The sequence below is a fragment of the Petromyzon marinus genome, chromosome 3 (genome assembly GCF_048934315.1).
Source record: "Petromyzon marinus isolate PM22_M1 ecotype Great Lakes invasive population chromosome 3, UKy_Petmar_22M1.pri1.0, whole genome shotgun sequence".
Taxonomy (NCBI): Eukaryota; Metazoa; Chordata; class Hyperoartia; order Petromyzontiformes; family Petromyzontidae; genus Petromyzon; species Petromyzon marinus.
The window spans coordinates 20,529,841-20,586,095 of NC_133669.1; the positions used below are offsets into that span (position 1 = coordinate 20,529,841).

General features: G+C 51.2%; 2 protein-coding genes across 3 annotated transcripts; one reads left to right on the forward strand and one right to left on the reverse strand.

The window, feature by feature from the left end:
* Window positions 1-3,393: 3,393 nt before the first annotated feature.
* Window positions 3,394-22,559, reverse strand: LOC116956775 (palmitoleoyl-protein carboxylesterase notum1-like). The gene is made up of 11 exons (XM_032978572.2): window positions 21,293-22,559; window positions 17,699-17,751; window positions 16,625-16,720; window positions 16,229-16,289; window positions 14,690-14,748; window positions 13,682-13,784; window positions 10,418-10,606; window positions 7,832-7,932; window positions 6,982-7,129; window positions 5,836-5,883; window positions 3,394-3,748 (listed from the first exon to the last, which is right to left on the reverse strand). Exons 1-11 carry the CDS (start codon window positions 21,766-21,768, stop codon window positions 3,412-3,414), a joined length of 1,671 nt encoding a protein of 556 aa, XP_032834463.2. The 5' UTR covers window positions 21,769-22,559; the 3' UTR covers window positions 3,394-3,411.
* A 5,171-nt stretch (window positions 22,560-27,730) lies between these two features.
* Window positions 27,731-54,309, forward strand: ASPSCR1 (ASPSCR1 tether for SLC2A4, UBX domain containing). 2 transcript variants are annotated; one of them, XM_032978588.2, is made up of 17 exons: window positions 27,731-27,854; window positions 29,847-29,902; window positions 30,657-30,771; window positions 34,074-34,174; window positions 35,309-35,369; window positions 36,390-36,463; window positions 36,905-37,352; window positions 40,926-40,985; window positions 42,800-42,957; window positions 43,609-43,690; window positions 44,137-44,203; window positions 45,242-45,304; window positions 45,666-45,718; window positions 49,141-49,192; window positions 49,430-49,499; window positions 53,323-53,495; window positions 54,042-54,309. In XM_032978588.2, the coding sequence occupies exons 1-17, from the start codon at window positions 27,768-27,770 to the stop codon at window positions 54,050-54,052; spliced, it is 1,731 nt and encodes a 576-aa protein (XP_032834479.2). In that variant the 5' UTR covers window positions 27,731-27,767; the 3' UTR covers window positions 54,053-54,309. The 2 variants fall into 2 exon arrangements, with proteins under 2 accessions (XP_032834479.2, XP_032834488.2); XM_032978597.2 differs by having other exon boundaries at window positions 36,905-37,343.
* Window positions 54,310-56,255: the final 1,946 nt, after the last annotated feature.

Here is a 56,255-nt window from a genome sequence, read left to right on the forward strand (position 1 = left end):
ACAGCCTGACCAGCGTGGGCACCGCCCATACTGGACATGCGAAAACAAAAAGAGCTTCATGGCTCATCGGATTCCTTCTGCAGTCGAAATAAATGATGTCTGATCCGGGAGGTGTATAGGGTCAAATGCCCTCTAGAGGGAGCGCCTCCGCGTTGGAGGCCCTCTCGCGGCCAGCAGTGGCGTGAGTGAGCGAACAACGGCATCGGAAAAAAAAGCGCAGTGCGGAGGCAACAGTTGTGGATATTTCTATTTTACGAGGGGAAAGTGCTGGGGTTGGACTTGAGGGGACTCAACAACACAGGTGGCAGGGACGTGCGATCAGGGGAGGCAGGTGAAGCAGAGCCTCACCTGTCATACTCCAATGAAAATAGCTGTTACTAAAAAAAAAGAATACATTTCGATTTAAAGCTTTCGTGACTTGCAGGGATTCATATTCTTGGTTCTTTGTTTAATTTGTATTATTTTAATATTTCCCTTCTACGTGACTTTCCCGAAAGAACCAAGAATAAAAAAAAGAATAATCAAATAAAATAAATATTAAGATTTTTTCCACTCATCTGTGTTATAAATGTCATTTCTGTACGATTCCAATCATTTTTATAGTCAAAATCGCCAAATTTGCGGAGCTCCGCTGCAAATACAGGAAGAGACGAGAGGTGAGGCAGCGACGAGCTCAGCCTCCCCTCTGATTGTGCAACCTCTCAGTAACTGGATGGAGCGCGGGCAATAAGCGCGTGCCTGTTACTATCTCAGTATGTCACAAATGTAATGGTTGTAGACCCCTTCATTTCATGTCCTCGCCTTCCATACTCCAGGTAACTTATTTCACGTATGCGTATAAAGATATTTAGGCTCGCTGGTCTCGTCATGAAACTGCAATGAAAAAGCACCAGGGGAGGCAGCTATCACATTTGCCTCACTGAGGAGCACGTGTCTAACACGTGGGGACACGCCCCTCTCAGTGATGCCACGCCCCCTCCTTGAGGCCACGCCCCCCCCCTCAGTGTGTGAATCTGGCTCTGACACTAGCCAGTGCCTCCCCAGCCATTGACCTCACCGCACGTCACTGACGGGTGGGGCTGAGACGAGAGGGGAAAGGAGGTTCCTGCATTGTGATGTTTGGAATTGTTCTCGTGTTTTATTTGACCAGGTAAAGCCCCACCGAGCTGTATAGCTCTTTTCCTGAAGCGATCTGGCCACAAATGATAGCTCAACGAAGTGGTTTATTATCACGTGCAAATTTATTGCAGCCAAGCACTCTAAACGTACGTTGGTTCTAATTTTGGAGGGAAAAAACTAGAGGCGTCGGGGTCAGGATTGAACCCAGGCCCTCCTGCATACCAGGCGAGGTAGTTAAGTAGTGACACGCGAGAATCCCATCTTAATAGACAGCATCACCATTCGTGCTGGGATGTTTTTTTTCAAATTGAACATTTATTTATTTAGAAAAGAACATAATACCAGAGCAAACAGAGGGTTTGTTAAATACAATAAAAAATATACACGTACACCGGCAGAATTATTACCCTAGAGTCTTTCAAATCGACACGCGCTGAGAGCACAAGAGTTGGACGACACGCGCACGTACGGCACACGTACGATACACGTTAGCATCATCAGGGCTTCATTTCTGCCGGAGCTGTCCGGGCCTGAGCACCAGAAAATATCCCACCCCTTTCTCACTTTTGGAAAGGCGGGGGGGGGGGGGGTTCTGGATCCTGGGGTTGAGGAGACGTCCTTGAAATTTAGAAATATTCCATGAGAAGTAAAGCCCCCTGCTCGTCATCGTTAAACCGTCGGATTTATGTTCAATATTAACGTACGAAAAATTACCACCGTATAATGATGATCATGATGATAATACAGTACAAATCACTCATTTCACGGCCATCGGTGGCCACTCCACCTCCGCCTTCCCCAGCCCCCGAAGTGAATCTTGATGGCAGAACACGGGCCGTCAAAACATAACGTATTTTTTTTTGTTTGGCAGGGATAAGTGGCAAAATCCGCCCCCCCCCCAAAAAAAGTGTTTTTCCAGCATTTATCAAGCGAGGAATTATGTGACGCTCATCATCACCGTCATCGTCTGCTCACAACTCTCGGGCGGCGCGTGGTGGAAATTCCATGTTCCTACGACGGGGGCGAAATGAGCCTCCGAGATGCCCCCCCCCTCCACTCCCCCCCCCCCTCACCACTGGGATTTTAACCCGATATTGGAAGAAAGAGAAAAGTGGTGTCAAACCTCGGTATATTTCCATAAAATATTGGATTTTGCTGGCTCTCCACCGACACTTTCATTAGGCCTCCGGATCTCTGAGAAGCACATGTCAAAAAATAGCGAGTGGACCCATTAAGAAATGCGCCGTTCTCCGTGCCACTTTTGTGAACTCATGAAAAGTTTATTTCATAATTTTGCCAACCTGCTGGGTAACCACTGTGCTGTGGTTTGGAAGGGCACTTTACTGTCCTGTGTTGAGATGGATGTAATGCAAAATTGAGCCTTGATTTAAGTTTTAAAACGTTAGTTGAATACTTAACATCTGGAGCCATTGTCATCCTCCACCTCTCTTCCCTGCTTATTTGTCTATTTTTTTCATCTCGCATCCCTCTGTGGATTCCCAAGTTTCCATTTATCATTCATCCCTCTATGTTCATTCTTATTTCCCAATTACCAAAATTCTCCATCTCCTATCTCTCTACCCCCCATCCCTCTATCTCCCATCCCTCTATCCCCCATCCCTCTATCCCCCATCCCTCTATCCTCCATCCCTCTATCCCCCATCCCTCTATCCCCCATCCCTCTATCCCCCATCCCTCCATCCCCCATCCCTCTATCCCCCATCCCTCTATCCCCCATCCCTCTATCCCCCATCCCTCTATCCCCCATCCCTCTACCCACCATCCCTCCATCCCCCATCCCTCCATCCCCCATCCCTCTATCCCCCATCCCTCTATCCCCCATCCCTCTATCCCCCATCCCTCTATCCCCCATCCCTCTATCCCCCATCCCTCTACCCACCATCCCTCCATCCCCCATCCCTCCATCCCCCATCCCTCTATCCCCCATCCCTCCATCCCCCATCCCTCCATCCCCCATCCCTCTATCCCCCATCCCTCCATCCCCCATCCCTCCATCCCCCATCCCTCCATCCCTCTATCCCCCATCCCTCTATCCCCCATCCCTCCATCCCCCATCCCTCCATCCCCCATCCCCCATCCCTCTATCCCCCTATCCCCCTATCCCCCATCCCTCTATCCCCCATCCCTCTATCCCCCATCCCTCTATCCCCCATCCCCTCTACCTCCCATCCCTCCATCTCCCATCCCATCACCACCACCAACCAACCATCATCATCCTCACCACTGTAACTATCCATCGCCAGCCCCCCCCCCCCACCCCCCCACCGGGGGCTAGCCCCCACTGTTGAGCATGGCGAGGAGCTTGTTGGGCTCCACGCCGAGCTGCTGCGCCATGCGCTGCACGTCGAAGCCCAGGTGCATGAGGAACTGCACGGCGCTCATCTCCTTGCCCGTGTAGTGGTCGCGCATCGTCGGGCACGACGGGTTGCAGTGCGGCCAGGGGCAGTTGTCCACCAGGTGCGAGGGGCAACCCCGGGGGGGCGCGCGGGCGCCGCCCCCGCCCCCGCCGCCGCCGCCGCCAACCCGCGACGCGTCCTGCAGGGCGCGCTCCCAGCATTGCAGGGCACGCGCCAGCGAAGCGCCCTTCACCTGCACGTCCAGCCACGAGCTGCACGTGGTGGTGGTGGTGGTGGTGGCGGGGGGGGATGTCGAGACGTGGCGGATGATGGAGGGGTGAGGAGGTGGGTGGGGTGGGGGAGATGATGGGGGGGGGGTGATTAGATTCGGGGGAGATGTGAGAGATGATGATGAGGTGGGGGAGGGGGAGATGTGGAGGATAATGATGAAGGGGGGTGGGGGAGTAAGGGGAGGTGATGGGGTGTGGGAGACATATGGGAGATGGTGATGGGGGGAGGGTGATGGGTTGTGGGGGAGATAATGATGAAGGGGGGGAGGGTAAGGGGAGATGATGGGGTGCGGGAGATTGTGATGGGGGGAGGGTGATGGGTTGTGGGGGAGATGTGGGAGATAATGATGAAGGGGGGGGGGGGTAAGGAGAGATGATGGGGTGTAGGCAAGATGTGGGAGATAATGATGAAGGGGGGGAGGGTTAAGGGGAGACGATGGGGTGTGGGGGATATGCGGGGAGAGATGCGAGTTGTGAGTGTTAGCTCATGGGTTGGTGTGTAGGATTGGAGATGCACAGAGACACAGAGATAGACACTCAGAGATACGGGCAAAGAGACACATACAGACATACAGAACATCATGAGGCCTCCTTTGCCAGTACCAAAATGTAATCATAGGTTTTTTTCCCCTTCTTTCTGGCAACAAAACTGAACCCTGTTTACGAGGAATCATGTTTACGTTAACCACAATATCTGCGGTCATAATGCAAACAAAAAACACAACTCTATGCATTGTCCTTGAAATTGATTGGTCCACACCAGAGACAGCTTTCCTTATAGCCTAGTCTCGGACTAGGCCTCATGATGTTCTGTATCTAAGACTCGGCACTAAGGAAAGCTGTCTCTGGTGTGGACCAATCAATTTCAAGGACAATGCATACATTATCAGTGTGTTTTTTGTTTGCATTCTGACCGCAGATATTGTGGTTAATGTAAACATGATTCCTCGTAAAAAAAGGCTTCAGTTTTGTTGCCAGAAAAAAGGGGGAAAAAACCTATGATTATATTAGAGAAACACAAGATAAATGTGGAGATACAAAGGCACAGAGATGGGCCCAGAAAAAAACGCACGTATACAGGCATTGAGACGCAACAACAAAGGGAAACGAGAAGAGACGGAGGCAAAAATACAATCAGATCGAATTATTCGACTGCATATTTATAGAGCGCCTTCCCACAAGGCGCTCTATGACGGAGCTTGCAAAATGATGACACGGAACGGTGTGGATGGCAGGGGCGTGCTACAAGGATCGAGGAATGAGGGACAGCGATAGAGGGGTACTTGCGGATGACGAAAGGGTAAGGGGAGGGACGGGAAGAAGTGTAGAGGCGAGGTTGGGGGAAGAGGAAGGGAATTGGTGACGGAGAAGAGGCGAGGCTTTCATAGAATATTCGGAAGGAGGCTGAGGGGGACTGCTCCTTGTACAGGGGAAGTGTTGAGTCTATGGTGCAGTGTTGAGGCTATGGTGCAGTGTTGAGGCTATGGTGCAGTGTTGAGTATATGGTGCAGTGTTGAGTCTATGGTGCAGTGTTGAGTCTATGGGCAGTGTTGAGTCTATGGTGCAGTGTTGAGTATATAGACAGTGTTGAGTCTATGGGCAGTGTTGAGTCTATGGTGCAGTGTTGAGTCTATGGTGCAGTGTTGAGTCTGTGGTGCAGTGTTGAGTCTATGGGTAGTGTTGAGTCTATGGACAGTATTGAGTCTATGGACAGTATTGAGTCTATGGGCAGCGTTGAGTCTATGGTGCAGTGTTGAGTCTGTGGTGTAGTGTTGAGTCTATGGGCAGTGTTGAGTCTGTGGTGTAGTGTTGAGTCTATGGTGCAGTGTTGAGTCTGTGGGTAGTGCTGCTCGAGTTTACAAGAGAAGTTGATTCCAATGGAGCAGTTGCAAGGAGGGAGAAGGCCCCTTAACGGGACTGGACACAGGGAGAATGAGGGACAGAGAGAGGATTGGGAATGAAGAGGACGGGAGGAGGGGGGCATGGAATGAGATGAGGGAGGTGAGATGAGATTGGGGGGGGGGGGGTGTAACATATGCGGTTGATACACACAGACCAAGGCTGCTTACCTCTTGCTGATGAGGCTGTGTGAGAGACAGGACGGTGCAAACACGGCCCTGCACACGTGCACACACGCTTACACACTTACACGTGTACACGCGTACAAACACAAAGATTCACACTCCGAATAGCCTTAACAGACTGTTGGGGCAAGTGCTGTTAGCGAGCACCTACGAAGGCCGGCATGGCAGGCGATGGGGTGGGTGGCCAGCACCACGGCAGGCCACCTTTGTCTCCTAAACAGCACTAATTTCAGGCTTAGTCGACCTAGAGGATGCCCAGGACCGGTTCAGATAATCATCACCGGTGTTGTCCGTGAGCGGGAATGGAACTCGGCTACACGCACGTGCACTGGTACTGTGACACGTACACACACAGCTACATGCATGTTGTTGTGGTTTTTGTGGTGGTGGTGGTGGTGGTTGTTGTGGCTGCGGTGCGTATGAGACGCCTCGGAGCACGTTGTGATTGTGGTTGTGGCGATTGCGGCCGTAGTGATGGTGGCGCATACAAGACGTCTCTCAGGGTGTTGTAGTTGTGGTGATTGTGGTGGCTGTGGTGGTTGTCATGGTAGCAGTAGTGGTTGCGGTTGTATCGCGTACGAGACGTCTCTCAGGGGTGTTGTGGTTGTGCTGGCTGTGGTGGTTGTGGTTGTGATTGTGCTGGCTGTGGTGGTTGTGATTGTGCTGGCTGTGGTGGCTGTGGTTGTGCTGGCTGTGGTGGTTGTGGTTGTGTCGCGTACGAGACGTCTCGCAGGGTGTTGTAGTTGTGGTGATTGTGCTGGCTGTGGTGGTTGTGATTGTGCTGGCTGTGGTGGCTGTGGTTGTGATTGTGCTGGCTGTGGTGGCTGTGGTTGTGATTGTGCTGGCTGTGGTGGTTGTGATTGTGCTGGCTGTGGTGGTTGTGATTGTGCTGGCTGTGGTGGCTGTGGTTGTGATTGTGCTGGCTGTGGTGGCTGTGGTTGTGCTGGCTGTGGTGGCTGTGGTTGTGGTTGTGCTGGCTGTGGTGGTTGTGGTTGTGCTGGCTGTGGTGGCTGTGGTGGCTGTGGTTGTGATTGTGCTGGCTGTGGTGGCTGTGGTTGAGATTGTGCTGGCTGTGCTGGCTGTGGTGGTTGTGGTTGTGCTGGCTGTGGTGGCTGTGGTTGTGTCGCGTACGAGACGTCTCGCAGAGTGTTGCGCAGCTCCCGGCCCAGGTTCTGCAGGTAGCTCCACTTGTCATCCTGCACCGGCTGGCCCGTCAGGTGCACGTTGTCCATCGACAGCTGCGCCTCGTCGAACAGCCACTGCACCACGAACACGGGCGCTGCCGCAGGGGTACAACCTCCTCGTCATCGTCGTCGTTGTCACCATCATCATCATCGTCGTCATAATCATCATCATCATCGTCGTCATCATCACCATCATCATGATCATTATTGTCAATTTAAAATGTGTATCATCACCATCGTCATCGCCATCATCACCATCATCATCACAGTCATCGTCGTCGTCATCATGATCGTTATCATCGTCGTCGTCATCATCTTCATGAAAACTCATTTTCAGCAGCATCATCAGCAGCATCGTCATCATCGTTGTCATCATCACCGTCATCAATCTGCCAAGGCAGAAGGGAGCCGATGATGTGATGATGATGACGATGAGAAATAAAACCGAACTCGGCCCCTTGGTGTTCAAAGTCGTGGTGACTGGAGGGGTGTGAGCCCCCCCTTTCTGAATGTTCGCCCCCCCCCCCCCCCATAAGGTGCTGCTCGCGAACAGCACTTGCCCCGAAAGTCTGTTAAGGAGAATGCACGTCGACCTTCTTTCGGCTGCTCGCTCTGTTATTTCCGACTGCGTTATGAGTGGTGCTGGCCACCCACCCACACCCACCCAGTCCCCCTCGCGTGCCATGCTGACACTCCGTAGGCGCTGCTGCTGCTTACTCGCCAACAGCACTTGTTCCCTAAACAGTCTGTCAGGGCTACACGGGTGAATCTTTGTCCTTGCCGAGTCCGGGACTCACTCTTGAGCGTGGGGTAAACCTTGTAGCCAAAGAAGCACTGCCACTCGTCCCCGCGGCGGAAGAGTTGCCGGCAACGATCCGGGACGATGCCACTCCAGTACCTGGGGGAAGAGGGGGGGTAGGGGAGGGGAGGGGAGGGAGGGAGGGAGGGACAGACATCGACACGTGTCTTCTTCTTTCCCACGGCTGATGTAGATGCAGAGCATTTGCATAGTGCACGCACAAGGAAGTGGCACAGTGTCTTCGAAGGCTGACACGTTCACAGAGTGCACCCAAACGCTGACACATTTGGTGCTCCACCGTGGAGATGGAGTGATAACATCAGTTCACGGACAGGCGGCACGCGGATCGCGACATCGCAGGAGGTCGCGGCAGCACGAGGTGGCCCTTCGTCCGTCCAGCAGCGGATCGAACCGTGACCGATGACGACGGACGGTCTTCTTTTTCTTCTCTCGTCCGGCTGATGTCGATGCAGAGCCACGACTCCAATTTCGCATTCAGGTGGTCAAGCCAGATAACCGCGTCAGGAGCAGCGGAGATGTATCGCTAGCGATGGCTCCTTCGTGTTTGTGGATCGGGCGTTGCGTCGTTATACGTTGTTCCGGGCTGTCCTGAATGACCGCGGTCGCACACGACTCCTGGGGGGGTTTTTTTCAACGGTTTTACTTAACTTGATTCCTCTGTTTGTCGTGGTCAAATCGTGTAATCAAAATTTCGTCCACTTCCCGTTGTCCAATCAATTCCACATTTTGCACACGTACTCAGATCCGGTGACAATGCATGCCTGTATCAAAATCGGCATCAATTAATCAGTTAATTCCCTACTTTTTGTATGGACGCCTTATTATTTATATATTTGTATAGGTTAAAAACGCCGCGGTCCCTAAACTGTGGAATCGGCTGGCACAAGAAGCAGGCGCCGTGTGTCTCAGGCGCCAATGACGTACTTGTCGACCGCGAGTTAAACGAAGTTGTTAATAAAACCGTTGTTTTAAAATAAAACTTTTTCTAAGGAGTTTATAAAATTTTCCATGTGTGGATCAGGTATCCGCATTGGCTGCCAGGGTTTGTGCAGTGGACGCGGTTTATGGTAGATCACGAGCTTCGTTGAAGATCAAACCCCAGGGATTTCCTCCAGTGGAGCTGAGACATCCACTCTGGATCCTCATCCAGTCTTCTCATCCCGTGTGACAAATTCATCAAACATAATGAGATCGTTGTGTGCTACAAGCTATTCAATATACGACGTTTCAAAATTACGAATGAAACTCCAGGAACGCATCAGCTTTATATGTCGAGGTATTATTACTGCATTGCTGGTTTTCTCCACAATTTTGGCTGTCCGCCTGATGAGGCTGGTTGTAATTACCGGCGAAGCGTCGTACTCGACTTGTAAACGCTGTGGGTTTACTCTAAACACACACAACCGGTTTGCTGAACTAGCAACGAATTGGCATGTTTATTTTACTGACGACCCATTTATATTTACGTGATCTAACCCAAAAAAAATCTCTATTAGGGATAATATGGGTCGCAAAAGCTCGCATTGCTTGGACGGTTCTGCGGCCGTCTGGAACGCTCTTCCTTCCTATGTTAGGAAGCCGCTGGAGCTACGCACTTTTCAATCATCTAGATTGAAAACGAATTTCTTTAGAACTGATTTTTGTGTTTAGTTTGTTGTCCTTCCCCCGCACCTCGGATAAGCACGGCTGGCTACGTACGGTGCGAAAGAAGTTCAACACGCATACATAGACACGTTTTGTACGGGGTGCTCTTGCCGATGACATTTAGCAATCCAGCTGAATTTACGTGACAGGCCTTACTCTGCAGATGAGACTCAAACGGTTGAAACCGAAGTGACTCATTCATTAACTCCAGCTCCCCACTGTTCCCCTCAATCTCAATAAGTAAGTAATTGTTTTTTTTTTCTTTACAAATTATCAAAAGTAGACGTGAAGCCAGCACATCTGGCCTACTCTTCCATGAAACGAATATTAACTACACGCAGCTACCTTCAGCACCCAGTGAATCGCAGCTGACAACACCTGCGCAGTATTAACCGGGGCGGCCCTGGTGGGTTCGAACCGTGAACTTCAGCAACGAGGATATTTGACTATTTAAAATAGATATTTTAAATTTATTTTACCAAGTAAAACCCACTGAGCTATGCAGCCCTTTTTCAGAAGCGACCTGGCCACAAATGATAGCCCAACGAAGTGGCTTATCATGTGGAAATGTATAGCAGCCAAACACTCTGAACGCACGATGTTGATTCTAAATGTGGAGGGGAAAAAAACACAGAGGACCCTGAGAAAAATCCACGCGACCATGGGGAAAGTGAGAGAGAGAGAGAGAGACAGACGACATGCAAATACACAACAGGCCCCAGAATTGGAATACGTATTTAGACTCTAGGAGGAATCCGATGAGCTATGAAGCTCTTTTTATCAACAGATGTCCAGTCGGGGCACGGGGTAAGAACGTTACAACGACAGTGATAGGGTTCGAACCCCACGGACCTCCCTGCATACCAGCAGAGTGAGAGACAACCCATCTTGCCACGCGGCGACGCAGTGCGGCACTTACTTCATGCCCTTCTTGATGGCGTCCGTGGGCAGGCACGAGTATGAGTCGAGGCAGTCGGCCGGGCGGAACTGCTTGTTGTCGATGAACCAGCCCGAGTCGGCGAGTCCGCGCATCTGGGCCGGCGAGCCGAGCGCCTCGAGCTGCTCGGCCACGCGGTCGGCGTTCAGCAGCACCCCGGTGCCGCCCGCGCTGGGCACGGGGAGCGGCGCGTTCACGGCGGCGGCGGTGGCGTCAACAACGACGGTAGCAACGACGATGACAACAACAACAACGATGATGATGACAACAACAAAGATAACAACGATAACAGCAACGACGATAACAACGACGATAACGACAACAACGATAACAACAACGACGATAACAACAACGATAACAACAACGACGATAACAACAACGACGACAACGATAACAACAACGACGATAACAACAACAACGACGACAACGACGATAACAACAACGACGATAACAACGATAACAACAACGATAACAACAACGACGATAACAACAACAACGACGACAACGGCGATAACAACAACGACGATAACAACAACGACAACAAGAACGATAACAACAACGACGATAACAACAACGACGACAACGATAACAACAACGACGATAACGACAACAACGATAACAACAACGATAACAACAACGATAACAACAACGACGACAACGACGATAACAACAACGACAACAACAACGATAACAACAACGATAACAACAACAACGATAACAACAACAACGATAACAACGACAACAATGACAACAACAACGATAACAACAACGATAACAACAACGATAACAACAACAATAACGATAACAATAACGTTAACAACAACGATAACAACAACAACGATAACAACGGCGATAACAGCAACGACGATAACAACAACGATAACAACGACAACAACAACGATAACAACAACAACAACAACAACAACGATAACAACAACGGCGATAACAACAATAACAACAACGACAACAACAACGATAACAACAACGACAATAACAACAACGACGACAACGATAACAACAACGACGATAACGACAACAACGATAACAACAACGATAACAACAACGATAACAACAACGACGATAACAACAACGACGACAACGACGATAACGACAACAACGATAACAACAACGACGATAACAACAACAACGACGACAACGACGATAACAACAACGATAACAACAACGATAACAACAACGACGATAACAACAACAACGATAACAACAACGACGACAACGACGATAACAACAACGACGATAACAACAACGACAACAACAACGATAACAACAACGATAACAACAACAACGATAACAACAACAACGATAACAACGACAACAATGGCAACAACAACGATAACAACAACGATAACAACAACAATAACGATAACAATAACGTTAACAACAACGATAACAACAGCAACGATAACAACGGCGATAACAGCAACGACGATAACAACAACGATAACAACGACAACAACAACGATAACAACAACAACAACGATAACAACAACGGCGATAACAACAATAACAACAACAACGATAACAACAACGATAACAACGATAACAACAACGATAACAACAACGATAACAACGACAACAACGATAACAACAACGGCGATAACAACAACAACAACAACGATAACAACAATGATAACAACAACGATAAAAACAACAACGATAACAACGACAACAACGATAACAACGATAACAACAACGATAACAACAACGATAACAACGATAACAACAACGGCGACAACAACAACAACAACAACGACAACAACAACGATAACAACATTTTATAACAACGACGATAACGACAACAACGATAACAACAACGGCGATAACAACAACAACGATAACGACAACAACGATAACAACAACAACGATAACAACAACGACGATAACAACAACGATAACAACAACGATAACAGCGACGATAACAACAACGATAACAATGACGACAACAATGACAACAACAACGACGATGGCAACGATGATGACGACAACTACAATAACAACAGCGACGATGACAACAACGACAGCAAAAACGATTATGACAACGATGATGACAACAACGATGATGACAACAACGACAACAATCAACATCGATCACAATCTTTATTTAGACGGGAGAAAACCCGATGAGCTATGAAGCTCTTTGTCACACGTGTCCAGCGGGACACCGCTCGTGTTGCAGACGGAGAACGATTCACGCGCAAGCTTTCACGACGGGGATTTGGAGCGGTGTGGGTGGGGTGGGGTGAGTGGGGTGGGTGGGGTGGGGTGAGTGGGGTGGGTGGGGTGGGGTGAGTGGGATGGCTGGGGTAGGTGAGTGGGGTGGGTGGGATGGCTGGGGTAGGTGAGTGGGGTGGGTAGGGTGGGGTGAGTGGGGTGGGTGGGGTGGGTGAGTGGGATGGGTGGGGTAGGTGAGTGGGATGGGTGGGGTGGGGTGAGTGGGGTGGGTGGGGTGGGTGAGTGGGATGGGTGGGGTGGGGTGAGTGGTGTGGGTGGGGTGGGTGAGTGGGATGGGTGGGGTAGGTGAGTGGGATGGGTGAGGTGGGTGGGATAGGTGAGTGGGGTGGGTGGGGTAGGTGAGTGGGTGGGGTAGGTGAGTGGGGTGGGTGGGGTGGGGTGAGTGGGATGGCTGGGGTAGGTGAGTGGGGTGGGTGGGATGGCTGAGGTAGGTGAGTGGGGTGGGTAGGGTGGGGTGGGTGAGTGGGGTGGGTGGGGTGGGGTGAGTGGGGTGGGTGGGATAGGTGAGTGGGATGGGTGGGGTGGGGTGAGTGGGGTGGGTGGGGTGGGTGGGATAGGTGAGTGGGGTGAGTGGGGTGGGTGGGGTAGGTGAGTGGGATGGGTGGGGTAGGTGAGTGAGGTGAGTGGGGTGGGTAGGGTGAGTGAGTAGGTAAGGTGGGTAGGGTGAGTGAGTGGGGTGGATGGGGTGGGGTGAGTAGAGTGGGTGAGTGGGTGGGTGGGGTGGGTAGGGTGAGTGAGTGGGTGGGGTGGGTGAGTGGGTGAGGTGGGTGGGTGAGTGGGTGGGGTGGGTGGGTGAGTGGGTGTCTCCCCCGCCCCCCCGCTTCCCTTCCCCATATACTTTCCCCGCATATATTTGTAAAGTTTTAGTTTAGTCTCATGAAGAATGAAGGGGTGGGGCGGTTGGCGGGGGGCTATTGACCCCCCCATTGACCCCCCCATCGACCCCCCCCCATTGACCTCTCGGGATCCGAGCCTGGTGTCTGCTGTCTGTGTCACCTCGTCCCGGCGAGCATCAAGAGCTTGGCCTGGTCCACGCCCTTGGGGATGAGGTCCCTGATGACCTGCTGCAGGATCAGCGCTCCCATGAACGCGTAACCGTCTAGGAGGGGGGCACGCGCGAGGCCACACACACACACGCACACACAGACACACACACAGACACACACACGCACACACGGACACACACGCACACACACGCACACATACACACGCACACACACGCACACACGGACACACATGCACACACACGCACACACACACACGCACACACAGACACACACACAGACACACACGCACGCACACACAGACACACACGCACACACAGACCCACACACGCACACAAACACACACAGACCCACACACGCACACACAGACACACAGACGCACACGCACGCACACACATACACACACACATACACACACGCACACACACGCACACACAGACACGCACGCACAGACACACACACAGACACGCACACACACACACGCGCGCGCACATAAGACAAAGATCCCCCGTGTAGTCTGTAACAGGCTGATGAGATCAATAATATGCTTTATTTTACCCGTTTCCGTCCAAAATACAGCAGGCGGTAAGATGTTCAAACGATGAATAAGACACGCGTATCGCAAGGCATCAAGTCTGCATATCACGCTTGTAGTAAAACACATGCACGCACAAAGAAGACAAAGATCCCCCATCCATAGCCTCAACAGACTGTTGGGGCAAGTGCTGTTAGCGAGTAGCAGCACCTATGAAGAAGGCCCGGCGCTGTGGCACACGAGGGGGTGGGTGGTCAGCACCACAAAGGCAAAGATTCCCATTATAGCCTCAACAGACTGTTGGGGCAAGTGCTGTTAGCGAGTAGCAGCACCTATGAAGAAGGTCCGGCGCTGTGGCACACGAGGGGGTGGGTGGAGAGCAACCAAAGAGTCGCACGTGGCTCCAGAGCAGCAGGTTTGGAGCCGCACGCTGCCCTGGGGTCAATAGGAGCAGGGGCATGTTACCTTTGCCGGTCTTGGTGGAGGTGCCGCTCCACACATCGCTGGAGCAGTAGGGGATGTACCTGTGTCACCACACAGAGCAGTGCCACTTTAACAATACTCTGACTACTACTACTACTACAACTATGTCTTTTTGTATTTTACCAGGTGTAAGGGCGTGCCGAGCCGTATAGATTTGTTTTTCTTCAGAAGCGACCCCCTCGGCCTTCACGAATGACAGCTCAACCAAGTGGCTGATATCGTCACCGCGTGGACACTTATAGCAGCAGCAGCAGCAGCAAAATACTCTTAGACGTGTAAAATGGATTCTAAACGTGGAGGGGGGAAGGGGAAACCGGAGGACCCGGAGTAAAAATCCACGCGACCACGGGGAGCGAGAGAGGGAGAGAGAGAACGCGCGAACTCCAAATATATACACACAGGGGGTCAGGGTCGGGATCGAACCCACGACTTCGTGCAATACCTGGCGAGGTATTCGACATCTCGCCACGTCTGGCAAGCTAAGCGTCGGGGCCCGCACTATGAGACCTTAGCGCTGACCTACAATGCACTCGATGGGTTCGGCCCCGCAACAATGACAGGAGCCGCGCCTTGTTGACTCTCCAACGAGGCGCCGCAGATCTTCGGGATCGCCTTCTCCGAAGCACTCCGAGCTCAAGGCCTCCCGTTCCTGGGGGTGATCGCGATTTTGCCCGCGCTGTGCAGTCCCCAGACTATGGAACGACGCTTTGCCCTTGCTGATAAGACAATCAGAGTCGTTCGATGTATATATTGAAGTCACGTCTTGAAAACGCTCTTCTTTAAATTGGTCTTTAAAACCCCCCTCCCCTGCCTAGTTATGATGGTTTACCCTGTGTAGGTTCTGTTGATTTCCTGGCTTTCCATACAACGGTGGTTGCGTAGTGGTGAGATCTACGGATTTCAATGCGCCACTCTACAAACGTAAATTATTATTATGATTATCATGATATCATGGCCAGGGCTCGGCAAGCAAAATAATAATTGGAGTGTTTTTTTTTGTTCGAATTCGGTACAACAACAACCCCCCCCCGCCCTCCATATTTCAAGAGCCGCAATGCACCACGTGGGGAAGGAATTGAGAGAACGAAAAAAACGTGGAGACGGAGCAGTTCTCGTGCAGGAGAGAGGCGGATTGTGGAGGCCCTGGGGGACCGCGCGGGATGGTTGATGCTGTGGGTGAAGCGTTCATCCAGCAGTGGATAGCACATAGCCCATGGTGATCGTGATGGAGGTGGTGTTGTTGTTGATGATGTGTGTTTGTCAAACTGTTTTATGTACCGCACGTAGCTTTTGGGTCGATGATGGCCGTGATGTGGGAGTTGATGTTGGTGATGCTAGATTTGATGATGGTTGCGATGTTGGTGATGTTGGGGTTGATGTTGGTGTTAGTGATGCTGGTCGTGAGGTTGGGGTTGATGATGTTGGGGTTGATGATGATCGTGATGTGGGAGTTGATGTTGGTGATGTTTATCGTGATGTTGGGGTTGATGTTGGGGTTGATGTTGCTGTGATATCACTCACACGGAGTTGGCGTTCCACCAGTGGGGGTTCTCCTCCGGCGAGGACGACAGAATCCCTTGTCCTGCGGGAGGGAGAGACGACGACACAGCTCTCGCACCACCACTCAACTGCACCACCACTCACCAGCGCTACCATTCACCTGCAGCACCACTCACCCGCACCACCACTCACCCGCACCACCACTCACCAGTGCTACCACACACACCACCACTCACCTGCACCACCACTCACCTGCACCACCACTCACCTGCACCACCACTCACCTGCGCCACCACTCACTTGCACTACCACTCATCTGTGCCCACCCCTCTCTGACCCGAGTCATCCCGTGCTCACCTGCGTGACCCCGTGCTCACCTGCGTGACCCCGTGCTCACCTGCGTGACCCCGTGCTCACCTGTGCGACTCTGAGGCCAGTCCGCAGAGCCCATGAGTCTCCGCATTGTGCTGTACCGCGCGTCACAGCTCTCCTTGCTGAAGCAACACCAGCCTCCTAGTCCCGGGCATCAGCAGCAGCAACAGCAGCAGCAGCAACAGCAGCAGCAGTAACGACAGCAGCAATAGCAGCAGCAGTAACAACAGCAGCAGTAACAGCAGCAGCAGCAGTAACGACAGCAGCAATAACAGCGGCAGTAACAGTAGCAATAACAGCAGCAGTAACAACAGCAGCAGTAACAGCAGCAGCAGCAGTAACGACAGCAGCAATAACAGCGGCAGTAACAGTAGCAATAGCAGCAGCAGAAACAGCAGCAGCAATAGAAGCAACAGCAACAATAGCAGCAGCAGTAACGACAGCAGCAGCAGCAAAAGAAGCCGTTATAGCAGAAGCAGCAGCAACAAGGAACAGCAGCAGCAGGAGGAGCAGCAGCAGAACACACGGCGTGATATTAGTGGGTGTGTGTTGGTGTGGTCGTTGTTACTGTGTCTGTGTGGTTGTGGGGAGCGGTAGTGTAGCGGGTAACGGGTTGCACTACAACCCCGGAGACCCGAGTTCTATTTAGCGGGGATCGAACACACAGCGACGTTTTATTTGAAGCGGTACCGTGCCTCCCCTAGGTCGACTGAGCTTCAAATTAGTAGCTAATGTGGTGTGTAAACGTCATAACTTGGGAAACAAAGGCGGACGGGCGTGGTGTTGGCCACCCACCGCTTCGTGTGCCATGCCGACCTTCAGAAGTGCTCGCTAACAGCAGCACTTGCCCAAACAGTCCAGTTGGGGTTCTACGGGGCATCTTTGTCTTTGTGGGGAGTGGTGGGATGGCGGTTAGCGACGCTGAGCTACGGACCCGGAGACCCGAGTTCTATTTAGCGGGAATCGAACACCCGGTGAGGGTTTTTAAAAAAAAAACAATCTCAACCGGTGCATGCGCTCACAATTGCGCTACCAACTCTACAGCTCCCCCCCCCCATTATGCAGTATTTTATTCACTCTGTATTCCTAGAGAGAATGCCCGTAAGAGAGCGCGCGAACCTTCGAGGAAGATGAGCCACCGCTTGCTTCCTTTCGACTCCCGCAGGTAATACCTGTGACGGGGGGGGGAGGGAGGAGGAGATGACGAGGTGAGCCGGCTTGGCGGAGTCTGCACGCACTCGTCACCACCCCGATCGCCACGCCACTCCGCGCCGCATCACGTTACGCACGCACGTTAGGTACGCACGCACGTTACGCGCGCACGTTACGCGCGCACGTTACGCACGCACGTTACGCGCGCACGTAGAACTTCACCTCTTCGCCACCGTGCACGGAGCCAACCGCGAAAATCGGAGGTGCGTGGTGGAGTGCCGATTTTGGAACCCAACGTTACGCGTCACCCGGCGTTAGGCCACACCACCCAGAGCCACGCCACACCACGCCAGGTCACAACACGTCTAAACATTTCGAGGGAAGGCGGGGGGTGGGGGAGAGGACGGGGGGGGAGGGGGGATTCCTGCCCTTTTCATTCCATACCCAGGTTCATCTCCGAGCCTGGGCTGTTACTCTATAGTACGTGTCCTCGGATGCGGGACTCCCTGGAGAACACCACGTGGGTTATGGACCAGGAGATGTCAGAGGTACAGCAATGGAATTCTTTGGAATCCATCCGTGTGGAGCTGGTTTGAGTATTCAACTCATGGTGTACGCGTGGTGGGTTTTCCCGGTGGAGGGGGGGGGGGTCCTCTGATTTCCTCGAACGCGAAGCCAAAATCTCACCAACACTTGGAATGGGATTGGTCAAACATCAATGTAACATCACCTTCCTGAAAGAAGTGTCTTGAGACCAGTGACAGGGACTGGGACTCAAAATCGGCCCAGGCATTCGTAAACACACCGGCCCAAATTCGGGCTATGGAGAATTATTTACTTTGAATATATTTTTTTAATGGTTGTTGTGCGACAAACTGTGTCATTACTCGTCACTAGATGTTGCGACGAGACGAAGGAGGAGCGTGACTTTGCCGAGAGATCCTCATTGGCCCATTATTTTGGGCTGGGCCCAAACAACAAATGGGCCCGGGGTGAGGAAGAATAATCTTTGGGGATGCAAAATATGTTGGGGACCTAATGCCCTGTAGGCCAGTCCGAGCCTGCTTGAGACTTGGCGATGCTTTCTTTGGCAAATGTAAGGATTTTTTTATTTGTTATTCACCAATCCATTTGCCACCAGGCCAGGACGCATCACTGATACGACTCAATAACTCCGCTGGCAAATAAACACACCGCTACGTAGAGGAGTCAACGGTGGTTGTCCTCTGGATGAACAGAATCAGAATCTTTATTTAGACTGGGAGGAATCCGATGAGCTTTGAAGCTCCTTTTCGCAGATGTCGAGTGAGCGCGGGGTCAGAACGTTAAAACAACAAATAGGTGTGCAAAGCATCGGAAAATCACTCAAAAGAAAGAGTTAATAATTAAATATGTAAGTACAATTTGCAAAAAAAGTGTATCAATTCCTGCCGGTGTTTCAACAATCAATGCAAGATTGGACAAGCCAGCAAAAAACAACAACAGTCCCAGACCACAGCAAGACAACAACAACAACAACAACCCCGCCCCGCCATAGGAATGTGGAATTTCTACCGCTCGGCGCAGGGCTGTTAAAACGGGAGAGTGAAAACCACATTTGGCAACTTGACCTGGTGACACGGCACGCGCGCACCGACACGACACGCGCAGTCACCAGGTCACTGGCGTCGAAGCCATAGCTGGGAGCTATGGCAACTTTGAAATCATCGTCGGATTGACAAACTTAGGGACTGCGCGTTGTGTTTAGTTTTGTTGTCACCCCCCCCGCACCACCACCACCCCCACCCGCCCCGCCGCACCTCCCGATTGGCACGGTTGGCTACGTACGGTGCGCAAGAAGTTCAACACGCACATATTAACAGCACACCGTTCGGGGCACGTTATCGGACGTCTCATCGTCACCCAATTACCGAGGTCGCTTCAGACGTCACGGCATACACCACTTCACGCTACGCAATGCCACACAAATACAAATATCCCCACGTATCGCCTTTAACAGACTTGTGGGGCACGTAGTGTTAGCTGGTGGGACGCCGGGTTCGTCGCGCAGTGCGCTAACCACTGCGCCACCGCTCCCCATCCCACACACACGCCAGGCACAACGCACACACACACCGCTATACTACACTCTCCACACCATACCACACTGAAACCACGGCCTAGACCACGCCACACCACATTACGACAGGCCACCCACCACACGGCGCTCAACTCCACACCACTCCATACCACTCCATACCGCCCAGAGCTACACCACACACGAAGACAAAGATCCCCCGTATAGCCTTAACAGACTGTCGGGGCAAGTGCTGTTAGCGAGCACCTATGAAGGCCGGAACGATGGGTGGCTAGCACCACGCCCGACCGCCTTTGTCTCCCAAGTGGCAATGTTTACACACCACTCCATACCACTCCATACCGCCCAGAGCTACACCACACACGAAGACAAAGATCCCCCGTATAGCCTTAACAGACTGTCGGGGCAAGTGCTGTTAGCGAGCACCTATGAAGGCCGGAACGATGGGTGGCTAGCACCACGCCCGACCGCCTTTGTCTCCCAAGTGGCAATGTTTACACACCGCACCAGGTACTCATTTGAGGCTGAGTCGACCTAGGGGATGCGCAGCGCTACACTACCGCTCCCCACTACCGCACACACACTTATATACACACACTTATATACACACATATACACACCACATAACAAACACCGCGACACTCCGCACCCCACCACGCCACTCAGAGTTACACCACGCACAGACTAAATATCACCACCACGCGGCACATCACGAAGAATTCACCAAACCCACACAAATACACCACACCACGCGCCACTCCAATCCACACTGTGCCACGTGCCAATATACATTACCCATTACACCAGCACCACCACCAACCAGCACCACCACCAACCAGCACCACCACCAACTAGCACCACCACCGCAACGACGACGACTACGACGACACACCGAGGGGATGCCCCGGCAAACAACGCATCGTGCCAGCCCGATTGTACACTACACACCACCACCAGCAGCACACCGCAGCATCATCAGCAGCGAGCCATTCCCACGCACCACACCACGACAGCCGGACCTCGCTAGACACCTCACCACACGTACTGTTCACGCCACCCCCCTCTCTCCTCCCACCCCATAACTCGAGCACACAGCAGCCTGCACCGCCGACCACACCGTGCAAACTGACGCCGCACACTACGCCACATGGCACCGTGATGACATCGGCAGATATCATACCCCACCCCCTCAATATATACGCGCCACGCCACTCGCGCAACTTTCAACACAGTTTTCAGTTTCTTTATTTTGGTATAGCCCTGTGAGCCATTCGGCTCTTGAATCGGGTGCAAACACAACAAACAAAAAAACAAAAACACCTCCACACCACGCCATACACCACACCATTAGGACCTCACTGGACATCACCCCCACGTGATTCCGACTCGACACACCACCGCCACGCCACCGCCACGCCACCGGGACCTCACTGGACCTCACGACCACATGATTCCGACTCTGCTCGCCACACACCACCACGCACCCGGCCGGCGTGCCGTCGTTACAGGTCACCGAGTCGTTGGAGATGAGGTGCAGCTTCATGTCATCGCTCGCCTGCGCCGAGCACGAGTAGAGCGACTGCGCCAGGTTCTTGATCTGGCTCATGAAGGTCTCCACGTTGCCCTCCACGGCCGTGAAGTCCAGCGTGAAGCTCTCCTCCCGTTCGGAGCCTGCTGGAGCTGCCGCCGCCACCGCTGCTGCCGGAGCTGCTGCTGGAGGTGAGGGTTGATGTTGAGAAGGCTGAGCAGCGACCAACAGCGACTCGACAGAACCTATCCCCTGCTGTTGCTGCTGCTGCTGCAGCGTTCCAGATCCTCGCCTGTTCTGGAAGTTGCTACTGCTGCTGCTGCTACTGCCGGGACCTTTGCTGGTTCGAACCAGACGCCGGTTCTGTCCCACGGACGGGCGAGTCAGCACCAGCAGCAGCAGCACCAAGGATGGAAAACAGCGGCTCCACATTGCGACGGCCGCGGCGATGAGATTGTTTATGAAAGGGGAGCTGGAAGAACTCGGAGATCGGGGGAGACGGTGAGAGAGAGAGAGAGATGTTGGATGGAGAGATGATCGGTGACTTGATGAGCGAGATGGATAATAAGTTGAGTTAGTCGACTGAAAGAGATGATGAGCAGCGAGATAGAGGAAGACGGTGAGAGTTGGTGAGGTGGTGAGAGAATTGATGGGGGAGGTTGGGGGAGGAGGCGGAGAGATGGAAAGACAATGAGTGGTGCTGGTGAATTTGGACGACCGTTGAAAGAGTCGCTGAGAGTGTTTGGGGGGGGGGGGGGGGTTGTAGAGCTGGTAAGAGGGTTGACGAGTGAAAGTGGAGACGTGGATGGTGGTGGGAGAGAGAGAGGTGGAGATAGAGAGAGCCGGTGGAAGGGTCTTAAGAGCGAGATGAACACCGCTAGATCGCGATAGCGTGGTGCAGAGGCACGGGGAGAGTCCGGCAGCGGACACAGGAGGAGTCTCAGAGATGGTAGGGCCGTCGAAAGCGATTGGGAGTTGGGCGCTGGAGAGCGAATCTGACGGGCGTATAGAGCGAGCGGAGAGCTTGAGAGCGAGAGTCCGAAAGCACCCGGGGGCGACTTGGAGAGAAGCGGGGAGCTTCGACAGAGCGAGCTCAGAGAGTGACTGATCCTTGCGCGCTCCTCACACACATCTTAAATAATTCCCCGACCCCCCTTTCGGGGGCTACCCCTCTCTCTCTCCCTCTCCCTACTCTCTCTCTCCCCTCTCCAAATAACTCTCCCCCCCACCCCACCCACCTCATCCTGCCGCTCTCCTCTCTCTCCCTGCCACTCTCTCTTTCTGAATCTCTCTCCCACCCCCTTTCGCTCCCTCTCTCCTTCCACTCAACAACACCACTCCCCTCTCTCCCTCGATCTCCGTCCCTCCTACCACCCCCCACACTCTTCTTTATCTCTCGCTCTGGAGCCCGTTCACATCAAAGCATTGAGCGCTTCATTGTCACAGCCTGAAGCTCATTGGTGCGGGAATTGAGAGTCGGGGTGGGAGGTGATGTGGTGGAGCTGTAGGGTGGAGAGGGGTGGCGGAGTGTGGTGGGGACCGGTTGGTGGTGGTTGTGGTAGCGCCGGTGTTGTGTATTGTAGTGTAGTTGGTGTGGTGCAGCGTGGTTGGTGCAATGAGGCGGTGTATTCTGATGCGATGCCGATGCGTCCGGTATGATGGGGCTTCAGATGTGCTTTCCGCGGCCGTCTGGAAGGCTCTTCCGATTTTAGGAAGCTGCTGGAGCGAATGCACTTTTAAATCATATAGGTTGAAAACTAATTTCTTTAGAACTGCTTTTTGTTGTCCTTCCCCCGCACCTCCGATTATCACGGGTGGCTACGTACGGTGCGAACGAAGTTCAACATACACACACACATACACGGTGTGATTTGAGTCGTGTGCATGCTGCAACATACTGAGTGGGTGTCGACATTATGTCCAAATGTAAAGCGTAAAAGTTTAGACCTAAATTAAATAAATCTACTCCCCTCCCCCCACCCTCCGATTTATCTCGTAATATGTTGTGCATAGGTATATAAGTCCATCACCCTATTGGTCCTTCAGACCAATGTTACGGTACATCGACAGTTGCTGTCGAATGCATGTTGTGTAGAATGCACAACAGTGGAAAGTTTGCCGTTGACAGTTCATCTCTCCATACTTCTTGAGCGCACTCTCCAGCTTTCTCGTTCAATTTATTTTGCTAACGAGCACGTGTCTGTGAATATATCTGGCAGCAGCTGGCTGCGCACCCATAGTACGCGTCTCCCTTTGAGCTAATTGGCGCCTTGCTTCATTCATTACGTTCAGCCAGTGCCGGATTATCCCAGGAGTAAAAGTAGCAAATGCTACGGGGCTCCGCACTTTCAAGGGACCCCGCGCGAAACGCTTTCAAGCTATCAATTCAGGTTCAGTGATTCTGCACTTGCTCTATTACTGTAGTACTATACCGTCTTCAACTTTTACGAACGACTGGGGTGTTTAAGGTTACCGATTTATCGTATTATCTGGCTGTATAGCAAATGAAAAAAATACAATGACTTCACTATGCAAGTAACAAAAAAATGTGTGTTTTAATATGTATGTTTTAATTTTATTTAGGGCCCCTTTATAAGAACGCGTGCTACCGGCCCGCACTAGCTTAATCGGGCACTGCGTTCAGCCTCAGCTTTGCAATCGCAATCCAACTTTCACGAGTCAGCCTGTACATTTCTTCCGTTTGCGTCCCGTCCGCCTATTCTGCTGTGTGATTTTCCAGTTGCGTCCCTCCGACAGATACAGTGTGTCTCCAAAGTATTTGGCAGCGCTGTTGTAAACTACCGTTTACTCCCCTGTTTTTAAGACCGAAAATAGGACTTCTTTACAAATCTGGCTGTCGCCTGATGAAGGTGGTTGTTGTAATCACCAGCTGAAGGTCGTACTCGAATTGTAAATGCTGTGGGTTTACTCTCCAACACACCGCTGTGCTGAAATAGTAACTAATTAGCACGTTTTGTTTACGTGACGAACCTTATTAATTGGCCGTGTTGGGTGGTGGCAGGTTTCACGACACTTTTACATTGACGTAATGTAACCCCCCCAAAAAACACCCTGCTATTATGGATAATATTTGTCGTGAAAGCCTACTACTTGTTAAACAAACTACCTTGGGTGTGCTAAACAATGTATTTGGTGATATTGCCTTGGCAGGTGCAGGTGCACGAGCACAAATAACAAAACACACCTCAACATCTTCGTCATTAAGACTGCCTGTTGAGGAGGAGAATAAGTGTTTCAGGCAATGGCCACACACTACATATGCCACGTAGGTAGAGTGGATGACACTTCTCAGATCTCTTAGCTTTCTGGCCTCTCTATGCGCTGTGCAGAAGGGCCATTGCACAAAACGTCACCTATTTTTATTTTTTATCATGCAAGAACCACTGAGCTATGTAGCTCTTTTTCAGAAGTGAGAACTGGAACCCAAATGATAGCTCAACGAAGTGGCTTATATCAAGTAGAAATGTGCAGCAGCCAAATACTCTAAACACGTGATGTTGATTCTACATGTGGAGGGGGAAAACCGGAGGACACGGAGAAAAATCCATGCGACCACGAGGAGAGAGACACGAAAACTCCAAATGTAAAGCGGGCGTCAGGGTCGGGATCTGACCCACGACCTCCTGTATACCAGGCGAGGTAGTTAACATCTAATACCTAAATAATGGTGCAACTTTGTTTTAACATTATTTATTAATACTTAACTTATATTCTTGGTTCTTTCGGTAAAGTCACGTAGAAGGGAAACAGTAAAATAATAAAAATATAAAAGGATAAAATTCTCACGAAGTTTCGACTGCAACACACGCAATCATCATCAGGTGTTTCTGTTGCAGTCGAAACGTCGTGAGAATTGTATTCTTTTATATTTTTATTATTTATTGTTTCCCTTCTACGTGACTTTACCGAAAGAACCAAGAATATGAATCCCTGCAGTCACGAAAGCTTTAAATCAAAATGTAATACTTAACTTAGTTTAACATTATTTATTAATACTTATTCATGAGATTCGAAGCTTTCGTGACTACAGGAATTACTCTTTGGTTCTTTCGGTAAAGTCACGTAGAAATAAAAATAATTAAATAATACAATACGACGTTTCGATTACAACACAAGCAACCATCATCAGGTACGAATGAGTGAGAAAACAAACCTAGCAAACTTAGAAATATAATGCAATACAACCCAGAGAGTCGGCTAACACAACAGTCAACATCCTACCTGGTTTTGATTTAAAGCTTTCGTGACTGCAGGGATTCATATTGTTGGTTCTTTCAGTTTCCCTTCTACGTGACTTTACCGAAAGAACCAAGAATATAATATCCTACCTGGTTGATTAACGGTCTTCCAAAGAATGCTAAATTTGAGAGAGAGACAAAACACAGACACGGAGACACACAGACACGTGTTCTATCTCTACTTGTGTGTCTGTCTGTCTCATTAATAATAGTAAAACTTTTGTGACCATTATTTAATCCGAGCCCAACTTGTCAGCCTGGTACATGGACTCATTCTAACTGTTGCACGCAGTTCGTTCCCATTCGGACGGTATAATGCCTCTGGCCTTTAACAAATGTCAGATGCTTCATCGTGATCGAGATGGCTGAGGTCCCCCACTTTGAAGGGGAATCAGATAGGGTGACACGCTTTAGCCAAAGATATTCGCAGATACGTTATAAATACTTTCGTCAAATCCTATTGGAGAAAACAAATGGAGAAAAACACCAATCCCTTAAGTCTGAAGACTCGAATCTCCTAATAACCCCTGCGGTGGTGGTGGCGTTTCGGGGGGGGGGGCTGAGTAGAATTGATTTACTCGGCCCCCCTCTGTTCAATTTATAAACTCCAAGTGAAATGGCAAAGCTTGGGTGGAGAAGACAAAAATAGAGATAATGAGATGACTCGAGAGATGGAGACGACAGAGATATATTGAGATGAGATGTATGACGAGAGAAAAAAAACTACCGGACGTCTGTAAAAAAAGAGCTTTATAGCTCATCGGATTCCTGCAGTAAAAAAAATTCAAAACAAATATTCCAATGAGATAGAGATGCTTGAATGAGAGGCGAGCTATGCGGATTGAATAGAGACTGAGGGAGATGACGCGAACAAGGCAATGGAGCTATGCACTTTAAAATAATCTACATTGAAGACTCATTTATTTAGAGCTAATTTTTGTGTTTAGTTTGCTGTCCTTCCCCCGCACCTACGAGTCGCACGGTTGGCTACGTACGGTGCGAAAGAAGTTCAATATACAGTACATACATATAGGAAATGTAGTTATATCTAGAACACGTTGCAGAAACACGAATACAGATGTTCTCAGTGAATCTCACGCTCCCCCCCCCTCCTTGAGCTACTTGGGACCGCGCGCTTTTGCGTTTGCTAACCATCTCAAATATTATTATTAGACACGCGCTCGTGCAATCTTTTAAAACTACGAAGGTTGTGGACGAGATTGGAGGGTGCGCCTTATAATCCGAGAGGGGTGGAGGTGTGCGGACAGTAATTATGCGTGCTGCTTTCCACAGATGGAAGTCCCGGAGAGCCCTTTTGGACCACATGCGCTTAACCTGCAACCGTGCAAGTTCAACCCCCATTGAAGCTTCGAGACAAAACACGCGTTTAGACTATTTAGATTATTTTGCTGCTTTAAATGTCCCGAATGATGAGGCCACTTTGTTGGGCTATGATTTGTGGCCAGGTCGCTTTTGAAAAATAAGTTAATCCCTTAGTGGGCTTTGTCTGGTAGGGATGGTTTCGTTTAATTTCTATGTGTTTGGGTGATCTGTTTACCTTTATTGTACTTTGCACTCCTAGAATGTTTTTTGTTTGTTTGTTGTAACCTTCTTAACCCGTGCCCCGACTGAACATCTGTGAAAAATGGCTTTATAGCTCATCGGATTCCTCCAGTGGTGGTGGGGGGGGGGAAGAGCTTGGTGGTGGGGGCGGAGCTTGGTGGGGGGGGGGGGCTTGGTGGGGGGGGGCTTGGTGGGGGGGGAGGAGCTTGCACTTGGTGGGGGGGAGAGCTTAGTGGGGGGGGGAGCTTGGTGGGGGGGGGGGGGGACTTGGGGGGGGGGCTTGGGGGGGAAGCTTGGGGGGGCTGGGGGGGAAGCTTGGTGGGAGGGGGGGAGCTTGGTGGGGGGGGGGCTTGTGGGGGGGTGGGGAGCTTGGTGGGGGGGGGGAGCTTGGTGGGGGGGGCTTGTGGGGGGGTGGGGAGCTTGGTGGGGGGGGGGTGCTTGGTGGTAGCGGGGGGAGAGCTTGGTGGGGGGGGGAGCTTGGTGGTGGGGGGGAGCTTGGTGGTGGGGGGGGAGCTTGGTGGTGGGGGGGGGGAGCTTGGTGGTAGGGGGGGGAGCTTAGTGGTGGTGGGGGGGGAGCTTGGTGGGGTTTGGCGGTGGGTGGCCCCTGTGATGGCGGCGTCAGTGACAGTGTCCGTCTTGGCTCCCAATGGCCGGAGACAAAACGTGCGAATCGGGGCCAGCACCCTGCTCATGCAGGTCAGTCGCTCAGTCGCTCGCTCGGCCCACTTCTTGTTTTATCCCCGCAGCCCAGAGACGGGCTCCACGAGGCCCGACAGAGACGGCGGCGCAGCGTCTGTGGGGCCCCCGTCATTGTTGTAGGCCGCCGGCGGAGCCTACGGCGTTGCCTGAGAAAGCGGCGCCCAGCGAGGGCGAGGGCGAGCCCACCCGCCCGCCCGCCTCGCGACGACGCCGCCGTCGATGTCGCTTCGGCGTCGACTTGCGCGCGATTGCGGGTTCGAACGGCGATGCTTTGCGAGCGTTCACGATGTTGAATTATGTTGAAAGTCGGAAGGCAAAAGGTGGTTCGACGGAGCTGGGAAGAGGCCTCGTCGCCCTGAGCCAGCGGTGGAAATTCCACGTTTCTGCGGCGGCGGCGGCGGCGGGAGTTATTTGTATGACGGCAAACCACAACGGCGTGGCAACAGGCTTTAACCACCCCGATAGGGCTGTGGGATTACACAATTAGTAGCGATTACACAATTGTCAACATTTGTTTTTTTGTGAAACGATCAATGGTGAGGATAGCCTCATTGAGAGCCAACGGGGACGCACTTTTTGTTGCGCGTTGGGGGCCTGCACTGGGACGGAGAATGTTGCGGCAGTCCGTGGTGAAAGGAGGAAGGCAGCGTGCGTGTTAGAAATGATAAACAAACAAAAAACACTGCTAACAAATTCCGTGCGGGGTTGGTCGGCGACCCCGTGTACTGGCACTTTTTTTTCTGGATTTTTCTGTTTTGGCATAGTCACATTAAGATGTTTTTCTTGTTCATGTTTTTGTATGTTGCGGTTATAACCCGATTCAATAGCCGAATGGCTCACAGGGCTATCTCCATCTCCATATATATAAAAGGCAAAGTTGTGAATGTTGTGCCTGTTCAAAATGTTTAGCGTACTTCCCGACATGCAACAAACTTGAAATTTGCCATGTGGGTATTTCCCAGACTGTACACCATGCAAAAATTATTAAAGAAGATGAATCCTTGCAGTCACGAAAGCTTTAAATCGAAATACACTTGTTTTGGGGGGCGAGGAGCTCAATAATGCATATTTATTTTGCACGGCAAGTGAGCTGTGACGTCAAATCTGTCACGTGACCCTTGCATGTGGAAGCGTAACGCATTGTAGTGTAGTGGTTAGCGCGCCGCGCTACGAACCCGGCGACCCGAGTTCGATTCCCGCTCACGGCCACCACCGGTGACGATTATTTGAACCGGTCCTGGGCCTCCCCTAGGTCGACTCAGCCTCAAACGAGTAACTGGTGTGGTGTGTGAATATCGCCACTGGGGAGACAAAGGCGGCCGGGCGTCGTGAATTCAAGTCCCGGGCGAAGCCGGGTTGTAAAGCTAGTACCAAATAAATGAAATTGAAATGAAAACTGAAAACTGCACTGCCATCTACCGGCCATCCACGGAAGGGTGGGTGGGTGGGAGATTTTTTTTAACGTTAACGGCGCATTAAAAAAAATATATATATAATAAGAATGGTTTTTTTTTACCCTTTCTGGCAATAAAACAGTTGTGTTCAGATGTTCAGACACCAAATAGATTATACCTTTTGCAAGGAATTTGAACATCTTAACACCAATTCTATTGCCAGAAAGGGTAAAACCTATCCTTATTTTTTCATGCTTTGATTCTGGCAAAAAAGGTCCCATTTTGTTAATAGCGCAGTGTCATCATCTTCCCGGGGTTGAGGGAAACGAGTTGGCACAATCTGGTGGGATGTCAACCAACACTGGTTGTGTTGACGACGGGTGGACTAGGCTGTGGCATAGGCATGTGGCCCAGAATCGGTGATGTTAATAGCACATGGATATAACTGTTCGTTAAACAGTTACTGTTGTAACTCGCTGACCTGTCCCTACTGGACATATGTGCAAAAAGTGCTTCATAGCTCATCGGATTCATCCAGGCTAAATAAAGATTCTAAAAATGCCGTGCATCTCGTGTATTTTTATCGCTTCCGCAGGTTCTGGAGGAAGTTTGCAAGAAGCAAAACTTCAGTGCTGACGATTATGACCTCAAGTGAGTGACATTCGCGTGCATGTGGGACGTCCACCTTCATGGGGATTTCCTTAAACTTCACGAAGCTCACAGTATTGAGGTCACCCGAATCATCCACTTCCTTAACCCAACCCTATCCAAGACTGCACTGACTTACCCAACGATCCAGTATTGTAATGCCTAGCCTTAGCTTTTCCATCCCTACTCTACCTTGCACGACCTTAATAGAGTGCTCCTGATGTCGCATTAGCATCTTGAATCACCTGGCCACTTCCAACACTTAACGTTTATAATCCAACCCCCACCATCTCACAAAAAACAACAACATTGACTTATGTCAGTGTTTCTCAAACTTTTTTGGCCAGTTGACCACTCAGCTCTCTAAATACCAGTAATACAAAATCATTCATTTTACCGGAACATATATATTTTTTCACAGCTTTAAGTTTTTTTTTTTTGGGGGGGTGGGGGTGCATTTATATCTTCTGGTTAGGGTGGTTTAATCTAGGTAGTTTACCTAACTTAATGTTTATTTAATATGAATTCACGTCTAAAACAAAAGGTATAAACGTGGTAATTATTTCCCGGATCAACCTGCATTTGCATCACAGCCTCGCGCGGACCCCCTTGAGGACCTTCGCGAACCACTGTTGGTACCGGGGACCACGCTTTTGAGAACCACTGGGCTTCGTTGTCCACTGCTCTCGGTGCCTATTGAAATTTCTCCTCCTTTACCTGAACCTCCTACTCCCTGTTATGTCCATCGGACCCCCAGATTCCAGAGGAGCATTCTGGACCTGAGCATGCAGGGACGTTTCGCCAACCTGCCTAACAATGCCAAGCTGGAGATGGTGCCGAGCTCACGGCAACGTTCCTCCGTCGAGGCGCAGGTGAGATCTTGCGAGACGCTCGTCTCTTCTCTAGACCCTGCTGTGCCCATTAACCAACCCCTTTCCCCGTTCCGAGATGACTGCAAGTTGCAGGGTGCATTGTCCCGATCACCGCTGAATCTCAGAAATGCGCAAGCGGGATCGGTGTTAATTTTATTTAGAGAGGTGTAGTAGCGCCGTTGTTTTTAAAGACATTGTACTCACCGCGGAGAGCCGTAGCGACACGACCGCACTCCAGGATAGCTGGTGCCAAACCGTGCCACACGCCCTCCCCGCATGGCCTTGTGGGAACCTCGGTACCGATAATATTATTTTATTTGAGTTCTTCTGGTTCCGTTCCGATGATGTACACGTCCACATACGTTATCAGAACGGAATCGGAAGAAAGACGGATAACGTACACGTACGTCATCGGAACGCTCCCTCTTTCTGGCAAAAACCAGAGCTGTGTGGTTATTCGGTGGCTGGGCCTGTGGGACGTGCCTCACTTGCCACAGGAGTCAACTGATGGGATGTCGTCCAGATGTTTGTAATGCCCTGAACTTCTCCTGTGATCCTACCTGGATAAAGTTAGGAAAGATTAGATTGGAGAAATGTGAGCCTGACTGTTTCAGGCTAACATGAGCATTCCTGCACAGAGAGACGTTTACCAAGAGTAGCAAAGTAGGTGGTGTTATTGTGGCTGCGAATACGTGAAGCTAAGTAACAATACAAAGACAAATCATCCTTCCAATATAGCCATATCAGACTGTCGGGGCAAGTGATGTTCGTGACCGCTTATGAAAACCGGCACGGCGCGTGAGGGAACACACTCAAGACATGCAAAACAACAACTCTTATTTATCATGAAGTCGCGGCGACGTTACCACTGCGCTTGTGCCAGGTTGGGTGCTCTGAAGTGTGGGCACGCACAAACCACAATACCCGTTATTCGCCACAAAGTGACGGTGATGTCACCACGGCGCCTGTGCCAGGCCAGGTGCACTTTGAGGCCACGTGAAGTATCGAAGGGTCGCTGATGGGAGGTCACGGGACAGACCCAGGTTCCACGGGTTGACTGACTGAGATGACTGGCACATGCACCAGCTGTGCCCCCTACTGTGCCGACAGATGCACGCACTTACGTACACGCGTGCACGCAATCTTACACATACCGCCCAAATTGGCGAAGCGCGCGAGCCTACGAGCTGACAGGACGGCTCGCGATGTCCGCCCGCCTGTCTTCGCCCCCTGTGGCCCATGTTGCTCCCACATGTCTCATCCGGTGAACTTCAAAGAGCGCACGGTGGTTTTTACACGGGGTGGGCCGCTCTCCGCCGAGTGACACCTGTATCGAAAAGGTTAATGCGGCACATGCCGCCACCACCGCTGCCGGCAACGGATTTGGCATGAAGGGGGGGGGGGGGCATGGGCGTTGGGGTAGCAGCAGCGGTGGTCCGGCTCTGCATGCCCCGAAGGCCGGCGTGACAAAACGGGAGCTCTTCATTTGATGCGGCAGGAATGCGTCGGCGCCCTATCTGCCGCTGGAGCGCCGTCGACGGATCCATCTCGCGTGCGCGTGTGTGCGTGTGCGGCCGTTTGACCTGGCCGGTGGAATTCTCTTGAGCGTTGTTTCGTAAGACATCAACGCGATGGGCGTCATGTTGAGAGCGGCGGATTTATTTGCCGCGTTAGGAACGGCTTGGCGAGTCGGAATCGGAATATTTGTTCATACTGGAGGAATCCGATGAGCTACAAGGCAATTTTTCACAGTTGTCCAGTAGGGGCACGGGGTCAGAACGTTACAACAACAAACAATACAAAACACGATAGGAGTGCAAAGTATAGGAAAAAAAAAATACAAATGAAACTAAATTATTTTTTATGTTACCAGGGAAAGCCCACTGAGCGATTAACTTCCTTTTCAGAAGCGAGCTGGCCAAGAATGACATTGATAGCAACAAAATAATATAAATAATATAAATGCATGTTTTGAAAGATTACATTTTGAAACATTTTTGGAAAGGCCCTGCTTTAGAATGTTTGTCCTTGTTATCTTTTTCTTTAATGTATTGTTCTCAGTTTTTTTTTCTCCTCAGCATTATTATTTGACGTTTGTGTCTTTGTAACGTAATAGGAAAAAAATAATTTTGTTTATTCACAGAGGAGCCCTCTGCCGTATTTATCAGAAACAGCAATGGATGGGTCGCTCCTTGCTCAATGCAACGTAAAATGTTTAGTTGGGTACGATATGGTCAACATTGTTGTGCATTGTGCTAGCTCTGGGGTTAGGCTAACTTGCGTCTCCAGAGCCACGTGTGGATCTTTAAGTACTGCAGTGCGGCTCTTGAAATTTGAAAGAAATGGCTCTTATTGTTATTTTGGTTTCCGACCCCTGAGCATGAAAGTCCAGTTCACCATGGAAGTCCAGTTTACTATGGAAGTCCAGTTTACCATGGAAGTCCATTTCACCATAGAATTCCACTTCACCATCGAAGTCCGGTTTACCATGGATGTTCAGTTTACCATGGACGTCTGGTTTACCATGAATGTCCAGTTTACCATCTGCAGCGGTCAGCAACCTGTGGTTCCAGAGCCGCATGCGGCTCATTATGGACTCTTCAAGGGCATTGCGGCCCTTGAAATATTGGCTATTACCGAATTCGAAAAAAATACTCAAATTGTTGTTTTCATTGCCGACCGACCACTCTGCTAGCTAAACCACCCCTTGGCATATGTGCCCTTTTGGCCTTAAGGTGCTCGCTAAGAGCATTTGCCATATCAGTCTGTAACACTAAATGAGTGGTGAGCTTTGTCTTCATATTTTTTAACATATGTGAGATAAAAATTGGTTAGTGGCCTCATAAAATCCTGGCCATCCTTCAATTCCTAGCAATAATCTCACATCACATTGAATGCACACCACCAATGCTAACTCGGTGGTAATCGGTATCTGAAGCTAACCCTGCCATAGGTCCACTCATCCCAAAATAATTTTACCTGGTGTGTGTGGGGAGCGGTAGTGTCATTGTTAGCACGCTGCACTACGAACCCAACGACCCGAGTTTGATGCCCGTTCGTGGCCAACACCGGTGACAAATATCTGCACCGGTCCTGGGCCTCCCTTCGGTCGACTCGGCCTCAAATGAGTACCTGGCGCGGTGTGTAAACATCGCCACTGGGGAGACAAAGGCGGCAGGGCGTGGTGCTGGCCACCCACCGCCTCGTGCCGTGCCGGCCTTCATAGGTGTTACTCGCTAACAGCACTTGCTCCAATCGTTTTATAAGGCTACACAGGGGATCTTTTTCTTTATTTCCCCCAGGTGCGCATTGCTCTGCAGGCGCCGGACGGGACGAGAATGCAGCATGGCTTTATGACGAGCGCCACCCTGTGGGACGTTGTCACGAACTTCCCGCAGAGCAGGTGCCGAGTCTGCGAAGCAGAGGAAAGGGCCAGCCTCCTCCTCAATTGCACTCGTGAAATGAGAACAAGTATCGCCCTCAGTATCACTCCACTCGCTCCCAGTCTATTCCACAAACACCATCTTCAGAGATCCTCTGTTGACTCATCCCTGCGTACCGCTCCCCCCTCCACACACTCTCCTATCTCTCCTCCTCTCATCTTTCTTTATTCCTCTCCAAACACTCTCCTACCTCTCCCCTCTCACCTCTGTACTCTTATCTCACCCAACTCCCTTCCACACGCTCTCCTGTCTCACTCTAGCAACCAAGGCTTTTTGCAAAAGCCTCCAGGCAACCTTTTCTCAGTGGGAGATCGCTAGTTCTCATCTGCTGCCCCCATATTGTGGAACTTCCTGTCTTCCCAGCTGTCCGTGCTGTTGGCTCCCTGTCCCTGTACAAATCTAGCTAAAGACATTCCTCTTCTCCTCTGCCTGTGACCCGGACTGCCTCTCTCTATAAAGTAAACACTCCAACTGTTTCTGTACAGCGTCTTGAGATGCGTTCTCATTTAGTTGCCGTATAAATCAAACGTCGTATTCCAATAGAGTAGTCTTCCTCGGTTGACGCTTTTAATCCATTCGACGAAATCTACTGTCAGCCGAAATAACTGTTAATCGATTATAGGAATTGCATGTTAAAAGCATTAATCCGTTCCAAGACGGTCGTAAGTTGACATCTTTGACGCTAAAAACATAGTTTGAAACGAAACAGAAGAGGTATCATTTAAACAAAGCCAGTCGAGGTCTAAATGTTCACAAACGGTCGTCACTAATTGGCTGAGGGCATGGCCTCTGCCCCACTTACAAGCACTGGGATTGGCCGAAATTGGCGTCCGCATGCGTAACGTTAACACGCCGTTAATCTAAATTTTTCACGTTAGTTGAAACCATGGGATACTATGTATGGGAGGCAAAACTTTAACCGAAAAACCGTTAACCGATGTTACTGTTAAACCGAGGGACTGCTGTATAAGACTCAATATACGTACAGCTCTCATCTGCTAGATATGCCAGTATACACACTCTTATTGAGTGTGGCGACACTTTTGGCTCCGAATGCGTGTTAATGTTTGTTGTTTTTTTCTTATTTTTTCCAGGTTGGTTGCTGAGCAGCAAGGTGAAGGTTCGACCCCTGCCTGTGTGTACACCCATGACGAGGTGCGTTATAAGAGATGATTCTACAGGGGGAAGGCTTCACTGGGTGGGGTGTTCTCAGCCTTGTCATCTTACTCAGTGGTTCTCAACCTTTGTTTGGCTACCATGTTACCCCCCCCTCCCACCCCTTGTTGCATTTTGTTTCAACCGAGTACCCACTACCCCCCCGTCCCCCCACTCGCCTGACCCAACATGGTTCTGAGAAATCAGTGTACGAATAATAAACATCAATATTTTGACTCGATTGTCCATCTTGTGAGGTATCTTAACTTAGCTAGGGTATCTCACAAAATGCTTTTTACGAGACAAATGTCATCAAATGCCACCATAGTGTGCTCGATAGAGAATATTGTTTCGCGCAATAAACTGGTGTGATGTGAAACACGTGCAGAATAAACGCGTCCATAAAAAAAGACGGTATTTATACGAAGAGTTCTGCCAATGGTGGACACTCCCCAAGGTGGATACGCGTAGGATTTGCCACCCCAGGTGGTGCCCATCAATCAACCCCCTTGGCTCAGGGACTGTATGTCCAGATTAGTTTGCCGGGGAAATGGATCTAGTCCATGTTCGGTGCAGTGCTTCCATGCCTCTGTTGAGTTTCTTTGTTTTGGGAAATCGCAGTGGTTCGTCTTTTGTATTGCGAAATCGCACTTCGGACTTTCTTTGAGTATCCACTTGGTCTTGCGATGGAACTTTTAATGGTCTGCACAAGTTTAGAAATTATAAAAAAAATGTGGCAAGTGAACGAATTGGTGAAGCGCAAGAAGGTGACGTATTAAAAACTAAACGGTCTCCGTGCCCCAAAAGAGAATTGGATGGCGCTCGAACCCATTGGTACCAGCGGTGGAAAATTCACATTGCCATGGCCGAATCCAGTTTAAACGTGTGGCGGGACTGCTTTTGACCTCCCTAAAAAATATGGATATTGAATAATCACCCTGGCTTGAAACACTTTCTAATTGTGTGCATAGCAATGCGGTACCCATGTGTGAGTGTGTGTTGTGATTTTATTACCTCCAGTATGTTGGAGAAGAGGTTCTGAAAAAGACCACGCTTAAAAGTCTGGGTATAACGGGCGGCAGCGCCATCATCAGGTAAGCATTAACCTAGTGGTGAGTTGGGAATTATGGTTAGGGTTATGGTAAGGATTAGGTTAGTTTGGTGGGAGTCATGGCTACCAGTTAGGGTTTTGATTTGTGTTAGGGTTATAGTGGGGGGTTTGTGGTTGGGGTTTTGATTATGGATAGGAACCGGGTTGGTGCTTTTATGAGGGCTATGGTTATGAGTCTTGATAGAGTTGGTGGAGGGTTAAGAGTTATGCTCGGGTCAGGCTTATGGTTAGGTAGTTATGGCTAGGTTTAGGGGGTAGGGCGTGTTTAAATAGCAGGGCACAGTGCCCACGCATTCACGAATACTGCTTCACCGCTAGAACCCCCTTTAAGCCCCCCCCTCCACCATAGCTATACCAGCTGCTATGTCGTTAGCGGGGCCGCATGAGGTCACGCAAGGTCACGACACCACGCCGTTCCGCGCAGGTTCCTCGTCAAGAGGGAGCTGACCCCCTCGTCAAGAGGGGGCAGACCGAGCGACGGCGAGGGTCCCTCTCAGCTCCCGGCCGACCCTGGCGACCCCGGCGACCTCCAGCCGGAGCCACGAGGAGGGGGGTCTCCACGCCCCGGCACATCCACGCGGAAAAACAACAACGTTGGCGACGACGACGACAATGACGATGACGGCAAAAGGACGCCTGTCGCCCCGTTCGTGCCATTTGGCGGCGGCGGTCAGCGGCTGGGGGGGTCGGACGGAGGAGCCGCCGCCGGTGGTGGTGGTGGTGGTGGTGGCGTTGCCGCCACCGCCGCTCAACACCGGGTGGTCCCTTCTACGTCGGCCTCTGCCCAGGGTAGGGCGGCCACGGGCCCGACGCAGGCCAAGAAATACCGCGTCGACCGTGGGGAGCAGCAGGAGGTGGAGACGGTGAGCCAGGCGAGTTCCGTGGACTTGGTTCGCTCTAGCGGCTGTAGGTGCTCACCGGAACCGACTGTTGTGCTGGGCGCGCGACTCACAGTTTGCATTCAAAATAACAGAAAATGACCAGTTCCTACGCGCATGACAAGTCGGTCGACTCGCGGGTCGCGTGCGGCTGGGTAAAGCGTGGGTACTCCCACCGCTTGCAAGACGCAGTAGAGGAGGCCAACCACCCTCTCTCTGGAGGGGCTCTTAAGAGCTTCCCCGAGTGGAGGGGGTCCTCCTTCCGTCGTCAGCGGGAGCGCAAACGAGCAACTGGAGGGCTGCCCCGTCCCGCCTTGAATCCGCGCTTTTGCGATCGTTTTCGCCCAACTCGACATGTTCGCTAGACACGGCCGCGCGGCCGACCCGCTTCCACGTTCCGGTCTCCTCTCAAGGTTGGCGCCGCCCGTGCGACGGGCAGAAAATCGGTCGTGCAAAAAAAAAGTGTCCAAGCGCGCGGAGGGAGAAAAGCGACGTGCGAGCGCACGAATCAGCGCATTCGCTCGATGCGTTTGCTTACGCCCGCACGCGCGTGCTTTCCCGCACGTGTGCGCTGAGCGTCCCCCGTAAGCAGGAAACCCCGTGACCCGAGTTCGATGACCCGTCACGGCTGACCGTGGCCAGTGATATCAAATTGACTCCTGCCCTCCCCCCTCCACCACTTTAAAACTATTAAACAATGTCTTATTGTAGCAGGGTAAGGCCCACTGAGCCAGAGAGCTCTTTTTTTGGACGCAACCTAGCCACAAATGATAGCCCAATGAAGTGGCTTATCACGTGGACATTTATATCAGCCAAATACTCTAAACGCATGTTTTTAAATATGGAGGGAAAACCGGAGGACCTGGAGAAAAAGCCATGCGACCACAGGGAGAGAGAGAGAACACGCAGACTCCAAATATACAGGGGGGTCAAGCTCGAGATTGAACTCACGCCATCCTGCATACCAGGCGATGTAGTTAACATCCTCACCATCATGGTGCCGAATTTACCAGAGTGGTGAAGTATGCTGAACAATGCCGTGGGGAGGCCTTAATGCGTTGGTGGATGGAGAATAGATGGCATTTATTTACTTTGTGTATTCGCAGCGTAACACAATGCCTTGTTTTGAAAGGGGCTTTGTAGTTTTTGGTTCGTAACGGCGTGAAGAATCCTCGGATGGATGGACGGATGCAAGGACGCAATTACAGATGTAGACATTCGATTTCAGCTCGAAGAACCCGATGAGCTACAAAGCTCTTTGTCCACAGACAGGTGTCCAGCCCCCAGCTGCTCTGCAGTGGCGGAGAACTAGAGAAGAATTTCCATAGGTAGAATGAGTACCAAGGCACGGTATTAAGTAACCGATCTGCTCCATTAAAATTGCAATGCCCCTGTGCTTACAATTGCCAGTGGCTGGGGCCCTCTTTGCTGCCGACAGAAATTAGGCCACGTTTTTTGCGCTCAGCAGAGATAGAAGAATCTAAAACCCAAGCACCTGCATTCCTTGTCGTCGCTATGCGGAGAATTCCATTTGGCGACGGGGGGAAAAAAAAACGAGAGAGACAAAGGATGCCTGTAATTGGCGTCAGCTGACGTACTGCTCAGCGTCTTGTTAATTGGTCCTGACAGGCGGGCGGGCGGGTGGGTGAGCAAGTGAGCGTGTTGCGTGGGCGGGTGAGTGGGCAAGATTGTCTGAACCGGTCCTGGGCCTCCCGACGGTAGACTCGGCCTCAAATGAGTACCCGGTGCAGTATGTAAACATCGCTACTCGGGAGACAAATCTGGCCAGGCGTGGTGCTGGCTGGCCACCCACCCTCTCGTGTGCTATACCAGCCTTCATAGGTGCTACTCGCGAACAGCACTTGCCCCAAAAATCTGTTAAGGCTACACAGAGGATCTCTGCCTTTTGGGCCAGTGAGCAGGCGATTGAGCAGGTGTCCGAGTGATTGAGAAGATGATGGTGATGCATCCTTACGTGGCTTGGCAGTGAGTGATTGGGTCAAGCATCCAGTTTGTAACGACGGACGCGACGAGTGGGTTTGGGTTAAGACAGATTAGGTGCCCTTTTATTATACTCGGCTTAGAGCTCACCAACATGGTGGGGGACTCCCTTTTGAAAGGGAGACCTGGGTTTAAATAGCACCGTGGTTTTGTTGGTGTATGCTTAGAGCAGAGGCTCGCTCGTGAGCCTCGGAGCCCACGTTAACTTTTTTCGGGGACACCCAGTTAGACCTCTGGGTAGGTGGGGGGCATGGGGGGTAGCGGAGAGGAGGCAGGGCGTTTGTTAAGGCAGGCACTAACGAGCTGCTCTGATGGGGCGTAACGAGGGGGTGGCGGGTCGCAGCCGTCGTTTCGCGTCAACTCATCGCGCATCCGTCTGCGAATGGGCGCCAGCAGCCACATTCCTGCGTGGCCCGAACGGCGGCAGTGGTGGCGGCGACGACGGCGACGGCGGCGGCGGCGGCGTTCAGAGTTTAACAACAGAGGCCGTTTAAGTTGAACCAGAGCCGAAACTACGGCTGCAAATAACTCAGGATCGTAACGGTTTACCAATTTGTCGTCGTCTTCAAGCAGTGATGGTTGATCCACTGCTGGATGAAGGCCTCGCGCCGCCGCCGCGTTCGGCGATGACACGACCCACCTAGCACCTGCTCAACACGCGAATCCGATTTAATCGCTCCATCTCCTCGGTCGAGCGTACTCTCGGGCGTGCTCAGTTCCTTGGCTGCCGCTCACTATCCTTGACCGTTGGTCATCATCCCTTACTATCCTGCACCCCTGATTAGCACGGTTGGCTACGTACAGTGTGAAAGAAGTTCAACATACATACGTTTTAGGAACGTGTCCTTTGGATCCCCCGTTTTCTTAATCGATTGAATTGTGTCTATAAGCTGCATACCTTCTCTGATCTGTGTGTTCCTCTTCCTGCCTCTCAATATAATTCCACGCATGCATCTCTCTCAAACAGGCTTTTTGGCGTACTTTTCACTTTTTGTTCCACCTTGATGCTGTATCAACGGTTGTAGGAGTTATAAGGGATCGCCAATTAGGTGTCGTCCGATTAATTTTATCAATGTGTTTTTTTATGGCCATGGAGATAAATCGCCGTCGCTGAGAATACGTTGCCAACTTCCACCGGAGAAGTTTTCCTCGTTGCAACCGAGCAGGCCGCAACTTTTCACCCACAGTGTCGCCTCCCGTGCCGAACGCGGACTCGCTGGGTTTGACACTTGGCAAACTCACCCCTCAGACAACTCGCTGAATCTAGACCCGGGGGGGGGCTCGATTAGTCCATAAAGTCAATCAAGCGACGAAACATTCTTTCCTATACTGTTTTCACGGTCAATGGCTCGGGGCCCAATAAAAAAATAAAAATAGCAGCCGCCTGATATCCTGCCACCCAAAGGCATAACTTTTTCTTCCCCATCCACCTTCGCGCTATTCAATTTAGTCGAGTGATTCTAAGCAGATTATCCACAGAGGGATTGATTCAACTTGAGTGTCGGGGGCAGCCCGGCTCTGGCTAAACTCCTCCCCCCCCCCATCCTCTGCCTGTGCTGTGCGTAGGTCCAGCCGGCCGGGCTGTCGCAAGCGAGCCAGGACTTTTCATCGGAGGAGCTTGCACGGGTGGGTGACGTTGACATCTCGCCAGCGGTCGTCGTTCACATCTCGCCAGCGGCCGTGTGGTCAGATGCGATCGACTCGGTTTGCGTCGCATGTCGGGCGGTCGAAGTTGATTTGGCAGTGATGGTGACGGTGTTTTTGGTGCAGCCGCGATGATACCGTAATAATAATAATGTCAATTGTTTATCCACCAAGCCTCGCTCTTTCGGAAGGGTCCTGATACATTGGGAGGTTTGGCCAATTGCATTTTTAAAGGGTTACGTTTGGCAGGAAACCGGAGCACCCGGACAAAGCCCATGTGTACGCGGGGATAACACTCACGGGACTAAGTGCATGGGCTTGCAAAACCCACTTGCTGTACTGCCATCGCCTGGCCGCTTTGCAGCCGAGTGAGTGGATGTTGGGAGCTTTATTCATCCTCTCCGTGCTCCCACCAACTTTTGTCTCCGAATTAATGTTACGGAGGGAGTTATTTGATTTGACTGGGAGACAAGTCAGATCTTAAATATAAGTTCGTGTCATTCGACCGAGCGGTGCTGTCATCTCAGCGCTTGACTCGCAATTATAAAATCGCGAGAGTTGAAATCCTAGGTGGTGGGGACAACTCAGCCTTCGGGGGTCGCCAAAATGAGTACATTGTGGAAACTCCACTATGGTTGTGCTGTGATATAGACTGGCACCCTTAAGCCAATGGTGGCATTTCCACCATTGGCTTAAGGGTGTCAACAGATGAACGCCACCCCATGTGCAAGTGAAGCAATTGGCGGGACCCTGGGGTCCCATCACTGCCCCGGGGTGGGAAAAACCGCGTAGCGACACGAGTCTTGCTGCCTTACCGACAACAAAACTAGTGGTAAATCGATTGGCCTCGTCGAGAGCTACTCGGGGCACTAAGTTTCGTAAAAAGTTGAAAAATTACACAAACACGTTAAATTCACTGCCTGGGGGGCGGGGCTCGCCTTGGCAAAGAAGCTGAGGATCGACGGCTGACCGGACGGCGTCGTCGCCGCGCGCGACCGCGGCGGACGCCCCCCGGGGCTTGCGTTTGGCCGGTGGGGTGGCGCCCATCGTGTCGATCGCCGCCTGCTGCTGCTGGCGCTTGTTGGCGCGAGTTTGGGCGGGCGGCGCGTTGCTGTCGGGATCACGAGTGGGCGGACTGAAAAATTTAAATTATTGACCTGATTTTTTCGGGACCCCGTGGTCCCACCAAATGATTCATTTGAGCAAAGACACATTGACTTTTTTTTTACATTTACGATTGTGCAAACAATGCCCTGACTGAAAGATTGGATGCCTCTATCAGGAGATTGGATGCCTGTATCAGGAATAGAACCGCGGTCCCCGACCCATCCGAGAATTAAGTAAGTTCATTTATAAATGCGCAACTCTTATAACGCAAGTCATGATGAGTGCGCAATATTCATTCATTGCAAGCTCCATTCAATAGTTCTGTCTACCGAACTGGTTAAATGTCTGTGAAGAGTCTCGAACGTTGTGTAGCGGCGGTGGAGTCCAGGCTGATGGACCGCTGAGTCGGTGAGTGGGTGGGTGAGTGGGTAAGTGAGCTCTAGGGAAATGGACTGCTCAGTAGCTGAGTGGGTGGGTGAGTATGCAAGTGAGCGAGTGTGGGTCAGTGAGCTCCAGGCCGACGGACCGCCGACAACGAAGCTCCAAAGTCCAAATCGACTAACCAACTCGCCCCTAGTAGATTTAATTACATTTACAATTATTCAACTGTACAGCTGTAACACTGTAATTGCCTGTGCATCCAATCCTCGCCTCCCATTCCGACCCCTCTCCCCTGTCCCTCGACGCAGCCCTGTGAGCGCCAGGTGCTGGTCTTCAACCCGTCGCTCGACGCCTCTCACGCTGGCAGCAGCGGCGGCGCAGCCACTGGGGACGAGCTGCCTGACGAGTTTTTCGAGGTGACAGTGGATGATGTGCGCAGGAGGTTGGAGCAGCTGAAGAGGGAGAGGTGAGACGAGTCGGGTGTGTGCGTGTTTTGTGTATGATGGGGGAATGGTAGCGCGGTGGCTAGCGCGCTGCACTACGAACCCGGCGACCCGAGTTTTTAATTCCCGCTCACGGCCAACACCGGTGGCATTCTATCTGAACCGGTACTGGGCCTCCCCTAGGTCAGCTTGGCCTCAAATGAGTACCTGGGTGCGGTGTGTAAACATCAGCACTGCGGAAACGAAGGCAGCCAGGTGTGGTGCTGGGCACCCACCCCCTCGATTGCTGTGCCGACCTTCATGGGTGCTCGCTAACAGCACTTGCCCCAACATTCTGTTATCGGGGATCTTTTGTCTTTGTCTGTTGTGGGGAGTGGTAGTCTCGTGGTTAGTGCACCGTGCTACTAACCTCAAGTTCGATTCCCACTCAGGACTAATAACAGTGGTGAATATTTTTGTACCGGTCCTCCCCTAGGTCCACTCAGCCATCCATAAGTACCTGCTGGTGTATAAACAACACTGGGGAGACAAAGGCGGCCGGGCGTGGTGTTGGCCACCCACCCCCTCGTGTGCCGTGCCGGCTCTCATAGGTGCTCGCTAACAGCACTTGCCCCAACAGTCTGTTAAGGCTATACTGGGGGATCTTTGTCTTTGTGTGCTGTCTGCATCATCAGGATCAAGATGGAGGAAGCTCCCCTTACCACCCAGGCGCTCAGAGAGTCGCAGGAGCTGGAAAAGATGAAACGCTACCCGCAGGTGGGTGAAGGCATTCTCTCCTTGCCCTCACCTCGTATGTATGTATGTTGATCTTATTTTGCACCATACACAGCCAACCGTGCTAATTGCAGGTGCGGGGGAAGGACAACACACTAACATGCACGACTAATAAAGTACATGAGATTAAAAGGCAAAGACAAATATCCCCCTCGTAGCCTTAACGTAACTGTTGGGGCAAGTGCTTTTAGCGATCACCTATGAAGGCCGGCACGGCACACGAGGGGGTGGGTCGCCAGCACCATGCCCGGTCACCTTTGTCTCCCCCGGTGGCGAAGTTTACACACCGCGCCGGGTACTCAATCGCGTCGCCAGCATTTTTCCTGAAGCTCTGCAGAGCTGGCTGTGCGGAGCGGGCTCTCCGCGTTAGACCGTCCTGGGAACAGGGCCCCGGTTGAGCAGCTGCCGTCTCTGTCTCACCACGTTAGGTCGTTATCCGAGTGCAGTTCCCCGACCGAAACATCCTGCAAGGGGTCTTCAGGCCAAATGAACCGGGTAAGAGCTGCCCCAGCCCACAGCAATTTCAGGCCATCATCCGCATCATCAGCCTCCCCAAGCGCGATCCCACCTCTCATCATATTTTATACTTGTCGAGCGCCTTAGCACAGGGCTCTCTATCACGTGGTGGTTCAAAAGCGGTAACCAAAAATAGGGTGAATTTAGAAGGCAGGGGCAGTGTGAGGGCTGAGGAATGAGTGACTGTAACAGAGGGAACACGGGGGTTCATGAAAGGGAAGGGGAGGGACAGGAAGGAGTGGAGGGGAAGGGAATGGGAACAGAATGGGCGATGGAGAAGAGCTGAGGCTTTAAGGGTGGAACGAAAGGAAGTTAAGGAGGGAGGTCTGCTTAATGTACCGGCCAGTGTTGAGTCTATGGTGCAGTGTTGAGTCTATGGTGCAGTGTTGAGTCTACGGGCAGTGTTGAGTCTATGGTGCAGTGTTGAGTCTATGGTGCAGTGTTGAGTCTATGGTGCAGTGTTGAGTCTACGGGCAGTGTTGAGTCTATGGTGCAGTGTTGAGTCTATGGTGCAGTGTTGAGTCTACGGCAGTGTTGAGTCTATGGGCAGTGTTGAGTCTACGGGCAGTGTTGAGTCTACGGGCAGTGTTGAGTCTATGGTGCAGTGTTGAGTCTATGGGCATTGTTAAGTCTATGGTGCAGTGTTGAGTCTATGGTGCAGTGTTGAGTCTATGGGTAGTGTTGAGTCTATGGTGCAGTGTTGAGTCTATGGGCAGTGTTGAAACTATGGGCAGTGTTGAGTCTATGTAGTGGATAACACATCAAAAAATTGCATCTTTAATCTGCTGTTATTAATGCATACGAAAGAAGAAGATCTCTGAAAAATAACGAATAGCTCGGTGGGCTTTGCCTGTTCAATTAAATCTTTTAGTTTTAATTATGATACTGGTGGTGATGATGATGATCACAGCACAGAATTAAAGTATTTAAACGAGTAGGAATTGGTTAATCGAATCGTGGACGTTTAATTAATTTGAATCCGGAAATGCGCATGACCTGTTGCCTCTTACTTGGCAGTGTGCGCGCTGGTGGAGTTGGTGAGGTCGTGCCTTGAGGAGCCAGCCCCACCCTTCTACCTGTGTGAGTGTGGACCGCACGACAACCACACGGCTCTCAGAGTGCCTCACCGGAGCCGCTTGCGATTCACCGGTGCAGATCCCCCCGTGCGCAATGCGGAGTCGCCGGTGCAAATGATGTTCGCAAGCACCTATTGAGGGACGGTACATCACACGAAGTGGGTGATTGGGCAATTAGCCACTCCCAGCCTCCTCCCCTGTGCCGATGTTTACTGATAGTTAACCGTTGACCCTTGACTCATCTGATACAGAATCCAATCCAGAACCATTTGTCTCATCCGATGCGTTTGTGACTTGAGGACGTGGTTTTGAATGCACGCGGTGTATGTCCCTCCCCGAACCTCCCTGCGTCCCCTGCTGCTCAGACACTGCCCCTCCAAAGCGAGTGCTGGATGCTTCCACACAGACGCTCTTCAAGGTGAGCACGGCCGTGCACTCGTAATGCTTCGCAACTAAGGTTGCACGCGTCTGTCATGTCCATCTGTCTGTCTGTTCATCCATCCGTATGTGCACAAAAATCAGTTAGAAAGAAATGAGTTTTCAATCTAGATTATTTAAAAGTGCATAGCTCCAGTGGCTTCCTAATATCGAAAGGAAGAGCATTCCAGACAACCGCAGAAGCACATCTGTCTATCTATCTGTCTGTCTGTTCATCCATCTGTCTATCCGTTTGTCGGTCTGTCTCCATCCGTCTGTCCATCGGTCTTTCTCCATCTTGTCTATTTGTTCATCCATCTGTCCAACCGCCTGTCTGGCCGTCCGTCCATCCGTCTGACCATTCATCTGTCTGTCTGTCCATCCATAACAGAGGGGGCACTATAACTCTCGTAAAAGTAAACCAGTGTTAACCAACAAACTGTTGTATAAAGTTGTGTTCCTATTGGGGACTTGCGCTGTTAAAAACGGGGCCAAATTTATCAAAGGGTTGCCCATAACCTTGAGACACACACCAGAGCTATAATTTATATTCACAAATATGTAAAGTTTGGTCCCCAAAGCCATCATCAGCTTCCGTACTGCTAAATCAATACTTCCGAAGATGGACGCATATTGTAAAGAATTACGTAATCCGTGCGTCTTCATACATTTTTTTTTACTTCTTCTAAACTGTTGCCTTTTTTTCCCAAATATTATTCCAACCCGGCTATCGACGTAGAGTCCTTTTGGAAAGGAGATATCACAGAACTACTTCTGAGATCCCCTGCAAGGACTTTATCCGTGGGGCGCCAGGGTGGTGCAATGTTAACTCCCTCGCCTGGTACGCAGGAGGTCGTGCGTTCGATCCCGACCCTGACGCCTGCTGCTGTATATTTGGAGTTTGCGTATTCTCCCCGTGGTCGCGTGTTATTTTTTCCCCCTCCGGATCCTCCAGTTTCTCCTTCCGCATTTTGAATCGACGTGCGTTCGTAGAGTGTTTGGCTGAAATTAATTCCCGCGCGGTGAGCCACTACGTCGAGCCGCCAGTTGTTGCCGCGTCGCTTCTGGAAAAGGAGCTACACAGCTAGGTGGTGCTTACCTGGGCAGATAAAAAAAAGTTTAAATAGTTTGATCCGCACACTTGGGACGCGTGTTTTCACGGGTGCCCTGCTACAGAGAAATGTTCGTCACCTGGCTGTCAAACTGCTACTTCTTTTTTTCCTCACAGCTGAAACTTTGCAAAAATTTGGTGAAAACCCCAATTTTCATGTTTTGTGAGGCTTTTGTTGTTGTTGTTGCGCAGTCGATATTGACATGGGCTGACAACGGAATCTCGCTCCGCATCGCCCATTAGTGGGGTTGGCTACGTATGGTGCTAAAGAAGTTCAACATACGTACAAACATTGAAATGTAACAGTCTGTAATTTACAGGAATGTTAACTTTTACAAATTCCACCTGCATTACCAACATGATCAAATGCTTACGATTTTTCAAGCTCGCTGTTAAATAAATGGATGAACTGCGTTCCAAGTGGACCCAAAACCTGGGGGTGGGAGGGTGTGGGGTGGAGTCCACAAGGGGAACAATGCGTTCCCCCCGTTTTCTCGCTAACGAGCTAAACAGCCCGGCCTAGGAATAGCTCCTCATGGGCTTCAAAGGGGGCCGTGGAGGAGAGCGAAAATCACTCTCCCGGGAAGAGAGAGAGAGAGAGAGGAAGATAAAAAAAACCTTAACCGTTTTCACGTCCGTAATTTCTCGTCCATAACTTATCCTGCGGCAAACAGTTTTTTGAAGACTCTTTTATTTTTTTAGACTTTTTTCTTTCTCTCGAGTTTACAAATATGCCCGCGTGTGGTTTTCGAATCAAGTGTCCACTGCGCAGGACTTGCCGGTAGCTTTATTCAGCAGCGGCGGCGGCGGCAGCAGCAGCAGGAGCAGAAACGGTCGCACTGGAACGTGTTTAAATCGATTATTTTGGCGGCTATTCGCCGTGATAATAAAGCGCGGGGCGAGGTTTTGCGCGTGCGCCGTGTTTACTGCCGGAGCCCGGAATCTCTTTAGCCCCCGGTCGCCCGGACAGATGCGAGAATGTGAAAAATTTAAACGCCTCCAGCTTAGATTTGTTTGCAATTGCTTGAACGAATTCCCATCGTTGTTCGGCTCTTGTCGGCTTCGCGTTTTAAAATTCACTGGCTTATTAGTGTGTTGGTTGAAATGTTTCACCTGGATGAACGCGATGAGCTTCTGATGATGATGTTGGTGGTGCGTACGCAAGTTATTTGGTGCACAACCACAAGTAACACACAACTCAACACAATTGTAAATAACACTGTAGCCTTATAATAAAAAATATATAAAATAGGCAACGTTTTGGAAAATGGCCCATTGCCATTAGAAGAACGGCCATTTGCCCCAATCGTTGTTTAAATGTATTTTGTTTCTTTGAAGGAATGTTATTGATGTATATGTTGAGTGTTTTTTTATTATAATCATGATGATGATTACTCGAAATGGAACATCTCATTTTGGAAGGGTGCCCTCGGTGTCAGCTGCCACACGCTTAGCAAAACGCGTGCATAACACGTATGCTGACATTTTAAAACATATCACTCTTTCAGTTTGGATTCGCACAATGAATATAACATATAGTTGCGTTACATTGTGGGTTTCTTTCCCACAGTGCTCTGCCGCTCGTGTATCCTCGACCGCGGCGCGGGTGTTCTCCGTTTCCTTTGCACCGTGCTCCTTGGCTTTGATAAGATTGTGCGTTGACGCTGTTGGGGCATCGTTTCCTTCATCGAGTTCTCCCTTCGTATCTTTCCACATCTGCCTGTCCATCCTTGAATCTGCCACTGCTGAAGCATGATACGATGCGGTACTACATATTGTGCCACTGCGACCGCATCTCAAGGCTGTGTAGAGCGAGCGTATTTTTTGTTTGATTGAGAGAGGAGAAAAGGGAAGTTCTCGGATTTGCTAAATCGGGGCTGGGCGTCGAGGGCACTGATCGCTGGGGGAAGAGATTTACAGACCATGGGTGCAGCAGATGAGATTAAGTGACTCATACTGAGCAAAGATTGACCCTGAGGCTATTATATAAAAAAAGCCTTGGTTGCGTGTATGTATGCCGAACTTCTTTCACACCGTCCGTAGCCAACCGTGCAAACAATTAGGAGGTGCGGGGGAAGGACAACAAACTACATGATAAAAAGCAGTTCTTAAGAAATTAGTTTTCCATCAAGTGCATAGCCCCGGTGTATGTTGGGGGGGGGGGGGGGCTAGTCCATGCAGGACCTTGAAGATAGTGTGATCTGGCATGCGCGAGTGAATGTGCCACGCGAATAAAGTTGTGCTTGGTGAATGAGCGATTGAATAAATATATCCACACGTTGCTTGAAGGGTCCTCTTGAACTCTCGCGCAGGCAAACCTCTTTCCCACCTCCCTCGTTCATTTTGGCTGCACGGTGAAGAGAGGTGAGTGGCGAGTGACACAACACACGGGCACTTTGGCACGCACCCAGCCGTTGTTGATAAAATATTGTCGCGTCTTTGCTGCAGCGGTTGGATTGTTGCGCTGTGCGTTCCATAGCAGGTGGCTATGTAGGGACACGTGCTGCTGCTACTGTTGGATGGAGTGGTTCTCGCTTGCGCTGCCCCGTGCCCGGTGCAGCCGTTGGAGGCTGTCGCCCGTGTGTGCTGCCGTTGCTACAGATCACTACCTCAAGCTGGCTATCCTCGAGGCCACGGAACCACAGGTCCATGCTGATGCCATCCTCTGCAGGTGAGAATGTCAGCCAAAAGGACGGGATTCTGCAGTTGTTGGCAATTACTAAAACACGTTCAATAGCCAATGTTCCAGTTACGTCCCAAGCGCAGTGAGCTGATGCAGCACACCCCTGACGACATCCGAGTTTGCGACCTGACGGGAGCGCAAAGTGGTTTCAGAAAAACTTCATCAAACGTTGGAGCCGGATTCAGTCCTGGAGAGTCGAGAAAGCCCACCGGGTCAGGAGCTCTGTTGGTCTGAAATTGATTAACAAAAATCCATTTAAGCGTAAAAATAACGTGTTTGTAAATGTGACAGTCTTGTCGAGTGTCGGGTTAACGACCAAAGCCTTTGTCATGAAATTGCCACGTGGCCCAACCCAAACACAAATAAGGATCATCAATCCAATGCTGCGGTCGGCTTTTCCATTCGGTGTCACCTCATGTTAGACAACGGCCCGTGGAAGGAGATATCACGGAACTGCTTCTGAGATCCCATCCCTTCAAGCGACCTTTTCTATCCACACGCCCTGGCAGTCTTAGTGCTCAAGAGTTGCAAAACCAGAGAACGGAACGCACACGAGAAGATGGAGCGGTGAGATCGGTTCATGCGCAGGAGCTGGCTGGATCGTTGCATCGCGGGATGTGAGAGGTGGTGGCGGTGGTTTCGGTGGGGGGTGGGGGGGGAGGCCTTCATCCAGCAGTGGATTGATCATGGCTGACGACGACGATCATGACGAGTGCTTACTGAAGCAGTGCTAATTTTTTTTAAACTGCAGGTCGTCTGCATCCTCTTGTTTTAAAATCACAGAATGCTGTATTTGACAAGACGTGTAAAATTAACGGAGTAAGTGCCTTGAAGTGGCCGTATGCTCACATGCGTGCAAATGCCTCTTACGGTGTTACACGATTGAACTTTGGGTATTCACAGAAAGGTATTTGAACGTCCTACTGTGTACAAACGGAGCTCCTTTGTATTAATGCAAATATTTGAGGCTTTTGAGTTACAGTGAGGCAAAAAAGTATTTGATCCCCTGCTGATTTTGTACGTTTGCCCACTGACAAAGAAATGATCAGTCTATAATTTCAATGCTAGGTTTATTTGAACAGTGAGAGATAGAATAACAACAAAAAAATCCAGAATAACGCATGTCAAAAATGTTATAAATTGATTTGCATTTTAATGAGGGAAATAAGTATTTGACCCCTCTGCAAAACATGACTTAGTACTTGGTGGCAAAACCCTTGTTGGCAATCACAGAGGTCAGACGTTTCTTGTAGTTGGCCACCAGATTTGCACACATCTCAGGAGGGATTTTGTCCCACTCCTCTTTGCAGATTTTCTCCAAGTCATTAAGGTTTCGAGGCTGACGTTTGGCAACTCGAACCTTCAGCTCCCTTCACAGATTTTCTATGGGATTAAGGTCTGGAGACTGGCTAGGCCACTCCAGGACCTTATTGTGCTTCTTCTTGAGCCACTCCTTTGTTGCCTTGGCCGTGTGTTTTTGGTCATTGTCATGCTGAAATCCCCATCCACGACCCATTTTCAATGCCCTGGCTGAGGGAAGGAAGTTCTCACCCAAGATTTGACGGTACATGGCCCCGTCCATCGTCCCTTTGATGCGGTGAAGTTGTCCTGTCCCCTTAGAAAAACACTCCCAAAGCATAATGTTTCCACCTCCATGTTTGACGGTGGGGATGGTGTTCTTGGGGTCATAGGCAGCATTTCTCCTCCTCCAAATACGGCGAGTTGAGTTGATGCCAAAGAGCTCCATTTTGGCCTCATCTGACCACAACACTTTCACTCAGTTGTCCTCTGAATCATTCAGATGTTCATTGGCAAACTTCAGACGGGCATGTATATGTGCTTTCTTGAGCAGGGGTACCTTGCGGGCGCTGGAGGATTTCAGTCCTTCACGGCGTAGTGTGTTACCAATTGTTTTCTTGGTAACTATGGTCTCAGCTGCCTTGAGATCATTGACAAGATCCTCCCGTGTAGTTCTGGGCTGATTCCTCACCGTTCTCATGATCATTGCAATTCCACGAGGTAAGATCTTGCATGGAGCCCCAGGCCGAGGGAGATTGACAGTTCTTTTGTGTTTCTTCCATTTGCGAATAATCGCACCAACTGTTGTCACCTTTTCACCAAGCTGCTTGGCAATGGTCTTGTAGCCCATTCCAGTCTTGTGTAGGTCTACAATCTTGTCCCTGACACCCTTGGAGAGCTCTTTGGCCTTGGCCATGGTGGAGCGTTTGGAATCTGATTGATTGATTGCTTCTGTGGACAAGTGTCTTTTATACAGGTAACAAGCTGAGATTAGGAGCACTCTCTTTAAGAGTGTGCTCCTAATCTCAGCTTGTTACCTGAATAAAAGACACCTGGGAGCCAGAAATCTTTCTGATTGAGAGGGGGTCAAATACTTATTTCCCTCATTAAAATGCAAATCAATTCATAACATTTTTGACATGCATTTTTCTGGATTTTCTTGTTGTTATTCTGTCTCTCACTGTTCAAATAAACCTACCATTAAAATGATAGACTGATCATTTCTTTTGTCAGTGGGCAAACGTACAAAATCAGCAGGGGACCAAATACTTTTTTCCCTCACTGTATCATCAGGCATGATAAATCCACTGCTTGATGAATGCGCCTCAATCCATCGTGACCGTCGCGGCGATGCCATGCAACCAATCCGCGGAGGCGGCGTCTGCGCACGAGCCGATTCCGCCGCTCCCATCTCCTCGATGAGCAACGACCTCGAACGCATTCCTGCGCCTGAGCATTTTTTAAAAATGGTTTTCAGCTCTCGGCCTACCCCCACCTTGCACCTCCACCCCTTGCCTGTTGGTAGTGGGGTGGTCGGGGGGGGGGGGGGGGGCACAGGAGGGGGGGGGGGGAGGAGGGGGCTTTGCTTCACTCGACCTGGCTCGTGGCCACCATTGGGGCTTGGACAGATTTTGCGAGCGCGATGAAAAACTACTTCCAAGAATGCGAAGAGGGAAAACGGAGAAGCGATCTTACGATAAATGCCGCACCCCGAGCGGGCCCGGGATATCGCTCGAAGCCGCTGGCGTTTTGTTTACACCCGGCTTGATGAACAAATTACACCCCAGAGGTGGCCCAGTGACTGCGGGGCTAGGTGAGGTGGGGGGGGCGGATAGGGGGGGGGGGTATGGGTGGGAAAGAGTTGGTAGTTGAGGCACTGAAGCTAACAACTCGCGTTGTAGCCACCGAGGCAGCGTCGCTGATGTCCACGGTTCCGATTCGATTATCCTGCGAGTTGGGACAGATTATCGTACGTAGTTAATTCCATGGTCTCATCTTGTGTCCGCGAGAGGCCCGATTATTGGTGGTCATCCCGCAGTTCCGTGATACTTGCCTCTATGGACGTCCACGTGTAAGTGGTGATCGTGATGTGGCGAGCCGCTGGTCGCACGCCGCGGTAAGTGAATGGTTTCAGGTGACTGCTCAGAAAGATCCATATAGAAGGCAAATGGCACACCGTTCATTTGTGTAATCGTGAACTTTGTCATTGTCTTCGTCGTCGTTGGCATGGTCCACTAGGGAAACTGCTCGTTGGCAACTTTGTCACTCTGATACCAGTAGGAGCCTTTACCTTCCGCATGGCCCAGCGCCGACTGCACGGTTGGGCGACAACGAAGACAACATTCAAAAGTAACATAATCATGATATTTATTTATCCTGTAGGAATCTGATGAGCTCTACAGCTCTTTTTTCACAGATGTCCAGTATTGGACAAAACAAAACCCCTTGCCCCCAGTATTGGTGCAGAAGTTATGGAAACATCCATGCGGTGTTTGTGCGTGTGTGCCCAAAGTGTCCTTCCCAAGACTCCAGTCCCCGGCGCAGCTGCCTCGGCGACTACCTTGTACCCAATCCCCGACTCCTGCGAGGCCTGCGATGATGACCCCGACTCAGAACCCGTGGCCGGGCCGAGCCACGAAGCCTCCAAGCCAACTGCCACCGTTCCCAAGTGGCTGAAGCTGCCAGGTGAGAGAGCCACTTGAGGGATAGACGAGGAGCCTCCTTCCCCATCCCCTCCTCTCGTCCCACACCTCCCCCACCCACTGCACCACCCACCCCCGCCCTCCCAACACCTCTCCAGCATCTCCCAGTCGCCGGGGACGGATTGTGGACGAAGCTGGCGACTTGGTGGCCGCGTTGGAATGAGCGCTCGTTCCTTGTCAAAATAATTCACCTTCCCCTCCGCGCTCGGTTGCGAGAGGCTTTGATCTGGGGCCAAGGGCGCACGAGACGGGAGAGTTTGGGAGTGCGTGTGCACCAGCTTTTCCTGGCAGTGCCTCCTCCACGTGCTTCCCTCTCCGTCCTCACCACTGCCGCCAAAACCGCTGCCAGCACCGCCAACCACCCCAGCCTCAACGTAATTTTCTCAAACATCCCTGTGGGCTTCCCGAATTGTTGACTGCCGACGCTGGTCGCCCGAAGGAAACAAAAAAAAACAACGTGTGATGTAAAAAAAAAAACAATCTAAATAATACTCGCTTGTGATTTTGCCTGTGTTGTGTTTCTGCGCAGGAAAGAGGTGAGCAGCCCTCCGCCAAGTCGGCGTTTTGAAAGGAACTTCCATTTGGGGAATCGTCACAGAGTTTTCGCGCGACGGGTGTTTGACGAACCGCCGCGTAAATTGCACGGCGGGTCGCCTCGCTTAAAAACAAAACGCTAACGATGCACTCTTAAACGCGAGCGTAACGACCGGGGGTCTGTTGCGTACTTTACTTCCCGCACTGGAGATCCGAATTGTTTGTCGATGTTTGTTTGTAATAAAGGACACGTTCTGGTGGCGGCCGCGCGTCTCGTGGTGCTGCGTCCGGCTTGCGGAGCGGTGAGCCCCACGTGGTTTGAGCGGTTAGGACCTGTGTTGTGCTGAGGTGCCTCACTTGGCCGAGTGATCGGTGGGCTGAATTGAGAGATTTTAATGCTCGGGTCGACAGTCCACGTAGTTTCTCAGGAGCATTAGTTACGACACCTTTTCCATCGCCTCTGAATCCGATAGTAATGACACTGTCATCTACATTGGCTCTTATCTGGTCAAATGTATGACATGGTGATGGCAGTGATGACAATCGTGGTGGGCGCCACGGTGGCGAGATGTTAACTACCTTGCCTGGTATACAGGAGGTCGAGGGTTCGATCCCGACCCTTGACGCCTGTATAGTTGGAGTTTGCACGTTCTCCCTGTGGTTGCGTGGACTTTTCTCCAGGTCCTCCGGTTTTTCCCTCCACATTTAGAAACATGCGTATAGCGTATTTGGCTGCTGTAAATTTCCATATGATAAGCCACTTTGTTGAGCTATCATTTGTGGCCAGGTCGCTTCTGAAAAGAGATAGAAAGCTCAGTAGGGCCTTGCCTGGTAAAATAAAAAAAAGTTTGAAATTATTCTTTATTATTCCACATGTTTACCAGGGAAGCCTTACTTCTTCCGGAGGATTCTCCCAAGTTTCGAAATGTGAGTGAGGAATGTTGCCAAGTGGCGCAATCCCAATCGAGTAATGTGCAGGGAATCTTTCACCATTTACACCGTATAGTGTGCCATGCTATCGGAGAAAACCGATGCAGAACAGGGGGGAGCGCATACTCCCCGCACAATGGACATGTTACTTGTGGTGATGAGATAATGCAATTCGTGACGGGTAAAATATTTCAGGGGCATATCACCGTAACTGAAGTGTGGTGCCATGGTCGATGTGTCTCGAGCGCCAGGCTAGAGAGGTGGTGCCTTCGGGCGCCTCTTCAAAACTCGCACATCGAACATTGCTGCCGCTGCTGCCGGTGTGAATGTGCGGCGGCAGCGGGACGCCGATGATGTCCGCGTTCCAGACGGACAGGGTCCCGTGCTCCTGGGGTCCTTGCTGTATAGAGGAGGAGGAGGACGCTGCGTGTCGAGCTGCAGACAGTTCACGCCGTGAGCCGACGGTGACTTGACGGTGCATTTGCTAAAACCGCGCAGCGGCAATGGGGACGACGACGACGGTGACGACGGTGACGGAGTTGAGATTCGGTGACGACGTTGCCGCCGATGACACGGATGAGACGCTCCTGGCAAATAACCGCGACGCTGTCGACGCTCGATTCCGATGCCGCCGCCAGCGAACGGTGATTTATGATGATGAAGTGACGACGGAAGAAGCCGATGATGGGGCGGCGTTTGAAGGCGAGCGGTGGGGTGGGGGGGGGGTCCCTTCGCACCGGCGGCACCACCCACGGAGACGAAAACACGCGCGCACGTGGTCGCACGCGCGCAGGCACGCGCGCCCACACAGATACTCGCACGGTGGCGGGGAGCGCGCAGAACATTCCTCGGCAGGCCCATCGGAGCACGGTGGGGGGGGGGGAGGTGGGGCCCAGCTGGAAGCTCGGAGGGTTAATCTGAAGGCCCGGTGGTGACATAGGTTAAGGTTTAGTAAAATTGATGTGGCCTGGAGGTTGGGGGGGTGGGTGGTGGTGGAGTCGTCGCTTGGGGCCGGTGTGTCTGCTCCTTTAGGGGGCTTTGTCATGGCCGTGTTGAAGCCACGGAGCTGCCGCTGCTGCTGATGGTGGAGCTGCTTCGTGCCGGTCGCATAGGGGGCTGTCCGTGACGGTGCTGGTCACGGTGGCGGGTTAGCGCGCCGCGCGACGAACCCGCCGGCCCCCGAGTTTGATTCCCGCTCGCGGCCAACATCAGTGACGCCACTGGGGAAACAAAGGCGGTCGGGCGTGGTGGGCCACCCACCCCGTTGTGTGCCGTGGCG

Excerpts from the sequence above, each read along its gene's own strand:
- LOC116956775 (XM_032978572.2), bottom strand. The coding sequence starts at position 21,768 with ATGTGGAGCCGCTGTTTTCCATCCTTGGTGCTGCTGCTGCTGGTGCTG. Across the intron at positions 13,785-14,689 it reads CTCCACCAAGACCGGCAAAG|ACGGTTACGCGTTCATGGGA; the intron begins GTAACATGCCCC and ends CCCCCCTCCTAG. Across the intron at positions 3,749-5,835 it reads CACAGCCTCATCAGCAAGAG|CTCGTGGCTGGACGTGCAGG; the intron begins GTAAGCAGCCTT and ends CACCACGTGCAG.
- ASPSCR1 (XM_032978588.2), top strand. The coding sequence starts at position 27,768 with ATGGCGGCGTCAGTGACAGTGTCCGTCTTGGCTCCCAATGGCCGGAGA. Across the intron at positions 42,958-43,608 it reads GAGCAGCTGAAGAGGGAGAG|GATCAAGATGGAGGAAGCTC; the intron begins GTGAGACGAGTC and ends CTGCATCATCAG. Across the intron at positions 45,305-45,665 it reads AGCCCCACCCTTCTACCTGT|ACACTGCCCCTCCAAAGCGA; the intron begins GTGAGTGTGGAC and ends CCTGCTGCTCAG.